At 43.5% G+C, this 72,089-nt stretch overlaps 1 long non-coding RNA gene across 1 annotated transcript; it reads right to left on the minus strand.

Moving 5' to 3' along the window:
* Positions 1–11,392: 11,392 nt before the first annotated feature.
* On the minus strand, positions 11,393–38,980 carry LOC132250017 (uncharacterized). Its single transcript, XR_009461595.1, has 3 exons — positions 38,941–38,980; positions 19,063–19,105; positions 11,393–13,955 (listed from the first exon to the last, which is right to left on the minus strand). It is a non-coding gene; the product is annotated as an uncharacterized LOC132250017 (long non-coding RNA).
* Positions 38,981–72,089: the final 33,109 nt, after the last annotated feature.

A 72,089-nucleotide genomic window follows, 5' to 3' on the forward strand; every position in this document is an offset into this window, starting at 1 on the left:
TTTGCCATCCTATCTAAAAATAAATTGTTCCAGAAAGAGCTAATGTCAGACAGTCTCTTAAATAGCAGCTGCAGTCAGCTGTGCCCTGAAATTTCCCCTGGGGAGGGAGGCTGCTGGAGCCTGAAGTCAGACAGCTGGATTCCCCACACTGATAGATACATACATTATTGGGGGTAGGTGCCAAAGTTAGGAGTTGTGTAGCCAGAACTGCTGGCAGTTGCCGTGGACAAAAGCAGTACCCAGAGCCCCCTGGGCTCCTGTAGCCACACCTATGCCTAGGAGTGGGACATGTGGTCTCAGCCACTGAGCCTCAGGAAGCCAAGCATGGCCTCTGCACCACCATGCCCTAGCCCACCATAGCCCTGGCAGCAATAGCAGCCAGGGCAATAGCAGCCAGGGCATAGCACAATGCCCTCTGCCTCAATCCCATGGAGCCACAGAATATATGGTGCTGAACAGCCAAGCCACAGCACCAGCCCCCAGAGTGATACAGAAGTTCCTGTTCCTCTTCCCACTTTCCCTGTCTGACACCTATCTGTGCTACAGCTGGCTCTGCCACTGCAACAGTATCATGCTGAACCTAGGCCTGACTGCCCATCCAGAGCTGCCTACCTGCCCAGAGTGCCATTTTTGCCTCCCCCCACAATTTGCCACCCTAAGGGATCATCTATGCTGCCTGTTCAGTAATGCTGGTCCTAACTATACTACTGCTGCCTGTGCCTTCTTTATTCAGAGATATAAAATGATCAAAGTGACACTGAATATATGAAGCAAAAGAGCAAGAGAGTGGGAGAGAAAAGAGCAAGTCATTCAGAGCAATAAAGATAGGGATGCAAGAAAGTAGTGTAAATACAAGAAACACCATCCAAAAAGACTGAGCTATATGTAGGATATTTTATGACATTTATTATAAAGTCAAAGATCTCAAAATATATTTTAAGCTCATTCTTCATTTACTTTAAGCTGATTTCTAGTTTGCTTCTTCCGAAAGAATTCCAGTTTCTAGAATGTGCACATTTGGTAAATGAATTTGAGTCTGACAGAATTATTTATTGTGAGCCACGGCTTGAAAGGTTCAAATCAACAGTCAACCTGACAGCCTGCTTTGCAATTAGTTGGCGTTAATATCAATCTTCAGAAACCTGTTATAAGGACACTTTTTCTGTTTTTGTCTCATTTGGCAACATAATGATAATAACTATCATTCAGAAAGTTATTATAATAATAGTAAATAATGTGTATACTGAAATAACTCATAAAGTCCAAGATTGTCAAAAAAGGAGCCTAGAAATGATACCTTAACTTTTATTCTGTTTTTTATTTAAATCTTGACATTTAATCTTGATTTATGACATCTGGATATTGTAACAAGGAGGACCAAGATAGATAGATTGATCAACTGATCACTGTAAGTTCCCTTTAGGAACAACATTCATGCATGACTTACAGGTTTGGGCCTAGAATCATGGAAAAGCTTAGTCAGTTTTAAAAATAAATGCCAGAGATACCTGCTGAAACCAAAAGCTTTAACCGTAAGACGCACAGAGACAGTGTTATACTTAGATCAGCACAAATAACTCTTTAGAACAACTTTTCCAGCAGTATTGAAAGAATGAGGACCATGAGGGAAAGATTTGGTACTTCATAACTTCATAAGGAGAGTGTAGTAGCTGAAGCCATCTTATCTTACACTCTCTAAGCCCTAAAAGTCCTGGTGGTTCCTTCCCCTCCTCCTTCTCTTTTTGGGCTACAGCGACAGGGTTTTTTTAGTGGTATTCTTTTTACATTGCTAGTAGTCAGAGACACATATTAGAAGACATGACCCTATAGCCCTCTGGGAATCATATGTAGCAACAGCCTCAGGGGGGGGAGTGGGGAGGGAATCAGAGGGGCAGGCAAGATCCATGGAAGTGATCAGTGGGATCATGGGTGCAGGAGGCATCTGTGGAGGGATTGGGGAGTAAGTAGGGTCCACAGGGGACTGGTGGTGTCCAGGAGGGTTTGGTGGGATCAAGGTGGCTTGCAGAGTCCATGGGGCAGTTGAGGGGACCAGGGCTATTTTCAGCCTCCAACTCCCCCCACCCCAGCAAATATACACCCCACATCCCTCCTGCCTCTCCCCTCATCAAGACTTACTTTGTAAGCTCCTGGCATCAGCAAATACTGATAAACTAGCACTAGGAACAGTTTGTGGGGTGGGGAGTATGCGGGGTGGGGGGTGGCTGGCTGGTCCATGGAAATGGAGGCAAGGGGCCAGAGGGCTACAAATAGCCCAAGGCTGAGGGTGGGGGAGGAAAAACAGCTGGACTTTCCGAGCCTTGGTGCTGTGCTAGGAACTATACAGAAGTTCAATTCGCTGGTCTAACCCAGATCAATCTGATTTGAGTGCACATCAATCCAGGTCTGTCTCAGACCAGGTTCTGACTTTTTTAGACTGGTCTGTGTGTGTTGAACTTCTGTACAGCTTACACTCAGGTGGATCTAACTAGGGATCCAAGTGCAAGGGCTGCACCTGAATGAACTAAGTTATATCGGGTAGCCATTTTTAACATGATCAAACCCCCCAAACCCTCCCAAACACTGTACTTAGCCCTAGAACTATAAAATAATTAGAGCAAATTCATCCCATATTGGTGTCAATGCCATTACATAAGAGATAAATTTGGCCCACTGAATTGAGCATGTGTGTTTATTTACCTCAGGTAGCCTGCACATATGAATAAAATATTCAGTATGAGACCTTTTTTTTTCTGTAGCACCAAAGGAAAAAAAAAAAAGAGAACTTTATAGCTTTTAGCATGATTTGCATAGATTAAACCTCAAGTGCAGATTTTCTTCACTGAAGCTTCCTTGTCAGGGCAGAATTCCATGTTAAAGACTGTATTTTACTTGAAAGATTAATAAAACTTTATTTAAAACTAAGAATCTGATTCTGCCAGATTGACTGGTAGGTCTACTGCAACTGAGTTAAGCCCTTAAATTGGGTACTACTCCTCAGTATGACAAAACTGGGTCATAATGGACCAAACCTAGGATATCACTCTCTAAGTGAAGGAATCTTCAAATCTAATGCAGGTGTGTTGTAAACAATGCTGTAGGCTAATATGATGTAACATAAGTTAATAATATATTACTGAGGGGACAAAAGGAAAGATGCAGATTCCTCTTCCCCGCCCCCAACTCCTTTCTTCCTCCCCCAAAACCCACACACAACTAACGGGAAGGACAGAGTTAAATTAAGAGACTGCAACAGCAGCTGTCAGGAGTGTCAAGAACCAGAAGAAATGGACAAGCCAATCTTCTTTTGTCCCACACCTATCATAGGACCAGGACTTTGGCAACATACAATCTCAACAGTCCTTTGAAGAATGTCACCAAACTCTTCAGAAAGTTGATTTTTCCTACTCTAAGTGAGCTTCTTGCAGTGGGGAGCTTTCTTATCTGGACTATTATTCTATTCCTCTAAAATCTATGGATGTTTTAACACTGATTTTAATATGAGCAATATTAGGACCTGTGAGTGCACTCCTATCCCCAGTGAAGTCAAAGGTAAAACTTCCACTGAATGTCTACAGAAGGCCTAACACTCTTTTGGCTACTGCAAACCAAATTAATTATTTAATGTGTGGGACTTAGGCTTTTACTTCCTTCATTCGATCACTGCTCAGTTTGACCTTTAGGCCTGGGTATTCTTGGCAAGAATAACCAGATTGGGTCTATTTTAAAGGTCTATTTACCTTTGGTAAGATATATCTAAGATATATATCTAAGCTAAAATATAGTCTGCCTCTTTCATCGTCATGTTTTAAGATATGAATATTATCTGAATATAAGTTATAGAATTACTACAGTATATGAAATAATTTTGTTGAATGTGCTTATTAGACATTAGCTTAAAACTGTTACATTTTATCCAGGTATAACCACATATTTCATATTACTTTAGGAAGAATGGCTCACTGGTTTGGGTGCAAGTTGGGAAGACCTAGTCCCTTTGTCCTACAGGTTATATCTGTGACCATCAGAAAGCTACTTAGATTCATAGATTCATAGATGTTAGGGTCGGAAGGGACCTCAATAGATCATCGAGTCCGACCCCCTGCATAGGCAGGAAAGAGTGCTGGGTTTAGATGACCCAAACTAGATGCCTATCTAACCTCCTCTTGAAGACCCCCAAGGTAGGGGAGAGCACCACCTCCCTTGGGAGCCTGTTCCAGACCTTGGCCACTCTAACTGTGAAGACGTTCTTCCTAATGTCTAGTCTAAATCTGCTCTCTGCTAGCTTATGGCCATTATTTCTTGTAACCCCCGGGGGCGCCTTGGTGAATAAAACTCACCCATTCCCTTCTGTGCCCCCGTGATGACCTTATAGGCAGCTACAAGGTCGCCTCTCAACCTTCTCTTGCGGAGGCTAAAAAGGTCCGAGTTCTCTAGTCTCTCCTCGTAGGGCTTGGCCTGCAAGCCCTTAACCATACGAGTGGCCCTTCTCTGGAGCCTCTCCAGGTTATCCACATCTCTCTTGAAGTGCGGCACCCAGAATTGCACACATTACTCCAACTACAGTCTGACCAGCGCCCGATAGAAGGGAAGTATCACTTCCTTGGATCTGTTCGTCATGCATCTGCTGATGCACGATAAAGTGCTGTTAGCTTTTCTGATGGCTTCATCACACTGCCGACTCAAGTTCATCTTGGAGTCCACCAGGACTCCAAGATCCCTTTCTGCTTCCATGCCACCAAGCAGGTCATTTCCTAGGCAATAGGTATGCTGGACATTTTTCCTCCCTAGCTGCAGCACTTTACATTTCTCCTTGTTGAATTGCATTCTGTTGTTTTCTGCCCATTTGTCCAACTTGTCCAGGTCTGCTTGTAGCTGTTCCCTGCCTTCCAGTGTGTCCATTTCTCCCCACAGTTTTGTGTCATCTGCAAACTTGGACAGAGTACACTTCACTCCCTCGTCCAAATCACTGATGAAGACATTGAAGAGTATCAGTCCAAGGACCGAGCCCTGCGGGACCCCACTGCCCACACCCTTCCAGGTCAAAATGGACCCATCCACTACGACTCTCTGAGTGCGACCCTCTAGCCAATTCACCACCCACCGGACTGTGTAGTCATCCAAGTCACAGCCTCTTAACTTGTTCACCAGTATGGTGCGGGATACCATATCGAAGGCCTTCCTGAAGTCTAAGTATACGACATCCACCCCTACTCCTGCATCCAGGCGTTTTGTAACCTGGTCATAAAAAGAGACTAGATTAGTCAGGCACGATCTGCCTGCTACGAACCCGTGCTGGTTTCCCCTCAGCATAATTTGTCCTGCCGGGCTCTCGCAAATGTGGGCCTTGATAATCTTTTCAAAGACTTTGCCTAGGATGGAGGTGAGACTGAGTGGCGTATAGTTGCCCGGGTCCTCCTTCCTCCCCCTCTTGAAAATGGGGACCACGTTGGCCCTTTTCCAGTCCTCCGGGACCTGGCCCGTGCGCCACGAGCGTTCGAATATTCCCGCCAGTGGCTGTGCAATGATGTTGGCCAGTGCCTTCAGTACCCTCGGATGGAGCTCATTTGGGCCTGCCGACCTAAAGGCATCCAGTTCCTCCAAGTGACTCTGCACCATCTCAGGGTCTATGCATGGTAGTCTGGCACCTTGCTGCTGCCTCTCTACAATCCCAGTGAGAGACTTGTCGTGCCCCTCGCTTAGGAACACTGAGGCAAAGAACTCGTTGAAGAGTTCAGCCTTGTCTTCCCTGTCTGTCACCAATTGCTTCTGCCCATTTAGTATGGGTCCTATTCCTCCCTGGGCCTTGCTTTTACTCCCTATACTTACTTAAATCACTCTGGTTAAGTATGGGCATTCAAGAAGCCCGAGGCAGAAGCACTCTAACTTTTGAGCTTTACTCTAAACACCCATAGTTAGAAACAGAACACAAGTTAGCCCTTCAGTAAGGTGGGGCTCAGAGCCTGCCTGTGTAGGCTGAGTGATAGGTAGAGGGGGCTCTTGCACAACTCTCAAATGCCCTTCAGAGTCCCCAGGCTGCTGGAGACTCCTGCGCAGAGCCAAATGGCCAAGCCACCCCTGATTGGCTGGCAGAGACATCACAGCCATCCACCTGGACTTGATGTAGCAGTGGCTCATCACACGACAACATACACCCTTCATGACCACAAGCCACCAGCTGGCTGTCTTGCACATAACCACCCAGCATGCCACGCTCCTACCAAGTGTGTGTGTGTGTGTGTGTGTGTGTGTGTGTGTGTGTGTGTGTGTGTGTGTGTGTGTTCCAGATGGCTGTATTCCCCATCTCCCAATGCTGGTGTCCCCAGACCCATACATCTGCAGGCTGCCTGGATCTCCAAAGCCCTGACTGATTAGCTCCTCACCTGCATGGACCATGAGTCCTCCCTAGATGGGTAGGGCTGAAGAGTTTTGAGTGCCCCCTCCCTGGCACCAGGCCACAGGTCTCCAGCCCTGGGCTCCTCTGGCCCTGCATCACTGGCAGCACTGCCCACAACCCAGGCTGCCCAGGCACCATGCCCCTTTCCCTCTCCCACCCCAACAACTCCCCCCCCCCACACACACACACAAGGGCACACACTGAGGTGCAGGGAAATGTGGACCAAGAAAGAGACTTGTCTTGTTTTAATCAAATGTTGAAGCTTCCAAACTTTTAGTGGATTTATTAAAGGCAAACTGTGGAACATTGCCCACTCTGGAACTTGGAACGGTATTCTCAGTTAACATTGAGAGAGTGGGGAGAGACCCTGGCTGCACCAAGCAGTTATGCCATTGTGGGGGGAAGGGGTGGGGGCTCCCACCATGGGGGCTCAACTTTACGAACACAAAATGTTGCAGGGCAGGGGGAATGCCTCATGCAAAACTCATGCCCCCCAGTTTAATTAAATGGTGCATCTGCCAAATTTCTCATGTGCATAATAAAGAAATACTGTGAAATGTTAGCTACTCCAGAACTTGGATGCAAGGCCAGGGGGATGACTATCCTCACAGAAGCTGCACTGCTCCCCTGCACTGGGACCCAGGCCTGGAGTGGCATGAGTCCCTCCTTACCACCCCCGATTTTGAGTGCTCCTGTGCCCTGGCCTGGAACCTCTTGTGGGGCCTGTACCTATACTGGCAATGGCCCTGGAAGGTGGATGGTGTTCCTGCCAGCCCTGGCTTTGGGTTTCAGGGACCCTGATCCACCTCCCCTCTACCACTGCTGCTCCTGAGAGCTGGCCCTGCCAAATGTCTTCCTGGCTCCTTAAACCACAGGTCAGTCCATGTGCCACATTCTTCTGTTCTGGGGCCCCTTCTCCCCCCAGCATCTCCCAGTCAAGGAGTAGTGTGGAGCATTCCTGTTCAGCCACCATCCAGGGCTAGCCTCTGTGGGACCCCCAGTCATGTTGCCCCAGCAAAGAGTCTCTGCAGCAAGGCTTGCTATGCCATGATGGACTGGGCATCAGCCTTTCCCAACGCTCCAGTCTGAGAGGGCTCTGATCTCTCTGTGGGAGGCAGTGCTGATGCCACTCAAGGGTTTCATAATTTCATAGTTGGTAGGGTCGGAAGGGACCTATTCAGATCATCTAGTCCGACCCCCTGTCATGGGTAGGAAAAGATGCTGGGGTCAAATGACCCCAGCTAGGTGGCTGTCTAGCCTGCTTTTGAAGACCCCCAGGGTAGGGACAAGCACCACTACCCTTGGAAGTTGGTTCCAGCTCCTAGCCACCTTGACAGTGAAGTAGTGTCATAACTAGATCCCAAGCGATTTTTTACCCTGTGCATAAACTACTTATCCTGGTGCTCTCAGCTCCACAGTGGCATGGTGGCCTCCCTCAGACAGCAGGCAGTCATCTGCAGAGCACGTTTCTGAGCTCTAATGGTTCATTGAAGTGCCATAGAAGTATGGCCGTTTCCAGCTTGTCCATTCCCACCTTTCACTGCCTTTTTGTCTCTGTTTGGGTGCCAGTTTGTATTAAGTAGTTTCATGTCAACTCACTGGCCTGTCTCAGGAAAGCTGCTGGATAGGGCAGCCAGTTGTCAATTAACCAGATATATTATTCTATTCAATTTAACACAGGCTGATAATCCCTCAACAATAGTTGGGGGTAATGGCCCTGGCACCGCAGTTTTATTGCAGACCAGTGGCACAAGGGTTGGGGGAAGGGAGCAGTGTTTGAAAGACACAAGGTCAGTGGGGAGTATCAGTAAATTAGTAGCAACACTCTTCCACTTGGACAATTGTAGAGCCAAGAGCATGGTGAATACCAGAGAAGGCAACTACATCTCTCCCCATGAACATACCCCAACCTACCAAGGAGTCACATTGGACTGTTCCCTTACCTATAAACATCACGTTCAGAAGGTTGGTACTAAAGTCTCTGCATGGGTAGCTGCTTTAAGACATTTAGCCAACATGACATGAGATGCCAACTTCAAAGTGTTCAGAACCACCACATGTGCAATACACCCCAGCAGAATACTGTGCTCCTGTATGGTCCAGAAGATGTCACAGCAAAAAGATCAACACTGTGTTTAACAGAGTGCAGAGACTCATAACAGGCTGTACAACTTAAACACAGACACAAACAGATAGACTAATGCCCTAGAGTGTAGAGAGTACAGGTCACATAAGACAGCTTTCCCAGCTGCTTCCACCTACTCCACCCACCTAGTGTGATGAGCAGGGGTTCTGGTTTTCCCTGATTTAAAAATATAAAATAAAAATCACAAATTCTCTGATAAAAACCCCCAAATCCATGATTAAAATAAAAGGCTCTTCACTTCCCCCCACCCACCAGCCCCACTGGGGCCCCTTACCCTGTACCCAGAGCACCATGCTACCCCCAGTCCTGCCAGAGGGGCCCCCAGCTGTCAGGGCTATTGGACTAGGGACTCAGGTCTACAGCCCCCTGCCCCTGGCAGGAGGCAGTGGCTGATACAATGGAGTAGAACCCAGATAACTACCCCTCCCACCCCCATCCCACTGCTGCCTGCCTGCAGCAGCAGGGGCAGCTCCCCACTGCTGTGCTCACTCCCAAGGGAAACCCTGCTGCCCTCCCCTGGGGCCTCCACAACCCAGCAGTTGCAGCCCAGTGCTACAGGGCAGAGTAGGGCCCATGTGGGGATCTCTTTGCCACTGTGACTTCTGTGCTGCCCTGGCAAGGTGTTTCCTGCATGCGCAGCAGCAGTGAGGGGCACAACCCCATGTTTCCAGCTCTGCTGCTGCCACACTTGTAAGGGATGCATTGCCAGGGCAGCACAGAGCTTACAGTGGCAAAGAAATCCCCGTGTAGCCCAGCTGTTCTTTGCAGCTCTGGGTCACACCTGATGAGCTGCAGAGACCCTTGGGAGGGCAGCAGGGCAGGAGCCCAAGCCCACAGTGGGCAGCCCATGCTAGCCTACAGAGAGCTCTTTGTAAAACTGCAAAAATCCATGGGTTTCTCTGGTAAAATGAGAAATCTGTATTTTGCTCTAGTGAAGGGTAAAATTTGTGGTTTTCTCCATTTTTCCATTAGAAATTGAAAACCCAGATCTTTGGTGATGAGCAGCCAGCTTCAGGCATCTGAGAGGGTAGAAGGCAGCCAGAAGCTGGAGTCCCATGTGCCAAGGCCAGAACCACTTAGCTGCGCTTCTGCCCCCCAAGCTTGCTGGGCTGTGGTGTCAGGCACATGTCCCCACAGCTGCTACCATTTCCCCATGCTACCTGCTGCCTGGAGTGGTGCAGCAGAGGCAGGAGAAGCAGCTGTCATTGCTGGAGGTAGGGAGAGCCAAGTAGTACCCAGGTGGCTGCAGCCACACTGGGAGCAGGCCAGATTCAATCAATTAGTGGACACCCATCTCTGGTTCAGATCCAATCAGTTGGTGGGCTGGGTCTGGCCTATGAGCCATGTTTTGCCCACCCCTGGGGTAGATGGAATCTGCACACTAAGCAATAATATCAGACAATAGTTCATAGCTGGTCTTCAACAAGGGGCAGGGTGGGTGTTGGCAACAAGGGCTATGCTGACTCTTAGCAGTGACAACCCAGGGGTAGGGCCAGCTTGGTGCTCATACAGAAATCAGGAGCTCTGGCCAGTATTAGACTGCCAACCTACAAAGTGGGGGAGGGTGGTGAACAAGGCATCACAAATCCCCATGGACTGCTGGAGGAATGCAATGTAATGCGACTCATTATAGGATCTAGTACAGAGGTTCATTACAGTGCTCTAGCTTACAGCACTAAAGTCTGATACCACATCCATTCAGGGTTATCTTAGAGCATTGATTTTTACAGTACTTTTATGCCTTGACTGTCTGTTCAGTTATGGCTGTAGAGCACTTTCTGTGTGCTTACCTTGCAATAAGTGTAACTTTTCTACCTGGCCTCACTCTGTAAAGAACTGATGCTAATAGTTCCCTATATCACTGGTGTAGTGAGGATAAAATATATTGGCATTTAAGACATATTCAGATACCATGGTAATGGGGACTATATAAGTACATTAGATTGATAGGTATTATTTGGCTTTCACTAAGAGATATATTTTGGCCCTAACTCTTCTTTAAAATTCTATTCTATTTGTTCAAAGTACTGGCACTGACAGACTAAAAAGTAGTGGGCACTGAACAGATGGATTGAATTAAGAAGTGGTTTAATGCCAAGTTCAGGCATGTCTGTGAATTGTGAAAAGAAGTATTCATCTCAAACAGTTTTCACATTTTCTTCCCCACCCCCTCCTTTTTATTTTCCCTGTTTTCTTTCTTGTTTTACAATTAAAAAACAAAAATAAATATTTTTACTTAGCTACGAGACATTATGCCTAATTCTTAGGAAAGGAAAAACAAGAAGATAATAACAACAACTGTGCTTATTCAGAGAAAGATAGTGGTTTGGAAAGTCTGCAAGAAAAAGCACGAATATTTGCAGGTATGCCACGAAGGAATTGTATGTATATTGTTTAAACTGTAAAACAGCACTGTCTGTCATCTTACCCTTTCATAAATTGACTAATTACCAGTTGTGCGATACCATGGGAACAAACTACTTCTTCAGAGTGGATTAGGTGTCAGCTGTGGTATGCTGTGAATGCTTAGGCCAAAAACACTGCCTCATGTCTGGTCTGTGATCCAGACAAGGCTTCTGTCAATGATTAATGCTCTTTGATCCAGCTTGAATGAATTAAGAACTAGTGGAGGAAAATGGATCATTTTGTGTGTTAAGTCAAGTGCTAGGGAGGGAATTAACATGATACAATTACTGGGAAAGTGTAGGAACTCTGGTTAAGAAAGCAGTAACCCTCATATGACACTGTTTTTATCCTTGTAGAGGAGAAGACATATGGAAGGTATAAAAGCATTACAAAAGCAAGGTATGCATTCTATCAGCAGAAGACACAAAGAAGAAGATACACAGGAAACAGAAAATTTATTGGGAATGTAAGGAAGAATATGCCAAGAAAAGATGTATTAGATTTTCAGGTGTTGTAAGATTTAACTAAGGTGACATCCTCAAGTCTACCAGCCTGCTCTATGCTTCAACCATGTGCATCATGAATACTTTTGAAAATAGATCCATAAAGCTTTATGTTGGTTTACTTCAAACCATCCTTCCCATTCGCAGTAAATATTTAAGTGGGGTGAATGCCAGAGAATAAGAGCTATTCAGACTAAAGGACAACCTGGGCCTAGGAACAAATTGTTATTAACTGGTCATGAGAGTTTAGGCTGGAAATACTGCTGGAGCAGTGAAGTATTGAAGCCAGCTTCTAGACAGGGTAATGGGCATACACTGTAATTGGTTTTAAAATGGAAGTTGATAAATTTATGAAAAAGCACATAGGACATGGTTGCCTGTAATAGCAAGGGTCTGGATTCCATGTTCTAGTAGATTCTTTCCAGTCATATGTTTCTAATTTCAGGGACATGCATGCACTTCAAGTCAAATTTATCATTTCCATTTATAAGTGAATATCTATATGTTGTCAGAGACATAACTGCCAGGGGACGTGTGTAGATGAAATGAAATTTCCTATTTATGTTGATGCAACTGCATTTGTGTTTGCATGACCCGGAATTTTCTGCCGCTTTAAAATCCATTTAGCGCCTTAAACAAACACTACTTGGAGATGTTTTATAATTGGCGGAGCTTTGCAGTTACGCTGCTCCAACTGTGGATTTTGTTCGTGCAAACAGCCAGACTCCAAAGACTTTCAATTAATCCCCTTTGCCATGAGGGGGCACGGTCTTCCAGCCTCTAGCCAGTAGGTGCCGCTGTGTGTTCTTTTGTACCCTCCTGAGTGTGCTCATGCATGTAGCAAGGCCCACCTTACATGTCCACAGGAAATTGGTGGAAGAGATCTTTGCATCGCAAGACGCAATTGAAACTTCTAGCTCACAGCATCATCCTGTAGGCATAAAAGTCCATGGCAGAAATCTTCTTTTGAGTTGGCAGGCCTGTTGCTGGGTTTATGAGTTTCAATTCGAAATGGTAGCCATCATCACCCTGCCAGAAAATTAGTGGATACTGAAGTGCATCATATGATTGGCGTGTCTCAGTAATTCTCTTGAGGGAGTTATTCCTGAGTTGCAAAACAACGTTTCGATTGCCATGTTGTTCACCAGCCAGAATGACAGCCACTTCTGATGTTCTGGGTGCATTGAAGCGCCGCTCATGCTCACCAGCTGGAGTTTTGTCTGCATGAATGACAACATTATACTCTGGAGTCATCTTCTCCATGGCACACTTGAAACTGTGAACAGAGTTGTTTTCCTTGTGTATCATGTCTTGCAACTGCAATGCCACCTGCAGGTTGATTTGAATGACATTGTTGCAATGCTGTTTTATCTAAAACCACAAGGACTAGAAATTTACTATTAATGCTGTTCAGCCTGCTTTGTATTGTCACCCATGAAGTAGATCTGCAGGAATTTGGTCTCTTCATTTGGGAGTGGCATCAGACTGCCAATCTGATGATAAACCTCTGCACTTTAAATGTGGACATGTAACCAGATTCTCTGATGTCTTTTGTGGTGCCAAAAGATGTCGTTTGGAAGCATGAGTTGGATCTTCTAATGTTGCTTTGGAAATGACGTGCATCTGGAGTGTTGCCTGTCAACTATGTATGAAGGGGCTCAGGAGGATCATTCATTTGGGGCAGTTGAACTTTGCCACTGTAGCAGCATATCCCTGGAGCTTCTCCTTTCCGTCTCATTGCAAGGCAGTGGCTGCAAGAAGTTACCGCTGAGCCAATTGCAACAAATGGATCAGAACCATAATCCAAGGCTGGATTGTAGAAGAACGCAGAGTTTTCTCTTTCCCTCCAGGGCCGGTTCCTGGCTGCAGCCATTGCTGCTCTGTTTGCAACTGGCTATGCAGTAGTCTCAGTTACTCTGGATGCAGCCATTGCTGCTCTGTTTCTCATCTCACAACTTGCTGCTCTGGAGTCTCAGCTGCTCTGGCTCTAGCCTTTGCAAGCTGATTTCTGGCAAGTTTGCTTCTTGTAGATTGCCTTACAAGGAATGCCTCTCACAACCCCTAATCAGTCCCTGAGAAGGCCCAGTACAGTTTTCTCCCTGGACCTTCCTTAAGTCCTCACTCCACCTGCAGGTGCTCCCAGGTCCTGCTAACCAGTCCCAACCACAGCCCTTAGGGGAATACTCCTAAATGCGGAGCCTTCTCCAGTTGTACCGGTTAACCTTGGCCAGGAGCTTTGAGCTTTGCTAAAGAATGTTTTGCATATGCAAATTTATTCTGCTTTCTGGGGCTGACCTGTCACAGGGGGTTATGCAGTATAGATTAAATAAAAATTCACGAATGTTTTTTGAACCAAATAAAAAAAATAGCACCCAGGTGCATGCCCCAGGGTCCCCTTAGTATGCATGCAAAATTTCAGGTCTCTAGGTGTCATGTTCTTGAAGCTATGGTGCGGACGCTGACACACACACCCTTTTATTAATATAGATGGATCTCAGCTGAAAATCTGAAACAAAAAGGCAACAGAATGTGTTCTGTCTTCTTTCAAAATGTGTTGTAATGTAACCATGATGGTCCAGGGAATATATGGAAAGTAGGATTTGTTTGGTAATAACTTGTATTGAACTAACTGTGATACAAAATGCCCTTCATCAGGTAACACTAAACGAACCTGAAGAAGAATATTTTGTTCCTGAAAGCTTGTCTAACATCTCTTTCAATACTATGGTTGTTTTAACAAAAAAACAGTACCGAACAAATATGATGAATAATAATAAATTAGGTAAAATACTGCTGTTATCCCAAATCTAACATTTGTTAGGGATTGTCTGGGTTCTGATGTAAGCACAGGGGATGGATAAGATTATCTGTAAAGTATAATTCAGATCAACATTCCTATCATTATACACTAAGGAATTTTTGAGTAAAAGTTAAAGTTAGAAAAACTTTGAACATATTTATGATTATTAATGCATAGTTAAGATATCCAAATAACTTTAATTTCACCTAGAGGTAACATTGAAAGAGAGAGAATTAAAAAAAACCAAACAAAAACATCTTTTAAAGTCAATTTAAATCTAATTAGGGACCAACAATAATTAAAAAAAAAATCTTAATGATAAGCACATAATTACTATAGAGTAGCCACTTTTAAAAAAAGGATACATTACAAAAAAAAAACACTAAAAAAAACCAACACGCTATTTCTTTGTTTGTTATAAGATTTGCCTGCACATTTCTAGTGTTAATATATTTCCAAGTAATGTATGTGAAATAGCTGTTTTTTCACATAGCCAGCATTCAGCATTGTACAATACATTACAATGAATGAGACTCAGTAATTAAAACCCCCCTCAAACATACTGCATTCTTATGAGGCTGGTTGAAAAGTGAGAATTTCATTAAGCAAAATAGTTGGAGGTTTCAATATTATTCACTAAGAATTCATTTAATTATTCTTCATTCAGCTTAAATTTATAACTTGTTTTTCCATGTAAAATTTTAAAACAAAAGGAGCCCGAAACAGTCTTGCAGGAGTTTATAACCATTCAACCTTGAAATCACTTGGGGCACTCTGATGAACAAACGTTACCCCAGGTCCTGGTGAACACACTCCTTATAAACTTATAGGCGGCCATCAGGTCACCCCTGAGCTTTTCCAGGCTGAAAAGTCCCGTGGCTCTCAGCCTCTCATCATAAGGTCTGTTTTCTCTGCCCAAGTCAGAAAAAGGAGTGTCACAGATTTCATAGACATTAGGACTGGAAGGGACCTCGGAAGATCATCGAGTTCAGCCCCCTGCCCCAGGGGCAGGAAGTCAGCTTGGGTCATAGGATCCCAGCAAGAAAAACATCCAGGTTCCTCTTGAGGGCATTCAAAGTAGGTACTTGAACCACCTCTGGCGGCAGGCCATTCCAGGCCTTGGGGGCTCAGACAGTAAAGAAGTTCTTCCTTATGTCCAGCCCGAAATGGTCTTGCAGGAATTTATAACCGTTTGACCTTGTAATCCCTTGGGGCATTCTGGTGAACAAATGTTCCCCCAGGTCCTGGTAAACACTCCTTATAAAAACTTATAGGTTGCTATCAGGTTGCCCCTGAGCTTTTCCAGGCTGAAAAGTCCCATGGCTCTGAGCCTCTCATGATAAGGTCTGTTTTCCTGACCTCTGATCATGCGCGTGGCTCTTCTCTGGACTCTCTCAAGCTTCTCCACATCCTTTTTGAATTGTGGACCCCAAAACTGGATGCAGTACTCCAGCTGCAACCTCACCAAGGCCGAGTGCAATGGGAGAATGACGTCCTGGGATTTGCTTGAGAAGCATCTATGGATACAAACCAGCATTTTGCTTGCTTTACTGGCTGCAGCATCACATTGCAGGCTCATGTTCATTTTGTGGTCAATCCTGACCCCCAAGTCCCTCTCATCCGCAGTGTTAGTCAGCGTAGCACTGCTTAGCTTATAGACATGCTGCAGGTTTTTCCTCCCAAGGTGGAGAACCTTGCATTTTTCAGTGTTAAACACCATCAGGTTCTCATCCACCCATTTACTGAGCCTGTCGAGATCAGCCTGGATTGCACCCCTGTCTTCAGGTGTGGATGCTTTACCCCAAAGTTTGGTATCATCAGTGAACTTGGCCAGTCCGCTTCTGACTCCAATGTCCACATCATTAATGAAGAAGTTGAACAAAATAGGTCCAAGGACAGAGCCTTGAGGGACCCCACTGGTCACGGGGCACCATGACGATTGACTTCTGTCAACTACCACCCTCTGGATCCAACCACGGAGCCAGTTCCCCAGCCAGCAGATCATGGTGGACCCGAGGCTGCAGTTGGCCAGTTTTGCCAAAAGGTGATCATGGGATACCAGATCGAAGTTTTAAAGGCAAGATATCTGACATCAATCTCTTCCCCCTTCTCCAGGTGATAGGTCACCTAGTTGTAAAAGGAAGTGAGATTGGTCAAGCATGATCTACCTCCAACAAACCCATGCTGGCTGTCCCTCAGGGTGTTTCCATCGGCCAGTCCATTAAGAATGGCCTCCTTGATGATTTTTTCTAAGACGTTCCCCAAGATAGAAGTCAGGCTGCTGGGCCTGTAGTTTGCCAGATCCACTTTCCTCCCTTTCTTAATGATAGGCACCACATTGGCCTTCTTTCAATCATCGGGCACTTCACCAGAGCACCAGGAGCTCTTGAAGATCCATGCCAGGGGCTGAGTTATGATGCTAGCCCACTCCTTGAGTACTCTGGGGTGTAAATTGTCAGGGCCGGCTGACTTGAAGGTGTCCAGCCTCTCAAGCTGTTCCTTCACAAGGTCAGCATTGATGGAGGGCAAGGAACCACCCTCACTTAGGCATCCCTGTCCTGTAATGGGCAGGGGTGTCCCATGGGACTTGTGAAAGACTGATGCAAAGTACCCATTTAGCAAGCTGGCTTTTTCCTGGGCGTCGGTCATCAGTTCTCCTTTTTGGTTTAGCAGAGGTCCATTGTTGCCCTTGCTTTTCCTCCGACTCCCCACATATCTAAAAAAGGACTTTTTGTCATCCTTGATACTTGTAGCCAGTTGGAGTTCCATTGCAGCCTTGGCTTTCCTGGTTTGCTCCCTGTAGTTCTGGATGAGTGCAGAGTATTCCTCCTTGGAGGTGGATCGTGTCCTTCATCCTTTGTAGGTCTGTCTTTTTAGATGCAGGAGGACTGCTAGTTCCCTGGAAAGCAGGGGGTTGCTGTGCCCTCTTGCTGCCTTTCCTCCAAGGCAGAATAGCCTTAGCTTGTGCATCTAGGATGGCTCCCTTGAGAAGCAACCACTCTTCCTGGACTCCCCTCCCTTTGGAGTCATGGTCCTTTAGGGCCTCACCAACAAGTCCCCCGAGTTGAATCTAAGTCTCCCATCGCAGGCGACTGCTTTAACAACCAAAATATTTTAGGGTGAAAGAGGGAGGCCTAGAATTTTATACTGGGCTGAGAAACGATGACAAAAATATTCATGCAAGCCAAAATATTTCATGGAACCATACTGTTCAACATCTTCATTAATGATGTGGACACTGAAGTCAGAAGCAGACTGGCTAAGTTCACCGATGACACCAAACTTTGGGGCAAAGCATCCACACCAGAAGACAGGCGGGTAATCCAGGCTGACCTGGACAGGCTCAGCAAGTGGGCGGATGAGAATCTGATGGTGTTCAATGCCGATAAATGCAAGGTTCTCCTCCTTGGGAAGAAAAACCCACAGCATCCTTATAGGCTCAGCAGTGCTATGTTGGCTAGCACTATGGAAGAAAGAGACTTGGGGGTCATCATTGACCACAAGATGAACATGAGCCTGCAATGTGATGCTACGGCTAGTAAAGCGACCAAAATGCTGGCTTGCATCCATAGATGCTTCTCAAGCAAAACCCGGGACGTCATTCTCCCCCTGTACTCGGCCTTGGTGAGGCCGCAGCTGAAGTACTGCATCCAGTTTTGGGGTCCACAATTCAAAAAGGATGTGGAGAAGCTTGAGAGAGTCCAGAGAAGAGCCACGCATGATCAGAGGTCAGGGAAGCAGACCCTACGATGACAGGCTGAGAGCCCTGGGGCTCTTTAGCCTGGAAAAGCGCAGGCTCAGGGGTGATCTGATGGCCACCTATAAGTTTATCAGGGGTGACCACCAGTATCTGGGGGAACGTTTTTTCACCAGAGTGCCCCAAGGGATGACGACTAGGTCGAACGGTCATAAACTACTACAAGACTGTTTCAGGCTGGACATAAGGAAGAATTTCTTTACTGTCCAAGCCCCCAAGGTCTGGAACAGCCTGCCACCAGAGGTGGTTCAAGCATCTACATTGAACACCTTCAAGAGCAAACTGGATGCTTATCTTGCTGGGATCCTATGACCCCAGCTGACTTCCTGCCCTTTGGGCAGGGGGCTGGACTCGATGATCTTCCGAGGTCCCTTCCAGCCCTAATGTCTATGAAATCTATGAAAATTAGGGTTAAGGGGGACCTCAGGAGGTCATTTAGTCCAACCCCTTCTCAAAGCAGGACCATCCCTAACTAGATCATCCCAGACAAGGCTTTGTCAAGCCAGATCTTAAAAACCTCCAAAGACGGAGATTCTGCAGCCTCTCTAGGGTCCCTGTTCCAGTGCTTTACTACCCTCTTCGTGAGAAAGTTTTTCCCAATATCTAACCTCAACTTCCCTTGATGCAACATGAGACCATTGCTCCTTGTTCTGTTATCTGCTAGACTATTAATGAAGATATTGAACAAAATCAGCCCCAGGAACAACCCCTGTGGCACTCCACTTCATATTGAACCATTGATTACTACTCCGTTTTCTATCCACTTTACAGTCTATTCATCCAACCCAAACTTCCTTAGTTTGCTTGCAAGTGTAGCCCGGGTGGTATGCAGCAGGCACCCCCTCTTCAATTGAAGTGATGTTAGTGGGTGTGAGTGTGCTGTGGGAGCATGACTGCCTAGCATAAGGCAAGTTCACCTCCCCCCCTACACAGCAAAGCAGAGATCAGGGACTCCCACTGATGTTTAACTATTTACAGATCAGTGTCAAAAAACGTATACAAAAAACCCAACCTCCCCCCCCCCCACACACACACACAGAGTTGTAGCATGCTTACCTTTCAGAGCTTGGCCCAGCACCAGGGGCAGATGCATCAGGGACTGAGAAGAAAGAAGAGTAGTGTTTAGAAGAGCTGAGGAATGCTGCTCAGCAGGGCAAAGCAGTAGCCCAGGAAGAGCCCCTGAAAACTTCTATCAGTGGGGAGCAGGGGATGGCTCCAGCTGTTAGGTTCTTGGTGCGCAACACGGAGCACAGCATCCAGACCCTGGGAGCTGCGCGAGGCGGCTTGGGCCTGCAACCTCTGGTGTGTGGCCATAGACACAGTGCACAGGCTGGTACATGGAGCAGGATCTTTGGAGCCCCTGGAGCGCACTCAGGTCCTCAACCCCAGGATGAGGCTGGGAGGTCGGTGCAGGAGACGCTGCACGGAGGATGACAGACCCTGGGAGCCACTTGAGGTGGCTCAGGTCTATAGCTGCTGACACGGGGCAGCAGTTCAGTGCAGATGACACTGCTCAGAGGGTCCAGGAGCAGACTGAGCCCTGGTGCTGCACAAGGCTGTCCAGGCCACCAACCCCTAGCATAAGGTGAAGCATCCACTACACACAGCAATGCCTGTGGCCCTAAGCCAGGACAGAGGCAGCAGAGTCAGGTGGCAGGAAAACCCAGCAGGGACAGAGCGGGACTGCAGATTAGTAATAAGTTACCCCAGAGAAAGTGTCCCCACAGGGGAGGTCCCCCCTCCCCAAACTGGGTGTGGTATATCTATAGATATATATTATAGGGTTTATTGTTTTGTAAACTTGTACCTAGATTTTATATATATATGTCCTTACCCTTTAGTAGTTTTGTTGTGATAATAAATCTGTATATAGTTAAGTAACTGATTGACTGGACCTGACTCTATAGGGGACGGAGATGGCCACTGGGCTGTTGTGTCCCTCCACAGCACACTGCCCTGCCAATAATTCCCTCAATTGGAGAGGGAAGTACAAACCTGTGTACACCCAGGCTACACAGTACAAGCTCTGATATCATGCATGAGTGGGGAATGGGGGTGGGGGAGTTGCTGGTGATCTAAAAATGCTGGTTACCTGAGACACAGGGGTTTCTGGCCAGATGCAAAGTGGGGAGGAGGGGGTGCAGGGTTGACAGTGGCCTTACGCAGAGAAGCAGCAGCGCAGGGTGGTGAGTGGTGGCGGTGGCCACTGCGTGCAAGCTTCCCCCCCCCCCCCGTGTCTGGCCAGCCAGCTGGAAATTCCAATTAGTAGAGTATTCTGACTAGTAGAATGCCAGGAGTGCTTTGATTAAGGAGCTTCCCAGAAACGCTGGGCATTTTTACACATCTCCCGGCACGGTGCCAGGCACTTTAGTTAGTGAGGTGCGCTAATTAAAAGCTTCTCTGCATCACATGTATCAATGTTGTCACACATCCCTGAGCTGCAAAAATGGCAGCGGGGTGCTTTACACTAAAGCTCAAACATTTTTATTTCAAAACACACTGCTGCCATTTTGTCACCACAGAGATGTGGGGAGGACAAGAAACAATGGGCACAAACTGATTGCACATCACTTCAGACTAGGTAAGGAAAAAACTTCTTTACAAGTTGAGTGTTGAGGGTTTGGAACAGGCTTTACCCAGGGGTAGTACAGTCACCTACCTTGGCAATCTTCAAAAAGCATCCTGATGCCCACTTTACTGGGGTCATCTGAACCCAGCTGTCTTTCCTGCCCAAGTGCAGGGGGGTTGGACCCGATGATCTTTAAGGTCCCTTTCAGCCCCTAACATCTATGAAACGCTGATGCACATTATGCACAAGGCTGCCAGAGCACATCAATTTCTGTGCTCTAGCAAGCTCAATTAAGTGAGTCTGCTCTGACATGATAAATTTCTAGTGCATTGAAGCAGGCCCCCAGCATGTATAGGCAGCCTTTAAATCACCCACAGTGTCTCGTGTATTCCGCACTTCGTGCTTCATAATGGCAGCAGCAGTGCTTTAAGTAAAGCTTGTTTGATGCAGAGGCTGTGGGAGCGTGCTAATTAGCATGCTCCATCAAACTCACTCTGATACATTGTAATTATAGTAGGTAAGAGCAGCATCCCCACATGTCTACAGGCACCCCCTTATTTCCTCCCTCCATGCCTGAACAATACTATTATACTTCTCCCTAGCTGTCTGCCCAAGTTTCCACTTCTTGTAAGCTTCCTTTTTATGTTTTAGCTCACTGAAGAGTTCCCCGCTCAGCCAAGCTGGACTTCTGCCATACTTGTTAATCTTCCTGAACATTTGGATGATTCATTCCTGCATTCTGAATAAGGTTTCTTTAAAGTACAGCCAGCTCTCCTGGACTCCTTTCCCTCTCAGACTGGATTCCCAGTTCCCTGAGGCTAGGGATAGACATACAAAAAGCCCAAGCCTGAATTGATTCAACCTTTGCAGGTTAGTCTAACCTGACTAGGGTGAACTAGTTTCCAACCATACAGACAATCCCTCTGGACTGAGGAAATTCAGGCACATGCCTGCAGTGGCTCAGGCTGGAAGCCAGGGGAGGTGCTAGTGCAGCCCTCCCTTCCCTTGCAGAGCTGAGCTGAGGAGGGTGTGGCCAGGTCCCAGCAGGAGGCTCCGATTAGGGAGGGGTGTAAACCCCCAGCCTGCCCACAGTACCAGGCTTTTCCCGGCTTGCTGTTCAAGGGGCAGGAGTGTTGCTAGCCCCCACTGAGAGAAAGGGTGTGTGTGTAGTGCATGCATCTGTTGCTGATACAGAGCTTTTCAATCTCCCCCCCTGCAGCAAACTGACAGGCAAGCAAGCCAGGGGTGGGGAGGGCTGATAACAGTGTCACCCCATCTCAGTGTTTATCGCCCCATTAAGAAAACAGAGGGACGTTACCAGCTACCTGTTGATTCAGCATGGACCCGGCATGTGGTCTGTTAGCTAATACAGACACCTTCTCCGAAAGGCAGAGGGGAGAGGGGAATTCCTGTTTAGCAGAGAGTGGTGACGGGGAGGGGGGAGCAAACAGATGTTAAAAAGCTTTTCCAAGGAAGGACATTAAGCTACCTGTTGAAAAGCTCCAAAAAGCCTGCCTGCCTCTGTTGTCTCCCACAGAACAGACTGTAGCCAGCATGTGGTCTGCTAGCTAACGCTGAGTTGTCTGTGAGGGATGGGGGAATGCCTGCTTAGCACACAGTGGGGAGGGGAGAGGGGAAGCAGAAGCCAGGCAGATGCCTGCAGAGACTGCTGAGCTCCAGTGAGACAGCAGAGGGGAGGGGCCAGCTCTGCTGTGGAGCAGAGAGCCCTGCCCAGCCAGAGAGCATGCCAGGATGCTGGGTGGGGGGGGACTCTGATTTATCTTAAACCAGCAAGGGGTCTGGGACAGACATTACATAAACCAGTTTGAGCCAAATCAGTTAAGTCGGATACTACATTCAACTAGGTTTACATCAAACCGGTTTCAGCCATTTTCAAACTGGTTGATGTGCATTGAACATCTGTTCTGTTACAGGGTTAAACCAGTTTCTGATCACTTAAACCAGTTTGTGTTTAATGTCTGTCCCTAGCCTGAGTGGTCAAAGTCTGCTTTTCTAAAGTGTGGGGTCGTTAGTCTGCTGCTCTCCTTCCTTCCTTTCCTTATGAAGTTTCACAGGAAGTTTCTGTTTTAACAAATTAGCATTTTCCAACGGTAAAACTATTTAGTCAAAAGAGACACAACTAGCCATGCTGTATTAGTCTTTAGATTGTATAGACAAATTAAACAATTCATCTAGGCAAAGAAAAATCTTAACCCTATGTTTAAGCCGACTGTGCTTAAATGGTCAAACCAATCGCCTTAGAATAATTAATATTTAATACCTCAGAATGCAATTAACCATACTACAAAAGTAAAGCAAGGTAGTGGTTAAAGTTCAAATTTACCAAAAAAAGCAACAATATAACCTATCAAAATAAGATCCTACACTGCACACAATTTACTGCACACATATGGATATAGTAAAATCCATGACAAAAGTAGTCATGTCAGTTAATGCTTTGGAAGTGGAGACCAGTACACACGTATCAAATTTGTAGACAATGCCAAATTGAGTGGAGTTGCTTGCACTCTGGAGAAAAAGGTTAGGATCCAGAATGATTTCAATAAACTGGAAAATGGTCAAAAACAGAAAAAAGAAATCAAATGAAATTCAAAAAGGAAAAAAGTCCAAAGTCCTAAACTTTGGAAGGAACAATTGCATACACAAATATAGACAGGCTAGGCTGCAGCACTGCATAAATGGACCTAGGGATTACAGTGGACAACAAACAAACAATTGCATAGTTGGCTGTATGACTAGGAGTATCACTAGCAAGTCAGGGGAAGTGATTCTCTATTTAGTACTGCTGAGGCCTCACTTGAAGTACTGTGTCCAGTTCTGCACTCCTCACTTCAAGGAAGATGTGGAAAAATTAGAAAGAGGCCAGCAGAAGGGAACAAGACTGATTAGAGCCCTGAGAGACATGACTTGTGAGGAGAGACTGTAAGAACAAGGGTTATTTAATTTGGAGAAAAGAAGAGTGAGCAGGAAATTTTATAACAGTCTTCAAATACCTGAAGGGAGATTATAAAGTGATTAGAGATAGACTTTCCTCTGTGGGTGATGGGGACAGGACTAGAAGCAATGAATTCAGAGATGCACCAGAGGAAATTTAGGTTGGAGATAAGAAAGAATTGTCTCATAAGGATGGTTAAGCATTGGAACAACTACCCAGAGAGGTTCTCAAGTCTCTATCCTTGGAAACTGGAAGTTTAAGATAGAGCAGATATATGGATAGTTGTCTCAGATGGTTCACTCAGAAACGATCCTTCTTTGAGCAGGGTGTTAAACTAGACAGCTTTCTGAAGTCCCTTCCAACCCTGCTATTTTATATATACTACTAAAAGGCACTCACGGCCAGATCCAAAAATGTTTAATGATTAAGTTCCGATCATTCTCACTCTGGTGATGAGGACTGCGCAAGATCCTACATGGAACAGAATAGAATAAGAATCATCCAGGTTTAAATAGAAGGTCTGTTCTGGTGCTCCTGTATCTTTAGCTGAGAAATTTAACTTAGCATCACGACTTTAATTCAATAACCTGTAATAACCTGTAATGCCACTGAATCGCAGCGATGAACAAAATTATCTTTTGGTGAATACGAAAAGAGCACAGAGTATTTTTATGTTATTGACCTTTTGCTTGAAATAAAATCTCCTCTGGAAAAAAACAACAAATATTACCCGAAGATCACCATTATTCAGAGATTCATCACCAGAATTTAAGAGGTGTAGAAAATATATTTTACCAATGTGATTTCCCACCTCCCCACTGATAGAAACAGCTACACTGCAGGTGCAGCCCAGGGCAAATTGTTTGTTTAAAAACTAGCTTAGCAGAGGTGTGTTATGTATATAATTGCATCCAAAGTCCATTCTGATGAAGGGGAAACAATCCTACTCATGCTACCTTTAGCAAGTGAAGAACATTCATTTTACAGCGCAATTATTAGAGTTAATAAAAGCATAGTGAGAAAGTACAATGTGATAAATATTTTAAATTCACCATATTTCCTGCAGAGTATTGAATGTTACATTATTTATAGGATATATGTTCTAGAAAACCAAATATTTAAAATAGGGCTGGGTAAAACCCAAAGACATTTAGTGTGCCAAACCATTTGATGTTTACCTTATTGCTAGAAAATGATCTAGTGTTCCTTTCTCTAAACTCTTGTAAGAAACACCTGCCTCCACAAAATACACTTTAACTTTGCAGATGCCACGTATTCTGAATAGGTGTCAAACAACATTTGGATACATGTTATGTATCCCTCCCTCCCGCCCCCCACACACAATCTTGCTTCACTTTTTGACAGAGTGAAGACAGGTAATTCCAGCTTAGTCAGGAGCCCTTTTTGGGAAAAAAATTATCCCAAAAATTCTTACTGGTTTCAAAACTGGCTGGAGCCAAAATATAAAGCCAAAATGAAGCATTATGAACTGTTGCTACCAAACTAGTTACAAAACTAGACAGAGTGGAATCTAAGCCTCAGAGCCCTGGTTTTTGTTTTGCTTTGCTTTTTTTGTAAAAAGGAATCAAGTCTTCATAAAACCCAATGCTATTTCCATTTTTATCAATAATTTTGAATCTTTTTAGAGATCCAAGCATGCATAATGTGGAAAAGGTATAGGATGACTCAACAACTTACAAAGTCAACACACTGGTCTCTCTCTCCCTCCCACTATCTGTAAACCACGCTATTTCTTTCACTGAGGGTTAATGGATGACCTTGCAATTAATTTTCTAAACAAAAACACCACACTAAATGCAAATGCTAAGTGCAATTTAACCTAAGAATTAGAATAATGGAAATTTATTGCTCCCACAGAAACATATCACAATGCACATTCATTATTAATAAAGTTAACATACCTTCCTGAGCTAAATAATTAACTAATAAACACTAACACAACATTTGGCACAACCACCAATCTCTGCTCAAGATTTGGGAATGGAATAGCAAGAGACGTGCAATATGTCCACTGAAACAACTTGTACTTTATTATTATTAATAATAATATTTTAAAGCATCCCAGAGCATGATATCTGCTTTACTGTACATGTGGGACATGATCGCGATCTCAAGAAGCTTTCCAAATCTCAAGCCAGTATCAAGGGGGGAAAAAAAAAATCACTATCCATCTTTTAATTCATTCTACTCTAAGCTATTATGCCAGTGAAATTGCAGCCATTTCAGAATGCTGTGTGCTGTTTAAGGTATAAATGCCAAGAAACTAGATGGTATTCAGGAGCATAAGGTATATTTCAAGTTGGAACAAATGTATAAAAATCCCAAGCATTAAAAAAAACCCTTACAAGTACAGTAACCTTAAAGACCCCTGCAGAGATCAAAGCTACATTGTAGACACAGAGCCTACACATCAGAAGAGGCAGGCCCCATCCATAAAGAGTTTATAATCCATATAACCAAAACAGGCAAAGTAAAAGAAAGGAAGTAGCATATCCACATTCTGAAAATGGAAAAATAGAGAACGAATGGGCTCAGGCAAGATAATGCAGAGCAAGGAACTGCTTAAGGCAGTGAAATAGGGCCAGGAATATTGCACATGGGACTGTAGAAATCTGGGGGAGAAACTGATTTTCACAAACAGCTCTTAAATTATGCCCTTATGTATGGATGAGATTCCTAACACGAAACCCTCTCCTGGGCATTGGCAACTCAGTCATCCCAGTCATATTTACATGTTACCTGCTTTTAAAACCAAGGCTGATGATGGTGATTCTACCCCATGTTTAAAGTGATAGTGCCTTGCTTAAAGACCTCAGCTGGAACCCAGATTCACTATGGTTAGTCATCCTGATGAGGAAGGTTCAAATTCACAGGTCCCACAAAAATACTGAAGTCACCAGGGGTGGCATTCTCTATGCCCGTGTTGAAGCTGTGCCATGATACAAAAGGGAATACAGATGTCATTGGGTCAGAGAAAGAGAGAGGGGGAAAAAAGAATATAATTCTGTATTGCAGTGAGAAATGCAGTCAGATGGAAAGAGGATGCCCCAGATGGAAAGGGGATGTTCCTGTATTTTCTTCCACCACTGTTCAATGCTAAATGTACAAACAGCCCAGAGACTGGAAGTCAACTTTCCTACCCCAAGTCAATGCCTACCTCACTCAACTAGAGTCATGCTTCCTTTAGCATTTTCTTTCTAGATCCCCAAACTTTGCAGTCCTTTCTATATATAGTGGCACAACATCAGCAGGATGCTTGGGAAACAAGTACTTTGCCTTGCCTAGACTAGTTACAGAAGTGGGAAATGTGATTCAAACCAAAATGAAATTAAAGCAAGAACACAAAAGAACAAAAAACAGGAGAATTAAAAAGTAAAAGAAAACTGTTTTTAGTCAAATGAACTGCTCAGTTCAGTTGAACACACGTTTCATTTTAGATTCAAACTTCTTTGAATTTAAATCTAAATACTACTGAAGGAATCATGGAGTCATTAGCTTGGAAAGGCAGTCAAGGGTCATCTAGTCTAGCCCCCTACACAAATGCAGGAGGTGTTATTTCCATACAGTCTCAGCAAGGGTGGATTTTGAAAGGGGAGGTGTGTTCAGATGATGTGGGTACATCAACACATATACTATAATGTATTTTTCTCCATTTAAAAAGAAACTTGAGGCTGCTAATATACTAGCAGCCTGGGGCTATATTTTTCAATTTAAAATCAAAGAAAAAACAAATAGCTGTATTGGAATGGACATTAATTTGCTATACCATATATTATGTATAAAAACAAAACAAGCTAGGAAAAAATAATCAAAAGATGTTTCACTAGTCCTAGAGTCATTAGTATTAAATGTACATCTCTTTCAGGGTCATAAAACAAATTCTAGCCTTTTTGAGTATCTTGACAGTGCATCAACTGATAGTGCATTCAGTGCTTCACTGAAAGTTATTTCCACACCTGAGTTAATGTTTCTAGCTAGAGTTAAAAGCAGTCTGAAGCTTGTCTGGAGCTACATGACCAGAAGCAGTTAAAAGAGAGCTGAACTGCAGAATGAAGGATAGCTGGATTAGTGAAACCTTTAAAAACTATTAAAAAGGAGAGAGGGCTATTAACATCTGCAGGATTCAGAATTTAGGAGGAATCAGTAGATTATAATAATGAGCCATGAAGTCAGTTGTCTTCCTCACTGCTGCCTAAATAGAAATGCTGCCATCAAATCCAGGCAATTGGTTTTAAATTCTGGATAGACCAGGAAGCAACGGAGATGCAGCTGCACTCCCTCCATCCCACTCCTCCCCCCCCCCCCCCCCCCCCCCCACATATATGCCCTGCAACACAAGCAAATCCCTGTGTAGCTTCTTCTTGAAATTTTCCAATAAAAGCAATTCCACATCTTTCATGGGCAGTTTGTTGCTGTCCTTCCATCCTGATGGTAACAGGGTTTGGTTTTTTTTTCAGATATTTAATTTAAATCTGCTTTGCCACAGATTAAACCCATTGTTTGATGTCCTGCCCTCTGTAGCAAGGAAGAACAGCTGTTCTCCCCTTTTCTTTATGACAGCCTTTCAAATACTTGAAAACTGTTATCATGCCCCTCTTAATATCCTTTTTGCCAAGCTAAATATACTTAGTTCTAGCATACCTAGTTCTCTCAGCTTTTCCTCATACACCTTACACTCCAGCCCCTTTATCATTTTAGCTGCTCATCTCTATATCCTCTCCAGTTTCTCCACATCCTTCTTAAATTACAGAGCCCAGAATTGTGAACAACCCGCCAGCTAAAGCCTAAGAAGCAATGAGTAACAGTACTAGCACCTTCTGCATTTTAAATGTTTACTGCCAGTAATACAAACCAAAATTAGTTACATTTTTGGCAATTACACCTCAGTGTATTGAATTGCCATTTTGAGTCTGCAATTCATCAAGACCCCAACACAGTGGCATAACTTAGCTTGGGTGGGCAAGTGGGTCACCAGCCCTGGGTGCTGAATTAGAGGAGGCATGGGAATGGCAGCACCACAGGGAGCCTTAGCTCCAAAAGCAGCAGGCCAATGTTGCAGAAGCAGTAGCCAGGGGCAGGCAGTCAACAACACAGCAGCAGCCAGAATCTGAGCCTCTGGGCCAGGTAAGGCTGACCACCATCCCCATGCCATTCCTCCAGTCTCCACCATGCAGCAGCCCCTCCACCTCCAGGTCCCTGGTGGTTTTGCCCAGTATAGTGATATTTTTATATTTTAAAGTTGCTTACTAACTAAGGAGACTGAGGAATGTGGTAAGTGGAAGAGGGTCCCTTAGTTTAGTTAGCTAGTTAGAGAGAGACCAAGGGTCTGCAGAGGTTGTCTGCTGCTTCATAATAAAGTTAATTGTTTATTTCTTCTCATTAATGTATGCCTACTGTGTGAAAAACCAGTGATTATTCCAACCAGGGCACAAAACTTGTTGGCTGCATCTCTGCCCCACATATTTCTCAGCAATGCTACTGCCTAGCCAATCATTTCCCGTTTTGTAATTACGCATTTGTTTCTTCTTTACTAGGCATACCACCTTGTATCTGTCTTTATTCACTTTCAGTCTGTTACCAAGTGCCAAATTCTCCAATTAATTGAGATCCTTTTGAATTCTAATCCTATTCACCCAAGTGTTTGTAAGCCCTCCCAGCTGTGTCATTTGGAAATCTGATCAGGAATTTCTATTCCAATATATAAATCTTATTAAAAATGTTGGACAAAACCGGTCTCAGAACAGACCCCTGCAGAAATTGCATTTGAAACTTCCTGCCATTTGTCCACTTATTGTTACTCTTTCTTTGCAGTTATATTTGCCAATTATGTACCTAACTAACAATAAGATGACCTAACCCATATTTATTTAGTTCACTTACAAAGAATATCATGTTGGCCTGTATCAAAAAAACTTAATAAATTCAAGGCATATTATGTCCACTGCATTCACTTCATAACCCAGATGAGTTCCTCCCTTTCCCCCACCCTGCCCCAGCAATATCTTTTGAATAAAAATATTGAACATGTTAAAGAAAAATATGGAACAGAAGATTTAGAATATTTCAGTTTTGATTTGTTTTGGATATTACCAATGTGGCATGTCCAAGATAAACTCAGAATGTTTTCATATTGCTGAACTTGTACCATTTTTGTTTTTTACTTTTCCCCTCCCCCCAGGACATTTTTGGGGGAAAACAATTCAGCCATTTCTATCCCTACTGAGCAAAGCCCTAGTGCAGAAGAATATGCGGCCCACCATCTTATTCTGTGGTGCACACTGTTCTGAGCACATTACTGATGTTTAATAAATATTACATGGTGAGTTAAATCTCATTCATATTGGGGGTTATAACCATTGCCTTTCATTTAAGATAATTTTACGAAGTCACTGAGCTCTCTCATGGAACAAAGTACAATATAGGCCTGTTGCTAAGGAGTCACAAATCATTGCTCAATATGAAGGTAAATGTGTGACTATTTGGGAATTTGAACTATATATAGGGATTCTTTGTGGATTGTTTGAGGGGAGGCAACCTAGTTCAGTACATTGGGGTATGTTAAAAACACAAAGAAGAAAGGAGACAGAAGATACCAGGGAAGCAGTAAACTGCATCATTTGGGACTGGTCCTGCTTTGAGCAGGGGGTTGGACTACATGACCTCCTGAGGTCCCTTCCAGCCCTAATTTTCTATGATTCTATGTCTATGAGGAAGGGGGGAAAGCAAGAGAAAGAGATTTAAGGTTAAATATTGGATAAACGAGGCTTGCAGTTGTGAACAAACAGCTATGTCCTGTAGCTTGACTCCTCCTGTGTGCAAGGAAACAGGACTTTGTACATTCTGTGTAAACAAACATGAATGCATCAGAGAAACAACAAGCTGTAGGACCCTGCATTCTGGCTATAGAGGGCTTGGGTCAAACTTTTGAAGACCAGAGCTAAACAAAAATAAGTGAGTCTTTTGGGTATTAGTTCTTTACTTATGCATGTTAGAAAGTCACCCCACAGCTCAATAGGAGTGACTGCTTAAGCTGAAAAGAATGACCAGGACTCCAAACTGGATTGATGAGGAAAAAATGAACAGCAACTAACACAGGTATCTCATACAACTCAAACTGTGGCCAAGGCCCCTAACACACATTCATTTAATGGCACAATGGGATGCGTCATGTCAAACAGGCATAGTGAGAAGCCTAATTTTGAAATCAGATCCCAATCATGCTATTACTACTTGCTGGTACAATGGGAGCCCAGGATCATACCCTGGCATGAAGTGGTATAGTCCTGGAGCTAGGACTGACCATCAGCTGATGGTTGGTCTCAGCCTTGGGGCAGTACCAGAGCCTTTTCAAGACTCTACTGTGATCCCAGGGCTGGGACCACCACCAAATGATGGCGAGTCCCAGCCCCAGGACCACACTGAGACCAGATGGAGATTCCACTGCTGTCCTGGGGCTAGGAACATCAATCAGTGGATCGTGTGCCCCAGCCCTGGCACTGCACAGGGGCCAGACCTAGAGCCCTGTGCACTGGGGTGTCAGGAAACCTTGTGTGCAGCTCAGCTGCCCATAGTTTTTTAAAAGTCCTGGTGTGCCAGGGCCCCAGGATCCAGGAGAAATCCCTTGATCCTGGAGTCCCCACGCACAAGGGATGTCAGAAAGTTGAGTTCAGCCGGGCTGTACATGTGGGTTTTTAAGGTCCCTGTGCATGGGGCTCCTGGAATCAGGGAACCTCTCCCCCATCCCAGGATCCTGATGGCCTGGAAGTGTCAAGTTGCCAGGAGCTGCAGGGCAAGGCAATTAACCTGCTGGGCCACAGGGAGTCCCTCCTGGCTCCCTGCAACCCAGCCCCTTGACTCAACACCCTGCAAACAAATGGCTAGTAGTTACACCAGACAGCCTGCCAACACAAAGGGGAGCTGTCAACCAAGCCCTGCCACACAGCTGGCATCAGGTTACATGGCAGGGCTGTCCACACATTCAGTTCCAGGAGTGATGGAAATGAGCCACAAAGTTATTCCACATATTTTTTGGAATATTTGTGCATCTGGTTTCTTGTTTTGCTGTGCTATTAATTGCCTGAATGTGTGACTGGGTTGTTACTTTTGCTACAATTAACAGGTTAATTGCTTTTTAAGTGTAGTGTCTGCCAGGGCCCCAGGATATTTTCACTTCTTAAGATTAAGGGCAAAAGCCTTTTGGTACTGAAATTAAAGGAGTTTTGTTAATGACAGTGTGTGACCCTAAAGGTATGAAGAGATATGAAACTAGAAAATGTTTTTTAGTCAACAACAAAACAGCTGGCCCACTAAAAGAGTGAGCTGATAAATACTATGCATCCAAAATGTGGTCCAATATTTAAAAGTTAGCCATTTACTTAAATATAAGATAGAGCAGCATTTGAAACCATGACAATATTACTTTTTTGATAGCTCTAGAAATATTTTTTAAAAAAGCACCCCAATGAAAATTTTGTTATTCAGGAAAATGTGCATCTGGGCTATCAAACTGAAGAGCATGCTTCAATGATACTATCATAAAAATTAATCTTCCAAAGATCAACTGAATTGGAGTTAGTTTTCCCCTCCTGTATTTGTATATCAGTTCCGTTCAGTATGAGCATGAAACAAGTGGTTACATTTGTAACCCACCATAGTTTCTGTGCCTACCCTTAAGATAACTAATAGCTCTGTGCATGAAAGCCTGATAACATATACCATAACCATATAGAATGTTTGCCAAGATAATGTAAAAGATCTTCATTTAACCTAACCACAACTACATTTTGTTATAATCATTCTACTAGTCCTGCATATTAATATATTACTTTCAAAACCTTTTTCTGTGAGATTTTATAGTCAATAGAGCGAAGTTGTTCTTCCTATTACAATGATGTCTGTAGATAGCTGTCCTTGGTAAGCTCTCTAATGGCACAAAAAAAAAAAAAAAAAAAAAAAAGAAAGGGCCATCTGCCTTCAATAGCCCTTCTGACAATGGTTTCAGTAAAGTATGCTGTTACCATTAGCAGCCAGCTGGCCACTTGCATCATTATATGTTACAAATGCTTTACAGCAAGACAATAAAATATAAAATGACATTTAAAAAATAGCACACACAGAACCTCAAAATCATGAGCACAGAATAGTATTGGCCAAGTTCTCAAGCCAGCTTGTCCAGGTTCATACTGGTTTTTGCAGTCTTAATAATCCAAACTTTGGAAATCTCACCTTTTTTTGTTACAAAATATAATGACTTATGTCATGCATGGATAACTGCGATATAAAATCCTGCTCAATTTTATATTTTGACTTTACAAATAAAAGGACTCACAAATCAAGTCTCCTTGTTTGAGTTTTCCTTCTTGTTTGTATACAAAATCATAACTCTCTCTCTCTGTTTTTTTGTCACCACTTTAAATTTTTTTGAAAAACAGAATAAATAGATTTTATGAACCTATGCATAGCAGGGGAAAAATGATCCTTAAAAAGTTATGAGTTAAGAAACACTGCGCGTGCCATATTCCTTAATGTGCCATAGTTACTGTGGTTTAAGTCCTATGGTTAACCAAATACTAAATCAATGCACAGGAACTGGTGCTATTGCACAGCATCACTAAAATCCCAGCACATGGGATTTTAGTGATGCTTACTACACAGTAGCCTAAGTACTGTGCAGTAGCATATTACTGATGATTCGGGCAGTCCCCAGTGGATGCAACAGGGAGCTGCAGCCAACTCTGAGCTGGTAAGTACTAGGGGTGGGGGAGGGGACCATGGGGGACCCCTGCCAGGCCCCCTGCCCCCGCTCCCCTGACTCCCCACTCCCCCATAACTGCCCCTGCCCGCACCACCTCAGTACTTTAAAGAAAAGCCCTGGTGCTCACCAGGTGCTGCCGGGTGGGGGGACGATCCCCGCTGCCACCCACTGTCTCACGCTGCATGGGGGGGCTCTGCCACGAGCCTCCTGACCCCCCCCTCACTCCCCCAGCCCTCCCACGGGTGCCCCACCTGGGCCAGCTCTGGCCCTTTAGGGAAAAAAAAAAGCCAAGAAAAGCCCCAGGACTCACTGCTCCTGCAGTGGCCTTAGGGCCTCAGGGGGCTTGTGCAGAGCTCCCCATGTGGTGCAGGGCACTAGGCATCGCCTCTCACTGGCAGGAGCGATGAGTCTGGGGTTTGGGTTTTTTTTTTTTCTTAAAGGGACGGAGCTGGCCTGGGTGGGGCACCTGTTGGGGGGTTCTGAGGGAGTGAGGGGGGTTTGGGGGCTCATGGCAGAGCCCCCCATGCAGTGGGAGGCAGTGGGGATTGCCCCTCACCCGACAGCACCCATTGAGTCGCGGCTTTTTTTTTCCCCCAAAGAGCCGGGAGCTGGGGCAGGCAGGGCAGCCATTGCTGGGCTGGGAGAGCAGATGGATGATGGGCCTGGCCTGGCTGATTTAGAGATTTGGCAGCAGCCAAGTCTCCAAATCAGATCCGGCCAAATCAATTCAGGACAGCGATTTGAATCACCGAATCAAATCACTGTCCCCCAAATCAACCGAATCCGAATTGAATACTAGCAGCTTCACACAGGCCTATTTACAAGGCACTTCCCAGTCTGTTCATTTTTTACATTTCAAAAGAACAATTACTCCAGCAGTTGTATCTGTGGGATTTATGACAATAGCAGAGATGCCAGCTATTCTTTGAAAAAATGTAAAATGCAGAAGTTTACTTGTATACTTATATTTTGCTTTGTTTTTTTCATCATGCTGTTATTGATAGTAAACAAAGAGGGAAAAATAAAAAAAAGAAATTAGGAGCGGGGGAAAATCTTCAGTCAATAAGGAAAATAAGAAGGCATCAAGTGACTATCCGATGGCACAAAATCCTTTGGTAAAACTACAAAAATATATTTAAAGGAGCTTGGGAAAATGTTCCAGCGGGAGTCACAAAGACTTTAAAATCAAAGTATTTGAGAAATTCTGTGGTATTATGACAGGATCTTTTCCATTTTTTTGCTGGTATCATAATTGATAAAGGAATGTAAAGCATTCGCCAGGATGCCCTGAAGCAGCAGATTTCCAGGAGTAATATTCAGTGTGAGCTACTAAACAACATTAAATCTAAACCATGGACTCACTGCTGTTCCAATATAAAACTTTAAGGACTTTTCAACTGAAAATTCATGAAGCATCTTCACTGGGAGGAGAGCTGGTCCTTAGGGAAGTCTTCAGTCTTAGCAAACGTGTTTTGGGTTTGCAATGCACAGAGACATGTTGCAAACCATGAAAAAGCAGAACTGTCATAGTTCTATGGAAGAACTGGAACTCTCTGTGCTCACCTCCGCTCATTCAGGTTGGAGAAGGTGCTGATGAGAGAACATGCACCCTTTGTCTAGGGACAGGGAAAGTCTGAACTGTATCATACTATATCATATTCCTTGTATGTATCTGGTTTGCTCCCCTGATTAACTGTGGAACTCAGCCCACAAATTTCCATATCAAGTCCAGACCTTGAGCTGTATCATATCTTTTAGACAAATATGAACCTTCAAGCGCTGGACAACTCACCACATTCCCTAGGTAAGTTATTCTAATTGTTAATTCATCTCAGTATTAATTATCCATAACTTATTGCTAGTATGAATTTATCTAGCTTCAGCTGTCAATTAGATTTCAGTATGTGCTTTGCTTTGACATGTTTTTATCATGTATATACATTGATGCCATGACCAAGACACCTTTTAGCATTCTTTCAGATTATCTAAACTGACTGTTATTGTTTAGTTTTACAAAGGAGGTGTCCAGACTTCTTAATTATTCCAGTTGCTCTTTGAGCACTTTGCAATCTGTCCATATCCTTTCAGAAGTAGATATCAGTATCCCAGTACTCAATGCCATATAAAATGGCAATTATAACTCCCTTCCTCCAGTCAGTATTTCCCTATTTATTTACCCAAGACTGCATTTGCCATTTTAGTTATAGCATATTCATGTATTTACCTATTAGGATGCCTAAGTCTCTTTTGCAGTCACTGCTGTCCAAAATAGAGTCCACATCCTGAAGTCTGGCCTTCATCCTGCTCCTTGATATATGCCTAGTCATACATAAAACTGTCATGTGGTCCATCAAGTCTGGTCTCTGATAGTAACCAACCCCTTAAAAGAAAGGCCAAAATGCTAAGTTTGTTCTTTGTCCTCATAAGTGCTTTTCTGATACTTGGGACAACAATGTAACATAACCCATACATAGCTGGAAAAGATGTAGTTTATGTTGCATAAAGATTTACGAGTGATGTTGACTGACACATCCACAGTGATTCGTCTGAATAAAGACACAAACTGCTCGTGTTCCAAGTCCTATGTTTACTAATTAAACTCAAAATCCACAAAAACAGCAAATCTGAAAAAAATACAAACAGCCCCCAAAACGATCACAAGATACCTTTGCCCTAGAGTACACCTAAGCAGTATCCATCTTTTGGAGAAACAAAATGAAAAAGACAATTTCCTTAAAACTAAGTGCAACTGGAACAGCATTTTGGAGCTAACCCCTACTTGCTGTCCTGTTTACAACAATAAATTTTGTACTCTAAGACATGTGCGTTCTCTTTACATTTAAATGGTTTTAGCCCATGTAACCGAACAGACTAACGGTGTGACATGATGTATTTCAGCCTTTTATAGCAGATGACATTTTTAATTTAAACCAAACAGGAGGCCGAGAAAGATGCAGTTAGAGGAAAAGGGATTCACATCGTTACCCACTTAAAGTTCCAGGCTGGATGTACACTTGCTAAAACTTTTTGATGTGAAGCACCCATTGCTGTATTCCCTTTCTCCCTGCTCTCCCCCCCTCCCGCCCCCCCCCCCCCCCCTTACTATTCACATACTTCTCACTCTTTGCCTGGAAACACTTTTAATTAGCACAGCTATAAAGAGAAGAACTAGGTGACTTCAATATTAGATTCAGGTAGGCAGTCCCACCCTGATGTGTCATAAGGTACGTCCATCAAAATGGATGATAAAAATGGATCCCCAGTGTTCTTTGTGGGATGTCAGGTTGGGAACTGGTTAAGATTTCATTTTGATTGTGTTAAGCTTTCATCAGTAGTCTTTCCTCAAGATGCATGTATTATATGCAAAGAACTGTGTGGTAAACATTGCAGAATCACCACTGATAGACTTTTGGAAGCCATTACAGAAAGGATGGTTCTCTTCTATCCAAGGAGAGAGACAAATATGTATCCATCTTCCCAAAGATCTTCTGAGGTCCCTTCCAGCCTTACAATCTATCAATCTACACTCTTTTCCCGTGCAACTGATAAACAGGATAAAAGCCTGTTTACCTTGAGCAAATGGCTACTGTGGGGTTGCTATAGACACATAACACAATGTTGTTTTACAACAGTTTCAAGTAAATTACACCAGTCCTGCTCCTTGTCTACACCAGCAGGAAGGGTGATTCATTAGCATAGACCCGCCCAAGCCCTCAGGCCTGTCCAAAAAAGTCAGCAGGAATGAAGCCAGCTTCCTACAAAAACTGCCTTTCTGCCCTAGGAACCACACACTTAGTCTTTGACATGAATCTTTTAATTTACAGTATACCCACATCACTAGCTCCCAACTATTTCAGTCGGGGGGTAGTGGAGAACAAAGGAAGTTGCACAATTTTGGATCTCTGACAGAGAAAGGCCCAGCTAGTAGCCCTCTGTCTTCTTTTAATGAAAGAAATTCATCTCAGGCACCTGTGCTGATAGCAATGTTGGCAGTATGTCATGGGGAGAGATGGCCCCTCAGGTAGGTACATAAGTGCAGTATATAAATTAATAGGTTTAAATGTATTCTTTTGATTTAGAAGCTCACTTTTCTTTTAAGGGTGCAATTAACTCTTCATTGTGAAGCAGGGCAAAAGCAAGCAATAGAATTAGGAAAGCTTACTTGAAACCATATAAATCAAGGAGGATTCTTCCTGTCCATCTTGCTTATGGATGAAACTGTGGAAAACCAAGATGTTGTTCTAGTCTAGTACTTTGAGTGAATCCTCACTGTGTACTTATTGTGATATTTAATGGTGTGTGCATGTGCATATACAGCTAGCTAGCTAAGAGCTGTTAGTCAGAGAGAAAGGCAAAAGGTTCTGCAGATGGTGTGTCGTTCATATGCCACAAATTAAAGTGTGTAGTTCTTTTTATTCATCTAAGTCTGTGTCAGCTGAACCTGGTGATCACTACAATTTCCTTCCCACTTATAAGGAACCATTAGGGGTAAGAAGAGAATGTCCATAGTAATCTGCGCTCCACTTACTCAGTTTGGTGTAATAGGCCCAGGGTGATGTTTGAAGCCAGCACTATGCTGAACACTGTCAGAGACAAAATAGGAGATGAATGTCTGCTCCAGTATAGCAATTCTTTTCCTATATGTTAGAGAAGCTCTAAGTCTGCTGTCCTGGATAAAGAGCAGAGCTACCCAATATTCACTTCATGATTAGGATCACAAAAGGGTAGATAGAACCATTTTGAGATCTATCTTTTCTGAATGCAGTTAAGGAGCTGGAGCTATACATTCAGTCAGGCCATTCTGGATTTATATCAGGACTAAACTTGCTAGAAAAAATATCTTCACATAAATCAGATTACCCCTTAGTACGGTAGGTTCATCTTAAAATTAAAGGCCTAATTTAGCAGTCCTCGAGCACAACCAACAATAAGTGAGTAGGCAAGGATGGCAAATGGGGCCCAGTGAACAATTTTCTCAGTGAAAGAAACAAACATTTAAGGAGTCCTGAAAGGATCAGCACAACTCTGGGACCTTTCCTAACTGCGCTTTTTTTCAGTGGAAGCTTCCTACTACATGTCCACTATCACCAGAAAGAGCATTTCAGCTGAATATATGCAGTTTAATCTCATTTGCTCTGTTGATGAATATAAGTTTATAATAGAAATAGGAACAGATATTTCCCAAACTAGTTTCTTTGAGGGGCAACACTCTACCACCCCCCTCTATCCCTACATAGCTGTTTAGCCTGATCCAGTATTGTTTTAATACGACTGTCTTATTCTAAAATAAAAGAACAAGCAGATATATTAGGAAAAGTCCACATTTCCAAAGGCACACAGGCAGGTTTTCAGACAGGCTTCCCCAGCAGCTTACGTTTGAGAAACTCTGTCTGACATATCTTAAAAAATCAAAACGCAAGCCCTTTTGTTGTGGTCTGATATATATAGAAACTGCTATCAGGAAACATGTGAATGCACTCACTTATACTGTTTTCTCTACTGAACACTTTGAGTCATCCTTCCCAGTTGACTTCTTTATTATTGTTCTCCTCTTTCTCCAGTTTCCTTTCTTTCCCTTAATCTTCTCTTCTGGCCCAACTTATAACAGAAAAACAAAACAACACTTAATGCTACCTTTTCTTCCTTCATTGACTCCTTCCTGCCAGTCAGCCTGCAGATTCACTAACTAGCTGCAGTCAGATGGGAGGAAAAAACATCAGCCTGAATTGCCTGCAGGTGTGACTCCATAGTATCCTTACCACCTGGAAGAAAATGCTACTGCATTTGGAGAGCCGTACTGAATCTAAGAGTCTTGTAGGGCTGTAGGAATACCTGGCTAGAGAACAAGTGTTAGGCAGATTCAAGCCTTTAACCCAGTTTTTGTTTTTATCAGCCAGTGTTGAGGGAAACAAGGCAAATTTCCAATGAAAAAGTCCTTACTTCCCTTATCTACCTTTATGAAGGATCTTGGACTCCCAGGATTTCCCACTACTGTATGTTTCCTAGAAAACACATCAGATGAGCTACTGAGGAACAAAGAAATGTTAGTTAGGAAGCACTTGGATCTTGACTTCAAGGGTCCCAACTTCCTAGCACCTCTGTCAGTGAACTGCTATGGAGCTTCTGCTCTCAGGATTTCCAGGCTCTTAGGCAACCCACCAGGAGAGCTGCCAAAAAACTAAGGAGCCTAGAAGTCCTGGGAACCCCAGCACTTGGCTCCTGAACCAGGATCTCCAGGGTCCCAGCTCTAAGGCAACCTAACAGGCAGGGAGATGGAAGAAATATTTCTTAAAACTTCAACTTGTTCAATGTAGAATATATTTCTTCCCAGGGAAAAAAAGGAAAGAGGAGAAGAGGAGATGGGGAGAAAATACCCTTTGAGGTTTAACTTCACATGTAACAAAACAAATAGAAAACAAGCAGTTTTGGTTTTTGAATCAAATGGAAAAAAGAATGGGAATTGTGAAATTACTCAGGAGATAGAAATCCCAGTTCCTGTCCCACTCATGCTACAACCCTAAAGCTTGATGATGACATTTTAGTATTTGCTTAATTGCTATTCATTTTGTCAGAGAGAATGGTCTGAGGCTATGTAGGTTAGGAATTCTTCAACAAAGGAAATGCAGAAGGAAGTACTATACCGAGGAGATAGAGGAGAAACACAGAAAAGAGAATGTAGAGGAAGAAAAAGGGCAATAAAAGAATCCCAATCTTCAAGCGGGGAAACATATTTTTGAGCCCTAATTAAAATGTTTCAATTTTCTTATAAAATTGTCCTTTAAAAATCAGTTCAAGAGAATTTGCTATTGTTTGTTTGCCTCCCAAAATATTACTGGTTAACATTTTGCAATTTAAAATAAATAACAAATTTCAAAATTCTGGAAAGTAAATATAAAGTTGCCCATCATTTTTTTTCCCATTTAACCATCTCAAATTATTTTCCTAGACAGATGCAAAAATAAATAAATAAAAGTACAGAAACCTTTTTTTTGTTTGTTTGTTTGTTTTTTTTGCTAAAATCTAGTTACAACAAGAAGGCCAAACTTTTGATCCTTGTGCAAGCCACCTATTGATAGACTGCAGAGCTGGTCTTACAGGTGGGCAAATGGAGTAACTGTTTAGGGTGCCATGGTCAGGCAGGTACCACCCTGCCTGCCTCAGCCAATCCCCACCCCCCTGCCTCCAGCTGCTGTTCAGAAGGAGCTTGGCATGGGCTGGTGGCCAGGAAGGGAGCAACTGTGAAGCCAGAAGTCCCTGTCCCAGCAAGGTCCCTGTAGTGATGCCATGGGTAGGGGCATCAGTACAACTTATTTGGCCCCTGCCCATAGGAGGCCCTAACCCAGAGGGTGGGAATGGGCCATGCTGATCGGTGCAGCACCTGCCCAGGCCCAGGACCCCTTCCTGCCCAGCTCTGGTCCCTGCTCGCTGCGGGGAAATGGGCACAGGGCTCCAGGGCTGCTATTGCTAGTGGTGCTAGTGCTGATGCTGGTGGACATGGCAGGCAAGGAACAGAGTGGGGACTGGTGCTGGGAGCCCCTGCCCTGTTTATCTTGGGCTGCCAATGCCACCAGCAGCCATAGCAGCAGGGGGGCACTGGTACTGTCCACACTAGGCCCTGTGGCCCACCCCCCATGCTAGTTCCCCTTCAGCCATGTCTCCCTGCAGCTCAGGCTCCTGGCAGCCCATCTCCATCTCTGGGTCATGGGGGCAGAAAGCAGCAGGGAGAGAGCAATACTCTCTCCCTGCTCAGTGGGGCCATGAGAACTGGCAGAGGAAGGAAACGAGACTTGATGACCCAGCTCAGATTAGAGTGACCCCTAGGGCAGGTTGGGGCAGGAGGTGTGGGGACACCAAAATACAAGTTCTTCCAGAGTGCCATTTTCCCTAAGGCCGGCTCTGGTGGACTGGTTGTATTATTGTTACATTTATATCTAACCCAAGGGATGATCATTAAAATGACAATCTTGTCATTTCTCTGGAACAAACTCTACTTTCACACAGATAAAAGCAGGTGAAAAGAGATTTTTCCTAATACAACAAAACAAAGAAGCAATGCTAAATTACAGCATTTGAGCCTTGTAAGCTGCACATGTTAAAAAGAATCCATGTTTTCAAAATCTTTCCCTGTCTAGTCTCTGGGCCAAATTCTTAGCTGATTTATACCCTGTGCTAACCCACTGGCACGAAACAATTCAGTGTTTGATCAACATATCCTTCCCCTCTGAATTGCTCCAGGTTTAGTCTTTTATGATGTTATTGTAATCCTAGTTTTCCAGCTGTCTACAGAATTCCAGGCAGAAAAGAAGGAGATTTAAAACAAACGAACAAACAAAAATATCTTTCAGGCCTTCTTTAGATATCACAAAGCTGAAACAAAAGGCACGACTCCATTATTAATTTTGCCAGTCATAAAAGTCTTTATAATCTTCCTTTTACTTTATATTCTTAACTCTTTAAATTCGCAGTGTTGTGTATACAGCCAAGAAGGTAGCAGCAGGCAGTACTAAATAGTACATTTCAAGGTACAAACACCTCGTTTATAAATTAGAAGTCTAAAAACAGGCCAGATCCTAAATGGATGTAGCTCCATTGACTTTGGTGTATCTGCAGGCACAAACATCAGCTGAGAATCTGGCCCAGTGCTAATTTTTTTCTTAAAGCATTTTGCAGGGAAACATTCTGTTTTTCCTTGAAGAATGTGAGACTGTTCTCTTTTCTTGGCTGAATGTTGCACACATGTTTTCTCACTTAAACTTTGCCTCAATTGGCTTTGTTTTTTTATGTAGCCTTTGAAACCATTTCTGATGGAAAAATGCAGCTGTTAGCAAGATTTCATATAATGTCCAGGAACTAATTTTCCAGGCATTTCTCTCAAAGACTCTGATGTATCTAAAGATGACATTATGCTATGCCAAAGAATTTTCAGTGCAACTGAGTGAACAAAGAGAAATTAGACATTTGTATGGCTAGCATGAGAGGAAAATTGACTTCTAGTAGTTCATATGCATGTGTTTGCTTTAAATTTGTGTCTGAGATTCTGTCACCAGTAAGATTACTTTGCATTAGAGCAGTGATTTTAGTGTCTGTGAACTGAAGTGAATTAATCATAGATAAAAGTGCATATTAATGAAAACCAACAGAAAACTGTAAATATCACCACTGTGGAACATTGTTTTCATATGCAGTCTAGGAGTATCATGTTCTGTATAGACACAACATAGTTAAGACTACGCTGCCCACAGTATATGACTTTGCTCATGCAGAACAACCCATCCTGGCATGTCAGACAGAGCCAGATTCTTAGCTAGAATATATTGGCACAGCTCCATGAAAGCTGGAGAAGTTGTGCAGAATGATATCAGCTGAGGATCTGGCCCACAGAATGGTGCAGCCTCAAACAAGGCTAAACACGATTCCTTTAGTTTGCTTTCCTTGTCCTGCTCTTTTCTTTGGGTTCTTCATACTGAGTGATGAAACTGTGTGGAGGCTTTTCATGCTTCAGAATCTGTCTCTCAGTAATCCACAGCGATAATGTCACAATGCGGAATCTATGGAGAATAAAAATCAATATAAGAAAAAAGCACCTTGAGAAAGGCAGTGTGATCCATTTAAGGTACAGGACTGGGTTCTGTTCTCAATTCTGAGCTGAATGCCTGTGTCACCCTGAGGAGCTTTACAGGTCTGATTCAGTCCCGTCTCTATTTTGTATAATAAATTATAGCTGTCACAAATGAATGTAAATAGATGCTAAGAAGCTACTCAACCACAATGGGGTCACCCTGGACTAATGTAAATGTGCAAAATGCAGAGTGGAGGAGAATCTGATTTTCCCCATCAGTAACATCTACCTAAGGTACACTGCCCCTGTCATCAGATCACCTGGGCTCCTAAATGCATTTATCTTCCCAACAGCACTCTGAGGAAGGAGTATAGTATCCTCATTTGACAACAAGGAAATGAGGCACAGAGAAACTAAGCCACTTGCCCAAAGTCAGACAAGGCTCCTCTAGCAGAGCAAGGCAAACCAGGGTCCAACATTTCCCAGATTAATTCTCTACCTAGTGGACTGTCTCCTTTCTTTAGTATGCCTATATTAGGAATGGTGTGATATTTGGTGATAATTCACTAGTGAGGTAGATAGGAGCCAGACAATGCATGCTATAATACGATGCCTATATGCTCATCCATCACTACATATATTCTTTCCAAGTGGCAAAAGTTGCATAGTTCTTGAAGTACAGCACATAGCAAATAAAACTTTTAAGTCATTATAAAACTTACCAGAATTATATATTTAAATTGCCAGTGCCTATTTATACTTTGGGGAAATAGTCTACTAATTTTCTTCATGATTAAAAAGATGACAGCTTTACAGATATATAAGGATAAATTAGAAGGTTAGTGAGTTGTGTTAAAAATATACAAATAAATCAAAAAATCAATATGCTCCACATATTAAATGATTCAGACTGAAAATATCCAGTTTATGAATGTGTATCTCAAACATATGTTTAATATATTTTAGTATGTTTTAAGTCAAGAAAAAGCACAGTACAGTACTCTATTACCATATTAGATATAAAGTAGAAATGTTTCTGTAGATATCCCTGTGATAAAAGAGAAGCTTTTACCATGATCCCTGACACACATTCAACTGACAGGATCTGATGCATGTAGTGTGTGCATGGCAGGAGGCACAACTGTGGGATTGGGGATTAGATCCTGATTACACCGTATTGCTGGTACAGGGGGAGCCTGGAATCATGATTCCAAGCTACCCCTGCACTGGCAATCATGGGTGTCTATATGTGTGCTCCTGGCTAGAGGGGCAGGGGGTGCAGGGGGGGCTTTAATTAGAGCGACTCTGAGAGCATTCGATGAGCTTTAGTTAAAGTGCTCCCGCTGCCATTTTGAAATGCAGGGATGCTAAATACATGTGATGCGGAGGCTGCTGGAATGCGATAATTAGCACACTCTAGCAGACTCCTAGCAGACTGTTAATAAAGTCTGCTCCAACACATGTTAATTAGCACATGTCAGAGCAGAGCTCCATCAAGTGTATAGATGCCCTCTGAAGCCAGTTAGCTGATCCCTGCTTCCAGCCTCAGGAACATATCAGTGTCAAGGGCTCTCGTGCACCCCCAAGGCTGGGAGCACAGATCAGCTGACTGCAGTTCCCAGCCTCAGGGGTGCAGTAGAGCCTTTGACTCTAATACACCCCATGCCTGGGAGCCCCAATCAGCTGCTTCTCCTAACAACAAGTGTGCATCAGAGCCTTTAACTCTGCTATGCCCACCTTTTCTGTGTAATAACTTTGTGGCTTATTCCTTTTTTAACAAACCATTAATTGCATTTATTTGTGGCCATGTTAGTACTGGTTAATCATGGTATAAATGTAATATCTACTGGGGCCAATGAAATAACCAACTCAACAAATGAAATCCCAGTGAAGACAAGGCACAAGTGGCTTTTACCTCAGTATAACTAATTAACGCACACTATATTGCCCCACCATAAGGTTTACCTTTATTAGTTACATTAATAAATATGAAAAACAACTATCTGTGTCTTATGTTGATTAAGATTTTACACTGTGATAACTAACTTGAGTTAGGGTCTTGTTACATGTTTCACTTTGAGCTATTCAGTGTTAATGCTAGCTCAAGTTTGAAGGAGTCACACCTTAAGGCTGAAAACCTTCTCTAACTGCCCGCCATCTGCACAGCTGTCACCTGCCACCAGAGGACTGGTGAGCAGGGGCCCGACTAACAGCTACCGCTGTGAGTTGCCACAACAGGGCTGGTGAACCTGGACAGGCTTCTATCTCTGCTTTAGGTGGGGGTATATGAGACAGGGGCAGGAGGGGGATGGGAACATGAAACTGGGAGACAGAGAGTTAGTGGAATGGGCATGGGCAATGAAATGGAAAGGGAAAGGAAAGGAAATTGGGGTGGGGGAAGGGTAGCAAAATGAAGGAAGTCAGCCACTGAAAGGAAAAATAAAAAGAAGTACAGAAAAAAATTAAAAGAAATAAAGAAGTAATTTAAAGGTTTTATGTTTTAATAAATTGGAATTTGGAACTGGGTTGTGAGGGTGCTGGTAGTGCTTCCTGGGATGGATGGGTGGTGCGAATGGTGGGGGAAGACTATTTTGGGGGAGCTACTGCCCCTGCCTGAGGAAAGAAGCCCCAGCTCCTGGGGACCCTATCCAGCAGCCTACTTTGTTCTCCCCCACCACTCTTAGGCCCCACTCCTAGACCTGTCTGTCCCCTACAACCTGACTAGCTGGCATGTGCTCTGCAAGCTGTTTGCATGGAGTTGCACTCCTGGGGGTGGGAAGATCACACCCCAGGGGGAATTGGCTCAGTGCCAGAACAGCACGCTAGTTCAGGAGGGGGAATGTTTGTCCAGACAGAATGGGAGGGTGGGAGAGGGGACACTTTATCCTGGGATGCTGAAAGACTGCAACTTGGGTGGCTCATCTGTATGGAGTGCCATATATTAATGGAACACAAACTGGGTACACAGATCAGAGATCAACCTGCCCTGGAGTGCCATAATGTTAAGATGCTTAACGTGTGCTTAAAACTAGTTTCAGGTGTTAATGTGTGGAGAATCCAGGGGTTAAAAGCTCCAGGAGCTACCTAAAATTTATGTGCAACAAGACCCTTACTTGTCATGATGAAAACACACATTTAGTTTTGCACTGAGGACATAGGATATATGACTGTTGTTTGTGAGCTTTCACAAGGTCATCACTAGAGATGTGGTGTTTTTTTCCCTCTAAGTTAATTAACTATCAGCTAAATCAAGGTAATTATTGTATTTCTGAAGGCAATTCTTAACATTTATCAAATATTTGTATCTTTGCCTGGATTTCTTTAAAAAAAATGTTCTTCCTTCTAAGCCTATAGTTAGAAATGAACCTATTCTAATCTCTAACCCATGTGCTACATAGCAAGCATTAGAACAGAGGGATTATTACATTGTCCCATGAAAATAAAAACACCTTGATGCCAAAAGAAATTATTTGGAAAGTTCCATTTTACTTAGCATACACTCTATAATGGGTCATTAGCAAAATGGTTATGTATGGCAAGGTCAAGATGAGGCAGATAGTCAGATTGAGAAAAGCACTAATGTGGCAAAAAGCCGTGTTTGCAAATATGCATCCTTCTTGGTATTGTGAATGTAAAGATATAATTGCCAGGACTCCCAGTTTTGGTTGCTTAGAACCTGATGTCTGTGTGGCTTTCATTCATTTGTGAACAATAGACATACTCTAATTTTCACAAATAGATGTAGACATTATAGGGTTTACCATCATATTATTCTAGTTCTGGAAGAATTCTAGTCATATGACTAGAATAAGGAATAAGGCACTATTCAATCAGTTCTATGAAAACAAAGATAATTCACCCCTCCCAAGCTCCAGTGAAAGGATAACTTCTTGGATCTCTTCCGTTTTATCCACTAAGCAGATCAAAGAGACTAGATTGAGAGCTCCCCCTTTCCATCCACGCCCCGCCTCCCCCCCCCCCCGCACATCTATCCCCAAGGGATGTGGGTATTGAGGTGATCAAACTGCACTGTGTGCGCCTTCTGAATTCCTGAAGTCTGTGGCATGTGGAATTGGACCAAATTGGATACCTCTTTGGAAAGAGTCATGGTAGATGGGTCGGTCTCAACCTGGAAGGGTGTGGGCAGTGGGGTCCTGCAGGGCTCGGTCCTTGGACCGATACTCTTTAATGTCTTCATCAGCGACTTGGACGAGGGAGTCAAATGTACTCTGTCCAAGTTTGCAGATGACACAAAGCTATGGGGAGAAGTGGACACGCCGGAGGGCAGGGAACAGCTGCAGGCAGACCTGGATAGGCTGGACAAGTGGGCAGAAAACAACAGGATGCAGTTCAACAAGGAGAAATGCAAAGTGCTGCACCTAGGGAGGTAAAATGTCCAGCACACCTACAGCCTAGGGAATGACCTGCTGGGTGGCACAGAGGTGGAAAGGGATCTTGGAGTCCTAGTGGACTCCAAGATGAACATGAGCCGGCAGTGTGACGAAGCCATCAGAAAAGCCAGTGGCACTTTATCGTGCATCAGCAGATGCATGACGAATAGGTCCAAGGAGGTGATACTTCCTCTCTATAGGGCGCTGGTCAGACCGCAGTTGGAGTACTGCGTGCAATTCTGGGTGCCACACTTCAAAAAGGATGCGGATAACCTGGAGAGGGTCCAGAGAAGGGCAACTTGTATGGTCAAGGGCCTGCAGACCAAGCCCTACGAGGAGAGACTAGAGAAACTGGACCTTTTCAGCCTCCGCAAGAGAAGGTTGAGAGGCAACCTTGTGGCTGCCTATAAGTTCATCACGGGGGCACAGAAGGGAATTGGTGAGGTTTTATTCACCAAGGCGCCCCCGGGGGGTTACAAGAAACAATGGCCACAAGCTAGCAGAGAGCAGATTTAGACTGGACATTAGGAAGAATTTCTTCACAGTTAGAGTGGCCAAGGTCTGGAATGGGCTCCCAAGGGAGGTGGTGCTCTCCCCTACCCTGGGGGTCTTCAAGAGGAGGTTAGATGAGCATCTAGCTGGGGTCATCTAGACCCAGCCCTCTTTCCTGCTTATGCAGGGGGTCGGACTCGATGATCTATTGAGGTCCCTTCCGACCCTAACATCTATGAATCTATGAATCTATGAACTTAGATGCCTAAATCCCAGTTAGGTGCCTCCAAGACCAGACTGGAACTGGCCTTTATCTGAGTCTAAAGTAAAGCTAAGTTGTAATTTAAGTCTATATATTGTTGCTAAGTAAATTAAAAGAAACTGGGTTAGCGAACTCACAGAGTAACTGGGTTTGGCTTGCAGTTTGGCCCAGTGTGTTCCCATCCTCACCTTATGCTGTGCAGCTGATCCCCTCAGCAGCTCTCCCTTCCCTACAGCAGGTGCTTTATACTGGAGTTAACCTCTTTTCTTCTCACCCTCCCCACATTCCCCCACTGACATTAGCAGCCACATCCTTTCTTCTCTTCCCTACTGTAGGGGAGCAGTGGTCTGTGGCGGCAGCCATAAGGCAAGCACATAGCCTGACACTACCCATTATAAGGCATATGGGAAATTCACTGCTTTCTTGGAAACAATGAGGTGCAGTCAGAAACAGGATTCTATTTCTGGGTGGGAAGGATTATTCCTCGGAGCCAATCTGGAAATCCTTGTATGGAAAAAAAAATTCCTTTCCTGTTTCATAAAAGAAAGTAAACTTAAGAACTAAAAGGGGGAAAAAATAAAATGAAAGTGTTGAACTTTCCCAAACATTTTACTGAAATGTTGAAAGACAATTACTTTAGAATGAAAAACACAGAAAATTTGGAACCAATTGATAGTCCTGTCATTTCTAAAAATTAGACTTGCACTTATCAAGTTCATTTGCATTCAAGCTACCATTCTGAATATTTGCAGAAGTACCCATCATTCAATAATTTACTTTAAAAAAAATACTGGCTGATTTGCTGATTCTTTCTACCCTACCATACAGAGCTGTCACAAACTTCACCTTTCTTTCAAGTAGATCATGAAGACGTCCACCATGAAACTAGACCTACAAGACTACATCAATAACAATGGGTGTATTCAAGATCATAGAGCAAGTGTCACTACCAGAAGACCATTTATTTTATTAGACCATTAAGTTGGTCTAATAAAAGATATCCGATCCACCCAAAGAACCTTGACCACCAGAAGAAACACTTTAACCCTCCATTGGAACTACCATTTAACAAGGGCATTTGTACTCATGCTATAAGTGTTTTTACACTATAAATTATATATTGACTTCCATAGGAAATAAATTCCCAGTCCAGAGAAAGTATTTATATGGGGCTGCATTGACACCCTGCTATCAAGCTTAAGAAGTAATGTTTTTATCTATGCTGCCCCAGAAAGCAGTCACAGTTTAGACCCCTTTGTTCCATGGTGAGCAAAGGGGACTGTTTTAGGTCAGTGTTGCCCACCTTTTTGTCCCTGTGGGCTGGATGAGCAGTGCCAGGTTTGTCTGTGGGCCAGATATAGTCCATAGCCCTGAGCCCTCCATGCGGAGCCCAATCCCTCTGTGCACTATTGGCCAGCAAGGGTTCAATCACTCTGCATGGGGCTTGGAAGTTTGGTGGTGGGGGAGCAATGGCAGTGTTAATTGTCAGTGTTCCCCAGCTGCCACATTTGCAGACCCATGGGGAGCCCTGAGGGCAGGATCATATGGCTCCACAACCCAGATCTGGCCTGTGAGCTGGGGGTTGAGCACCCCTGCTTTAGGTCATCTTCAGATATAACTTACTTCCCAGTCTACAGTAATTCAGCTGTGCTCACCAGTGCCATAAGGGCCATCCACTCCATTCCACCACACACCATTTTGTGGAGGGCCTAGCAGAGGATGACTTGTCTTTCTATTCAATCTACTGTTGATACGGTAAAATACTTCCTCCTTATTGGGCAACACAGCTAAGGTCATAATTAAACCCACAGGGATTTGCAGACACACATGCTCTTTAGAGCTCTTGGGTTGTTGGGGTTTTTTATGTGTTTGTTGTACAAAGTTTGCTACTCTTCTGTCTACTGGTCTCCTGCTCTGTAATGAATCGATGAGAAGAATCTTAGGGATCCTTCATTCTTGTCATTCTCCTTCCCTGTAATGCGTGGTGTGAGTTGGAGTTTTCAGTTTATGTTTTAAATTTAAACTGAGACATGAGTTAACTACATTTCCACATCTGAAATTTGCTTTCTTTCATTGGACTGATTTTGTATCTTTAATAATTGCCAGAGTTAAAGTTCTAAGCAACTAGTTTCAGATTTTACTTTTTTATATTGTTATGATCAACTTAATTTCCAGGGGGGGGAGGGAGATGGTTGTTTTGTTGTTTTTTTAATAAATTGTGTTTGCTTTACAAGTTTATTTCAAAAGGGAAAAAAAAAAACTGCAGTTCCAATGTTAAGATAGCTTGCCTACTCTATCAAGTTTGATGGAAATGGATTAATGCATGGGTAGAGGCCACAAAAAGGATCCAGATCCTGAGGACTATTTTTATTGTGGGTTGTTATGGTATTTCTTATGCCCCCTAAAAAGCTGTGTTTAAGCTCCCTCTTCCACAAACTAAGCATTGAAATAGCATGTCCTCATTAATGAACATACTTCCCATTTGTGCACAGTATGATAGCACACTGAAAGCACCTTCCTGCTCTTTGGTGACAACTAGAATCACCTAAAAAATAACCAGAAAGAATTTAGATACCAAATTATCACCACCAGGTTCTGCTCTGCTCAAGCTGTACCAGAAAATAACATGGCAATGCCACTTTGAAGATTCAACCTGCTGACTCTGGGAAGGCATGGGCAAGGCATGCTCAGGAGGAGTATTCCTGAGGGTGCTGCAGAACTAGTTTAAACTTAGTCAAAGAGAGGCAGGAAGGAAAATAAATAAAAGGAAACGAAGCGGTAGGAGAAAGAGGCAAGAAGCACTCATCTTTGACCAGCATTACAGCGGCAGATCACCTGCAACATGCATCCTTTGAGTAGTCCAGCATACGGGGGAGGAGGGTGGGGGTTCTATAATCTCAATAATGCTCCTGTTTATGGAGCTGAAGATGAAACCTTGCATAAATCACACGGCAGTCACAACCATATGTGGCATCGTTACACAGGCTTGCTGCCATGGCATTATATGCTTGCAATTGCATGATGCTGAACACACTGGCTTCAGTAAACATGCTGTTTTCAATCAGATTGCTAAAGTTAGACTAGAAAATTCACTTTCCAGTTCTTGCTTCAGTTCAGGCAACTTTGGAGAGGAGCCATAAGAAGAGGTGTGGGAATAGAAAAACCCAAAGCCAGCACACAGGAAAGGAAAGAGAATTGGCAGCCTGGAAAGATGGACAGATAATACCAGCCAATGAGGGATCACTCTGCCTGGCAGCGCTGTCTCTCTCAACTCCAGTGGGCACTCCATCATTGGGCTTTGCTTCAGGCACTACTGCCATTGCATCCATAGAGAAATGTGTCCATGAGCTACAGTACAGCATTTAATTAATTGCACATAACTCAGAAGGTCAAAAAGAGAGTCGATATTAGCTTAATTTCAAATTTTCTGCTTCTGCCTAAAGGATGGGAGTAATATATTCAGCAGAGAATCATAAGCTAAAATATTCTAGCAAGCTGGAAAAAATGAATAAATACTGCATTTTAAAACTTGATATAACATGTGTAATTGCATATTCACTTTGTATTCACCCTGTACTTAGATATGGGAGGCAGTGGTAGAAGGGAGTTAATCAAAGGACATTACAACCTGCTCTACTTCAATAAAATATCTTTCATGAGGATCTATCTATACTCTTATGCAGAAACACCTATTATCAAGTGAGAGTTTGTATGAGAATATTAGAAAAAAATAATTCTGAGTAGTGTGACAGAAAATTGTTTCTGCCTGGCCAAAGCACCTGCAGAAGAGCTGATCATCACCCCAGCACTACTGGGAGAATTATGAGCCTTTTAAATACAGCTTTGCTCCAGGCCTTTAATTAACACACAATTCTGGCTAAAAGTAGAACTGAAAGCTAATTAAACTTTACATTTAAATTGAGTTTACATTGAAAGCGCTGAGCAATAGCAAGAGCTATTCAATGTGTTGCCCTTACAGAAACCTTATGCAGTCAGTACATGTGTAAAATGAACAATCTGGATCTGTTTCCTTTATGAAATAGCTAATGCATTCCTAGGACTGGCAGCTGGTGGTCCAGCCTCATTTAGGCTTAGGCCCCATCTTGATCCATAAGTGTAACTATACTCTTTAAGCTGGATAGTGACCAATTCATATCACCTCTCATCTCAAACAGGGTGGACTTGTATCCAGGCAGCTGACTTTTTTTTCATAACACATCCATGTCGGACTGAATTTGTCATCCATATGTATTGCATTGCCTGACCATATTTCTAGCTCTAACATTCCATTGTGGGACAATTTGAGTCCCTGCTCTTATTAGGATTAACCCTATGCTGATTGAAAGTATGAAAATGTCCACATCCATCAACTGGTCTCCTTCCCTATGTCAGTGCTGCACATAGAGAGAGAAGACCTAAAGCAAGATTTGCCAGATCTAGGAGTGGAGGCAGAGCTGTGTCAGTCTTACCAGGGAGGATTGCAGGTTGAATGATAGGATGTGTGCTTCAGATCTGGGTACCAGGAGAATTTAGATACTGGAATGGGTGCTTGGGATAGTATAAGTGTGGAGGAAAAGAGCAATGTGCATGTCTCTGCACCTGCCAATGCTTATGACTATGGTGACACAAATGGGTCTGTGGTACGTTGGAGGGGTGAAAGAAGTGTGTGGGCAGGAGACCAGTTTGCCATCTCTGTCAAACAGAAACTGGATACATTATAGTAATTAGAAAACAGACAAGACTGAATTGTACTGCATATAAAGGGAACAGCCTCACTGCTGTTCATCAGTTACCACTAGATTCTGCTGGATACTTCTGGGCTCTCTAGTTCATAGATTAACTAAATACTGTCTAAGCTGCCTAATAGAACTTCACAGAGCATCTCTAAAACCTGTTCCAAATTAAACAGCCAGGGAAGAGACTGCTGACTAAACCACATGTAAAAGAGAATCAAATATCTGCATTCTCCCTCCCCATTTCACAGAGCACAAAACAAGAAAGGGCTGAGGGATGAATCTGTTACAAGACAAGCCATCTTCATGGTACCCTTTATAGACCTCTCTTCCAGACCTGATTTAAGTCCTTGGTACAACAGAAAAGGCCCTTATGAAATCTTGCAATAGCTGTTTGGGTGAAATCAATAGATAAGTAGGGACCTCCAGGAGTCATTTAATGTAACCCCCTGCCTGCAGCAGGATCATCCCTATCCAAGCCATATTATACAAATCCATAATTGGTGATGGACAGGGGGGACAAGGCTGAACTCAACGAGTTCTTTGCCTCAGTGTTCCTAAGCGAGGGGCACAACAAGTCTCTCACTGGGGTTGTAGAGAGGCAGCAGCAAGGCGCCAGACTTCCATGCGTAGACCCTGAGATGGCGCAGAGTCACTTGGAAGAACTGGATGCCTTTAAGTCGGCAGGCCCGGATGAGCTCCATCCAAGGGTGCTGAAGGCACTGACTGACATCATTGCAGAGCCACTGGCAGGAATATTTGAACGCTTGTGGCGCACGGGCCAAGTCCTAGAGGACTGGAAAAGGGCCAATGTGGTCCCCATTTTCAAGAAGGGGAGGAAGGAGGACCCGGGCAACTATAGGCCAGTCAGTCTCACCTCCATCCTTGGCAAAGTCTTTGAAAAAATTATCAAGGCTCACATATGCAAGAGCCCGGCAGGACAAATTATGCTGAGGGGAAACCAGCACGGGTTCATAGCAGGCAGATCGTGCCTGACCAATCTAGTCTCTTTTTATGACCAGGTTACGAAACGCCTGGACACAGGAGGGGTGGATGTCGTATACTTAGACTTCAGGAAGGCCTTCGATATGGTATCCCACCCCATACTGGTGAACAAGTTAAGAGGCTGTGACTTGGATGACTACACAGTCTGGTGGGTGGCGAATTGGCCGGAGGGTCGCACCCAGAGAGTCGTGGTGGATGGGTCGGCTTCGACCTGGAAGGGTGTGGGCAGTGGGGTCCCGCAGGGCTCGGTCCTTGGACCGATACTCTTTAATGTCTTCATCAGTGACTTGGACAAGGGAGTGAAGTGTACTCTGTCCAAGTTTGCAGATGACACAAAGCTATGGGGAGAAGTGGACATGCCGGAAGGCAGGGAACAGCTGCAAGCAGACCTGGACAGGTTGGACAAGTAGGCATAAAACAACAGAATGCAGTTCAGCAAGGAGAAATGCAAAGTGCTGCACCTAGGAAGGAAAAATGTCCAGCACACCTACAGGCTAGGGAATGACCTGCTGGGTGGCATGGAAGTGGAAAGGGATCTTGGAGTCCTAGTGGACTCTAAGATGAACATGAGTTGGCAGTGTGACGAAGCCATCAGAAAAGCCAATGGCACTTTATCGTGCATCAGCAGATGCATGACGAATAGGTCCAAGGAGGTGATACTTCCCCTCTATCGGGCGCTGGTCAGACCGCAGTTGGAGTACTGCGTGCAATTCTGGGCGCCGCACTTCAAGAGAGATGCGGATCACCTGGAGAGGGTCCAGAGAAGGGCCACTCATAAGGTTAAGGGCCTGCAGACCAAGCCCTACGAGGAGAGACTAGAGAAACTGGACCTTTTCAGCCTCCGCTAGAGAAGGTTGAGAGGCAACCTTGTGGCTGCCTATAAGTTCATCACGGGGGCACAGAAGGGAATTGGTGAGTATTTATTCACCAAGGCGCCCCCGGGGGTTACAAGAAATAATGGCCACAAGCTAGCAGAGAGCAGATTTAGATTGGACATTAGGAAGAACTTCTTCACAGTTCAAGTGACCAAGGTCTGGAATGGGCTCCCAAGGGAGGTGGTGCTCTCCCCTACCCTGGGGGTCTTCAAGAGGAGGTTAGATGAGCATCTAGCTGGGGTCATCTAGACCCAGCACTCTTTCCTGCCTATGCAGGGGGTCAGACTCGATGATCTATTGAGGTCCCTTCCGACCCTAACATCTATGAAACTATGAATCTATAATCTGGCCTCTTACTACAAGTACCGTCAACCTTGACATAGGACAAGACATAACATCTTAACCTGCTATAGGTAAAGCAAGGGGACTGTGGCAGCCAATATCATGCTTACATAAGTAGTTGTTAATAAGTGATCCCAGGAAGAGGGCCATGTCATTTGCTACAGATGAAGGCAAAAACCTCCACAGTCCATACCAATCTGACCATGGGGTAAGATCCATAGTCTGCCCTTTTCTGACCCCAACGATGGGGTAGGGGCAAGACCTTCTAGCCAGGAACCTCCAGCTTTAAGTCCCACCAGAAGTACTGGCACATTTCAGCTGAAATCCCCAGTCTTGGCTGCAGTCAACACACTCTCAGGATGGCTTGAATAAAAACAAAACTCTTATAGTTTTGGTTACATATTTTTAAAGGATAGATAGAAAATGGAAAAAGTATAAAAAGATATATGGGTTATGTGGGCCAAGCTGCAAAAAGATGGTAATATGAAATAAAAACCCTCTAAATACCTGGAGTATATTGATCATTGTAAAAAAAAAAAAATATATTCAAACCAATTTTTAAACTTCTCATTGTAATATGAGGCAGTAATGCAGAAAGTTTTCCAAGCAGGATGATTTTACCTGTAAAATTGGGGCATCTACACAAGATGCTTTACTGTGTCTTAGACTAAACTAATGCACAGTAAAGCATTGTCTACCTGTGCACAGCAATTACTACACAGTTGATTACTCTAATGCTCCATTTTCTAGTTCTTGTACAGGTACTAGAAATCAGTGCATTAAATAAATGTGCTGGAGCGCATGTGTAGATGCTGACAGGGAGCAAATTGCTTCTGGTCAGCCTAGGCAGCAGAAGGCCACAGGGGATGGGGAGAGCTGTCCTGGTTTGGCAGGATGCTATCTCCCAGCCACAGGGAGATCAGGATGGTCCTGATTTCCACGTGGCTGGGAGGCAGCTGCCTGACAGGTACGACAACTCTCCCCCACTCTGTGGAGGTCAGAACCAGTCCCTGTATCACCAGCCTGCCTGGGGCTGGCACCTGTGAGAGCCTGAAGCTCCCCCTGGATGCTACATGGCGGTGGAGGTTGGCAGGAGCAGCCCTGGACTGAACTGCTCCCATCAGGAGCAAATTTGCTCCCAATGGGCTTAGATTCAGATGTATGTGGGGCCCCAGTTTAATGCACCTGATTTTCTGTGCAGAAAATTCAGGTGCATTGATTGCATATGTAGACACGCCCACAGAGAAGCATCTCCTAGAATAAGCTTTTCATTTATAGTATTAGACTTCCTGAATACAAATCTGAATTCCCTGCCAAGGGAAAGCATTTTCATTATACTAATAACACAACTTTAGCAACTGTCATTATATTAATTGGGTTTGGATCTATTTATTTCTCTATTGGATTACTGACCCACTTGTACCACTATACACATCAATAAGAAATAGTCTCATTACATGACTGAAATTACTTCTCTCATCCCCTTCCACTGCCAGTTTTATACCATCTTAGAAAAACATCTAGAACAAATACACAATGAGGCAATTTACCTTTTAAACTACTGTCACATCCCAAAAATTTGATCTGGGCAGGGGAGCATCATTCCACTTCATGAAAACTTTGCAAAATTTGTCTTCATTTCACATTGGAACTAGAAAAAAATCTTTTAAATGCTTTCCAAAAACAGACTCGTGTTGAAAATGCTCATTTCTGATCAAAATACATGGCGGGTCTTCTGTTTGGGCTCTGTTTTGCCATGTTTAGACACAACCTAGTATGAGGGGTCTGTTATCCTGGCTGAGGTCCCCCCAAAACAACATGCTCTCTCTTTTTTTCTCCCAACATCTTTTCCTAGGCCTTGTCAAGCACACCACCACACTACATATACTTTTCAGACACAGAGAAGATGATGCTTCACAGAGCCTGCTGCTCTCAAAGCCCTATCAGATTAAATCTTCTGCTTAGCACAAAAGGCCAAGAACTCTTACAATAGGATGAAGTAAAAGTTTCAGAACCGCAAACACGTTGTGTTTCATCTTGTACCATGCATGCCAGCAGCATGCATATGCTCATCAGGGCAGTGTCCTATCAGTAACAGTTGGGTAAGTGCTGAAATCCTTCTAGAACATATTAGTGTTTTGTAGGTAAAGATACAGCAGGAGAGGCTTAGAAGCCATTGAGACACTGATTTGGAGATCCAGGTGGCTTAGGCCTGGAGACAGTGAACAATTCTCTTGAAAAGAAGGAGGGACTTAAGTTTACAGTAAGAAGTGGTAGGACTGATGATAACAGGATAAGAAGTGTCAAGTAGTTTTTGGATTGGATACATTCAGATGTTACCTCATTTCTTATTAGATACACTCATGTATTATTTTTCTTCTCCTTCGTGAACATTTAATATTTCTACTGGATGGGTGCTATTACCTACAAGCAGTTTAAATCCATCTAACATCTGATGCTGACTTCGATGTTTCTGATTTTTTCTGGTTTTTTTTCTCAAAATAGAAGCACCTTGATCTGTTTACTTTTATGGGGCATGAAACAAGGTGGCAAATAGTTAAACTTGCAAAAGAGATGAGGTCCTAAATTTAGTGTACCATAGAATAGAGTGTCTCAGAAAAGGGCAGAATTTTCTGAGATAAGACTTAATTAGCATACAAACTTGCCTAATGTTCAAATGATTCAGTTTTTCCATACCATGTTGTTGTTTTTTTTCTTTACATGCCAACCACACACATTCATATTCAAGGGCTTGTTAAAAATCAGTGGAAAGACTCCTATTGACTTCAATGGGATTGGAACATATCCTAAATCATTTACCAATTCCACTTATCTACCAGATGTCTGCATAGAAAACCTCCCACCAGTAGGTGGAGTTTCTGTTCTGGAAACATGGATACATTTGGAATGCATCCTTATGCACCAAACACCACCCTCTTTTAATCATTATATTTATTTATAACAGTATAACAGGGAAAGTGCCAAGACATTATCTAATACATGGATGGTGCCACAGCAGCTTTTCATCCTAGTCTGGGAACCATTAAGACATTTTTCCATGTAAATATCACAGTAGATTAAATATTCTTCTTGCATCAGCACCACATGTTAACAAGAAACTTATTTATATAATGTGTATTTGACTACCTTCAAAAAGGAATATTCCACCAGATCAGCTGTACTGTGAACACCATTAAAATGCTTTAAAAACTTTATCATATGCTTTTCCATAAATTATAAACAATATAGTTTAAGGTACAGTTTTAAAAATACTGAAGAAAATATAATATCTCTAAAGGTTGGACATAGATAAACTTTGAATGTATAAATCTCTCCACCAGCTATGTGAATTGATCAATCTCACTAAAGTTTATGCATTGAATTTCTTTCTAAGACAAATAGCAATAAATGTCAGGCTGTATTATTAGTCAGTGGTCTTTCATCGTTAAATAAAAGACTCTTGTATTGCAGAAAGCTGCAACATTGGCATTATAAGTTTTTTTGTGATGAGTAAGAGAGAGCATAAATACAGCTGATAGTGGCAGTTACTATGGCTGCAAATTAGACTAGTAAATCAAAAGCAAATATGCATGTATTTCATTTGTGGAAAAGCAGCAAATAAGCAAATTATTTTATGCAAGTTAACATTTCACAGAGAAATGTGAAATTCACTTCATTTCAACTGACAGTTCATTTTTTCCGGTTAGAAATATTCTCTTGAAGCTTATTGTTGATTTGTCAGAGAATCATTAAGAACTCATTGTGCATTCTTGAAAGTAACAGCATGTCAATTTTATTTTTATGTTATTGCTTCCTTTAAGCTATTTCTAGTATTAACCTGCATGGCTGTTGACTTAGCTGGGGCATGACTCACTGGGAAAGAATCGGTGACCTTCTGCTGCACAGAAAGATGCTGATTTTGTATCTGCTTCCAGCCAGGTTAGTCAGCATAAAATCCGGCTTTGCCCTGGAAGCAATTTCAGAGGTTTCCACAGTGGGCTAGAAAAAATAGAACCTTGCATCCTTTATTAGTCTTTAAATCAGTTGATGCATCAGACTTTTTGATTTAATGCAAGCCCAGCTGTAAGCTAAGTGTATACCATGACAAAACCCCCCAGTAGTAACACATTATGTCCAAATTTTTCCTTATAAGCATTGTTTGCAAGAAATGTCTTGGATCAAGGTTCTTCTTGGTTGGCTACTTCCTGTATAGTACTTTTCTGCTCCTTGAATGATTGGCATGATATTATTAGAGCAAGGGATCTTCTTAGATGAACACATCCAGCTTATTTGACCAGTTCAGTCCTCTACAGTGGATATCCAGGGATCAGTTTATAAATGAGAGCTGTGTATGACTAAAAGAGAAGCTCATCTTGTCTTGGCAATGCACTTCAGAAGCAATTAACATGATGAGTACCTGCTTGCTAAACTAAACTCACTGGGCACGTCTACATGTTCATTAATAAGCCTCAGATACTGTGCATTTAGTTTAGTACTTCCTTAATAAAGTACTAAATAAATGCGCAGTACCTAGAGTTACTGTGCAGTAGCTCCAGCACACAGTTATTTAGGGATGCTTACTGCGTATTAACCTAATAACTCTGTGCAGTGGGCTATTAGCACGTTTTTTGCTGTGACACACTACTGCGCAGTGTTATTACACTAATGCACAGTATGTGTCTCATGTAGATGCACCCACTAGTCACTATTTTCTTATTTCTCCATTCATTCATACTAGCTTTACAACAACAAAGTCAACCTCTAGGGTGCTGGTAAGCTACAGTGCACTATAATGTAGATTGGTCTGCCAGACCCAAGGACAGTTTGTGCAGGTGTACTCATTTCCATCCATATTATTCAAAAGTGGAAGTAATTGCTTTTCTAATTTTTCATTCTTCTACATTAAATGAGTCTAGCACACAGTATGCTTTGACATTTCTCTTAATTACAGTGATATAACTCAGAGGTTCTTTTTAACTCAGTGGAGTTATATCAGTATAAAATCAGAGGACCTTTAAACCCTTTATATTTCAGGTGTATAAACATAAAAGCCATTAAACGAATGCTAACATTGAAAACTCAAACATCCAGAAGATAGGAAATACTGAATTAGAATTGCCCTCTTATAGGCTTCAATTATATTATAACACTAGCCAATTGCCCGTCCGGAATGATGGATTTCAAAGAAGTGTTTACATGGCCAGCCCCAAAGGGTGGGCCAGCCCCTGTCTGTTCTGTTGCCCCTCACTGGCAAGCCACGGCCCCCCCAGGTCAGCTGCTGCTCCTCACTCCAAACCCACTGACCACAGCCCTATCAGTGCCCCTCACTCACCAAATTGCAGTACCCTGGCCCCCTGGGCCATGAAGGTGGCTCTCACTCTCAACTCGCAGGCCCCAACTCACCATCCTTGCTGGTGTCCCTCACTCTTGACCCACAACACCCTGGCACTGCCAGTGACCTGCACACCCAACCCACTGTCCCTCACTCCCAACCCGCCAGCCCCCACCCCTGTCCCTGCTGGTGCACCCACAGTGCCCTGCCCCCATCCCAATGCCCTTAACTCCCAACCCACACCTCCTCATCCCCAATCCCTGCTGTTGCCCCTCACTTGTGACCCACAGGCCCCCACCCCCCATCCCTGCTGATGCTCTGCATTCCCAACCCACAGTGCCCCACCCCGGTGCCCTTCACTCTCAACCCACAGGCCCCCATGGCCCGTCCCTGCTGGTGCCCCTCACTCCTGACCCACAGCTCCTGGCACTGCCAGTGCCCTGCATTCCCAACCCACAGTCCCCCACCCCCACCCTAGTGCCCCTCACTCCCAATCCACAGCCCCATGACCCCTCCCAGTTCTGATAGAGGGCCCCAGCTGTTCCCATCCTGCCCAGGCCGAAGCATGGTGGCTCTGATTCATGCAGGTGGCAGCGAAGCATGTCTGGCCCCAGCATCGGCTGGAGGGAAGAGGAGGGGAGGCTTATGTCACCCTCACCCTAGGACAGGACTGCAGTGCCCTGCTGTCAGCCTGGCCACAGCCCCCTCTCCCTTGCCTGCTCCTTCAACCCCCTCCCTGGGCAGCGGCCACTTAGCCCCTCTGAGGACTGGCATAGTGCCTGCGCTGCCCCCCGCCCCTTTCCGCTGCTGAAGAATAGGCAACCCTCCCCCTGCCCCATCGCAGCTACAGCCCCCTGTCCTCCTGCCCTGACCAAATGCCCGGGATTTTGCTGTGCTCCAGGGGTGGGAGAAAGGGAGGTGATCGGAGGCAGCAGGGAGCACTGCATGGCTGCAGGCAGGTCCATGTGTGCTCCCTGTGTCTTCCATCATCCTCCGCCTGCTCCCATCCCCAGAGCAAAGAGAAATCCTGGGCATTTGGGCAGATTAATTAAAAAAAACCCACCCAGATGGCGATCAGAGGGCTTAAAAAGAGTAGGGACACTATTAAAAAGAACCTCTGTGGAGGTGGAGGGAGCATCTGCACTGGAAGCTGGAGGAGGAGGCAGGGCTGATGGAGGGGCTCCCACTTTTCCACAGCTGGCCCTGGCACTTGTAAAGTGCTCGTGGCAATTTTTTTTTTTTTTTTTTGCCTTTGTGGAGGTGAGGCGGGGGGGGGGGTGCGCCTACACTGGAGGCTGTAGGAGGAGGCGGCACCAGCGCAGGGGCTCCTGTTTTAACTCAGATGGCCCCACCCGCCCACCCAGGCAATCAGTGCATGTGCAGTTGGGCAAAAGCTTTACAGACAGACAGATAGACCAAGGCTTTTATTATATTAGAATACTGGGGGCATCTATACATGTGCTTTACAGAGGAATTGACTAGTTCTGCAGTAAAGCGTTACTGTCTACATGTGCAGTACTATTAAGTAGGAGTAAACTAGTTAACTCTGCCATAGGATAATACTGCCCAACACAAGTATTATCCTATGGTGGAGTTATTTAGTGAGCCACAATACACACGTAGATGGTGACCAGGGTTGTTTGGGGCATGAGGGCGCTACAGTGCAGGGCTGCCTGCTGGCTAGCCCCACTCTGGATCACCATCATGCCCCAGCCAGCTTCTCTGCAGCACACTGAGCTGGGGTGGAGCATTTCTGGGTTGGCAGGCTAATTGCTTGGGTCCTCTGCCAGCCAAGGCTGTGCTGTCCTGACTCAACATGCTGCAGTCCCAGGAACACATTCATAGATTCATATATGTTAGGGGCTGGAAGGAACCTTACAAGATCATTGGGTCCAGTCCCCCTGTGCTTGGTCAGGAAAGACTGCTGAGGTCAGATGACCCCAGCAAGATGGGCATCAAGGCGCTTTTTGAAGATCACCATGGTAGGTGACTGTAGTCTGAATTGCATAAAGTAAAGGGCTGCTGCAGACACTGATGGTCAGAGCAAGAAACAAGTGACTATGCCCTTGATCTTTAAAAGAACAACTGAAAGTAATGTGACAAAAAGAGAGGCTACATTTGTGCTAGTGGAGGCATTCATAGTCACCAGCCTTCCTCTGGAGAAAATCGATAACCTTGACTTTAGGGACTACTTGAACAAACATGTGCCAAATGCTGGCAGTTTCCCCAAGTGTGAACAAGCTTCGTTGAGATTATCTACCAGGAGTAGTCGCTCCACATGTTCATGTAAATACCATGCCTGGAAGCAATAAGTTCTGGCACAAATTTCACCAGAGTTTATTTGCCCGTGCTAATTGCATGTGTAGATGTGCCCACTCTGTTTTTAACAGGATCCCTCTCCTCGTCAGTGGGAGTAGAAAGTGAATGGTGAAGATAAAAATAAATATTTAAAAGCTACTTGTTAGGAGAGTACTTTCTATCCTCTAGACTTTCTTTCTTTCTTTAGATAAATCTAAAGAAAATCTGGCCAAGCAGCAATATTACACTGAAGATAAAGTTGCATCTGCTGCATGCTATGGTCATCTCTATGATGCTTTATGGCTGTGAATCATGGATGCTTAATAAGAAATTTGAGAACAGAAGAGGAATTTGAAATGTATTGCTTTAGAAGACTCTGTGTCTCATACACTGAGCACTGGACCAATGAGACTGTCAAGCAGCAAATCAGTCACAAAATTGGAACCTACAAACTGTTGTTCAAGGTTGTGCAATGAAGGAAGTTGCAATGGTTTGGACACATCATGAGGCTGGATACCCTTGTCAACACCATAATGCAAGGCACAGTGGAGGGAAAGAGAAAAAGAGGTAGACCCAAGAAGAGCTGGGGAACCAATATTAAGGACTGGACAGGGCTTCAACTGACAGAGTGCACAAAGTTAGTCAAACACAAGGCAGTGTGGAGGAGGGTTGTTACAGCATCTGAAGTGCCCCAACAGTTGCAGCTGTCTTGGAACTGACTTGACTTGATGGTCCATCCTGTATACTGAATGAAAGTGGGCAGAGTAAGACTTTGAGTTGTACTGTTCACTATTTAGCTCCAGATGGTACTTTAACTCTTGGAAAAGATTAATTGTGTGCCTTTTTTCAACGTTCCTTCTTAACCAACTTTCTGATATGCATTTTCTGGTATTGTTGATGCAGAGCAAGGCAGGAAAAGCTAGTTCAAAGTTCTGTATTCCAAAAACTCTTTGGATTTGGTCCTGATGTCTCTTGATGTGTGAATATGATGCTTGATATCAAGTGTCACATCTTGCATATATGTCCCCATTCAAGAACACTTGGAAAGCCAATTATATGCAAGGTGATATTAACTCATTTTTATATATAACCCTCTACCACATTCCCTACAGTGCTGCAGGGATCCATCTACCAAGGGCAGCATTGCATCAACTGTAAAGCAAACCACTACTAGAGGTAGGTGCATCAAGCAACCTACAGCAAGAGTACTCACAGGTAGCTCCATGAGATTAGAAACCATGAATCCCTGAGCTTGTGCTGCTTTTTTGTGGCCTGCCACCTTTCTACTCTGAAGTTCTACTGCTTCCATTGACTATAATAGGGAATAGCATAGGCAATGAGGAGGACGGGCACTGGGGGGCATACCCCCCCCCCCAAGATTGGCTGCTGCTAAAGCCACCTCTGACTTCTGCGGGCGGTCGCTGCTTACCTCCCCTCCCACCCAACACCACTGCCAGAGTCTGTGGGTGGTCCCCGCACACTGCTCGCCACTTCCCTCCCCTCCCGTCACCAGCATCTATGGGCAGTCCCCACTGACACTGCTGCCTACAAGTGGTGCCCCCCCAGTCTCAGGAGGCACCAGTCATAGATTCATAGATGTTAGGGTCGGAAGGGACCTCAATAGATCATCGAGTCTGACCCCCTGCATAGGCAGGAAAGAGTGCTGGGTCTAGATGACCCCAGCTAGATGCTCATCTAACCTCCTCTTGAAGACCCCCAGGGTAGGGGAGAGCACCACCTCCCTTGGAAGCCCGTTCCAGACCCTGGCCACTCGAACTGTGAAGAAGTGTTTCCTAATGTCCAGTCTAAATCTGCTCTCTGCTAGCTTGTGGCCATTATTCCTTGTAACCTCCGGGGGCGCCTTGGTGAACAAATACTCACCAATACCCTTCTGTGCCCCCGTGATGAACTTATAGGCGGTCCCAAGGTCGCCTCTCAACCTTCTCTTGCGGAGGCTGAAAAGATCCAGTTTCTCTAGTCTCTCCTCATAGGGCTTGGTCTGCAGGCCCTTAACCATATGAGTGGCTCTTCTCTGGACCCTCTCCAGGTTATCCGCATCCCTCTTGAATTGCGGCACCCAGAATTGCATGCAGTACTCCAACTGCGGTCTGACCAGCGCCCGATCGAGGGGAAGTATCACCTCCTTGGACCTATTCGTCATGCATTTGCTGATGCACAATAAAGTGCCATTGGCTTTTTTGATGGCTTCCCCAGTCATTCATGGGGAATAGACAAATTTTGTAGTATAGTGTTGATGGTAATGGAACTTCAAACGTTGGAGTGGTAGTTTATTTTGAAACAGGCTTTTTCATCTTAGAGGTGCTACTAAACATGCAGGGTAGAAGAAGTAGCTAGACTGAGTACTCAGATGATCCTCTAGGACTGAAGAATTGCACTGGTTTTACTTTTCATTACTTGTTCAGTCTTATGACCACTTAGATCCTCTTAGTTCTGTTATCTGAATCAAATTCAAGTGCCCTGGGGAAGTCCAAAGGGCTCATGGCCAAGCCCTAAAAAAAAGCAGAGTTTATGCTGAATATAATTCTTAAATGTGATAGTAGTTTAATATTTTTTCCATTATGCTGTTTGAAATGGAGTCACTTAGTCTGCCTCATGCAGCCTGCCAATTTTTAATCATGAACTGAAATTTGAAATAGTCATTTTATTAGCACAAAAAATTGAAAACATAATTATTAATTTAAAATAATGTTTAAATTGCTTTCCTTTAAACAATGCAAGAAAGTCTTCAGCTCATGAATTTGTAATATGTATGCAACGTATTTAGTTCTGATTGTTTCTTTCAAAACATAAAAACTGGGTGCTTAATAATAAATTCTTAAAATGATTAAAGACAGAGTATATTGATAAACATAATATAATCACAAACACAATGAAGATCATATGTCTCTCACACACACTGCAAACCATATGGACCCATTACTTGGAAGTATTTAAAGACTGCTTTCTCTTCATATTTTTGCTCTTCAGTTCTCCTCCTAGAAGATATTTCCTCCAGCCAAATCCATAGGCTTCTGGATACCTTTCTTCACATCCTTCTCTAGCATTACTCTTTGAATAGATCCTTTTACCACTGCTGATTGATATTTAAGGGCAGGCAAGCCATTGAAATTTCAAGCCTGATATTGACCTCATTGCTTGATTTTTGGCTTCATTCTACATCCACATGAGGGTGAGACAAAAGCCAAGTGAGTAATGTAAAACAGCTCATTTCTCTTCAAGTCATCATGACCTTGGACGTTATATTCCTTTCCTCCCACTGTCCAGCACCCCAACTCTTCCTGCTGTTTAGTATATATGATCACAGAATAGTCAGTTCTGGTTACTTGATTTTTGATTACCTCTAATAACTAAGCAAGTTGTTTCATTATGTTCACCTCGCCATCAATTTTTCTGGCTTATGCCAGGTCGTCTGTGGCTCTACTGCCTATTTTTCTTAGCAATGTCCTAATGATCCTGGCAATTATATCTTAGGTTACTATTCTGAAAAAGTATGAGATCATTCAAAGACCTTCTTAGAAATCCGTGCAACTCTCTGTAAACCATAATTTCTCAATTAAACTAGATATATATTTGTGCTATGACTACTCAGCATTTTGACATCCCATGAATTTCTGCCCATCAAGTTAAATGCAATTCTATTACTTCAATTCTTTGCTACTTTTAATTCAGGATATGTCTATACTGCAGTCACAGAAATGTCATACCCGTAGATGTCCTTACACAATTTCTTTCTAGTTTTTCCACCTTCTGAAAAAGAAGCACCAATAAAGAAAAGCCAGAGAGAGAGAGAGATATTAGAGCAGGCAGGATTTATAAAACTAATCACCTGTTGCATTATGGTGATATACAACTTTTATGACAAAGGGTAACATTTCCAACAGGATCTAAGTGGTGTAAACACTTGAGTCATGATGACTTTAAGGGAGACTTAATACTAGGTGCCACATCCAGGAAAAGGACGTGGGTGCCTCAAAGTTAGGCTATTAGATGCCACAATTACCTAACTTCTAGGTACCTCCACTGGCCTCCCACAGTGGAATTCAAACCCCTGAGTTAGGTGCTTGACTCTCTTTACAGTACATGGGGAGAATTAAGCACTCCAAAAGGTTGATCCAAAATGCCCCTAAGTGGGGAGCTGCCATCAACAAGTATGTGGATCAGGGCCATCTGGTTCTTATAGTGTATCTGGACTTTGAAAAAGTTTTTGACAAGGTCCCACAATAAAGACTTTTAATGAAATCAGGCTATCATAGAAACAGAGGCAAGGCCCATTCATTGTTCAGCAACTGGCTAAAGAAAGAAAACAAAGAGTAGGTATAAATGTTCAGGTCTCACAATAGAGGGAGGTAAGAAGTGGGGCCCTCTAAGGGCCCATGCTGGGGTCTGTTCTGTTAAACATACTTAACAAATGTTTTGGAAAGGGTGGTGAATAATGAAGTGGCCAAGTTTGAAGATGACACCAGATTACTCATTGTGGTAAAAAAAAACCCAACAGATTATGAAGAACTGCCCAAGATCTCATGACATCCTGTCAATGGGTAACAAAGTAGCATACAAAGTTAAATGTTGATAGAGTACATACATGCAGGAAAGAATAACCTGAGATGCAGATACATAAGGTTGACCTCTTTGTTAGCTGTTATTACTTGTGAAAGAGATCTTGTGGGCATTTCTCTGAAAAATACCAGCTGTGTTCAGCAATGGTCAAAAAAACAAATGTTAGGAATTAAGAAGAAGGAAATTGAAAACAAAACAGAAAATGTCATTATGATATTGTATAAATCAATTGTACACCCTCACCCTTGCAGTTCTTGTCCCACCCCAGCTCCAAAAGGATATAATAGAAAGAGGAAAATACAGATATGGGCAAGAAGGATGAATGGCATGGAGAAAGAAAATATGGGTTTAATATTTACCCTCTCTCACAATATTAGGTTAAGGGCATGTGCAAGGCAATTATTAGGAAACAGATTTAAAATATAGAAAAGAAGTTCTTTTTCACATAGCGTGGAACTCATTGCCACGAGCTGCAGCATAGGCTTACAGTTTAACTAGGCACAAAAGAGGATTAGACAAATTCATACAGGGTACGTCTATCAGTGGATATTAAACACAATAGTAGGGCTTAATCCTCCAAAGTATGACTTCCAAGGCTTCTGAATGCTTGACGCTGTAAGGAAAGAGACAGAGCAGTATGCATAAGCCCTGAAGAAATACTTTCTTCCTTCGCATCTGCTCTGTGTTAGTGAGAGATGCAGAAGGTTGGGCTAGGTGGACATGTCTGATCTGGATAGTCTATCCCAGCTAGGTATCTTTTATGTGGTCAGTAAGCAAAATAATTCATATTATGCTTTATGGGGGTGTGGAGGGGATTGGGCAGAGGGAGGCTGGAGGGGGGAAAGGGAGAAGGTAGACGTCCTCTCTCATACTTTCTTACAGACTTGCATCACGGTTGCAGATGAGACCTACTATCCAATTGGGACCCAGAGCCTAGATCCCTCTCTTGAGAATCATAGAAAATTAGGGTTGGAAGGGACCTCAGGAGGCTCTCTAGCCCAACCCCTTGCTCAAAGCTGGACTAGCCCCAACTAGATCATCCCAGCTTCTCCTCAGAAGTCATGTGCCCCAGCCCCCTAACCATTTTCATTACCTTCTGCTGGACTGTCTCAAAATTGTCCACAACATTTCTGTAATGGGGGGCCCAAAACTGGACACAGTACTCCAGATATGGCCTCACCAGTGCCAATTAGAGGTAGAATAATCACTTTCCTCTATCTGCTGGCAATGCTCCTACTATTGCAGCCCAGGCATGCCATTAGCCTTCTTGGCAACAAGGGTATACTGTTGGCTCATATTTCATCTTATTGTCCACTGTAACTCCCAGGTCCTTTTCTGCAGAGCTGCTGCTTAGCTAGTTGGTCCCCAGCCTATAGTGGCACATGGGATTATTCCTGCCTAAATTCAGGATTTTGAACTTGCTCTTATTGAACCTCATGAGATTTATTTTGGTACAGTCCTCCAATTTGTCAAGGTCTCTCTGAATCCTAGCCCTATGCTCCAGTATACATGGAGCAACTCATGTATTATAACCAATGCCTCTAATGTAAAATGCCTCAGTCCTTTATTGCAGGGGTTTGGGTTGTAGCCGTGTTGGTCTAAGGACATAGGCAGACAAGGTTCCTTGGGTGAATTTGATATCTTTTATTAGACCAACCCAAATGGTTAGAGAATAGTTATTAAGCAAGCTTCCTTAGCCTGATGAAGGGTTTTTGAACCCGAAAGCTTGCTTAATAACTATTCTCTAACCATTTGGGTTGGTCTAATAAAAGATATCAAATTCACCCAAGGAACCTTGTCTGCCTCAGTCCTTTATTTGCTCTTTCTGTTGTGAACATTGCCAAAGTTCCTCAATTGTTTAGTCAACATTTTTCTCGAAGTCAATGATCCTGGAGAGTCTGACTGGTCAAGTAGAAGCAATATGAAGTAAAATTGGTTTGTATACATAGCATTAAAGGCAATATTGACTTCAAAAGCATGTATCATTTGCATAGCTTGTTACAGGGAGAACTCAACATTACAGTGCAATTATATACCCAATAACAGTGAGTGCAGAATTTGACTAGTCCAAGTAGTTGAATCCCAAGCTGATGGTGAATAACTGCAGATCTCAAAACTGAGTGATCAGGCAAAAATATGACAGATGACTTTCAATGTTGACAAGTGCACATAGGGAAAAGTAACCTCATATACTGTATATGTACACAATGCTGAGTTCTGAACTAACTGTTAGAACTCAAGATTGAAACCTTGAAGTCCTTGTAGATAGTTCTCTGAAAACATCAGCTCAATGAGAAGTGGTGATCTGAAAAAAAACGATAACATGTTGGACATCATGAAAAGAGAACTAAGAATAATATGGAAAATATAATCACTCCAATACATTAATCTACAGTGTGCTCTTATCTGGAATGTTATGTGCAGTTTTGGTCTTTACATTGCAAAAAGGATATCCTGGAATTCAAAAAGGTTCACAGAAAGATGATCAGGGGTATGGAGCTGCTGCCATACCAGGGGAGACTGAAAAAGCTAGGATTCTTCAGATTGAAAAGAAGATGGCTGAGCGATGGTATGACAGAGGTCTATAAAATCATGGAAGGTGTGGATAAAGTGAACAGGGAACTGTTATTCACCAAGTCCCAGAATACTAGAACAGGGGTACCTGCTGAAATTAACAGAATACAGGGGTTTTTGTTGTTGTTTTGGGATTTTCTTTTTTTTTTTTTTCTTCAGTGTGCAGTTAATTTGTGAAACTCATTGTCACAGAAAATTGTAGAAGCAGATAGTATAGGCAAGTGCAAACAGGGATTCGACCAATTCTTATATGATAGGTTTATTAATAGCTATTAAACAGAACAGGAAAAGGGATATCCTCTGACATCCCTAAACCAGTCATGGTGGATTACAATGAACCATCAATCACTTTATATATGCCCTGTTCATATGCCTTCATCTGCTTTTGCAAAGCCTCTACCACTATGGTCAGAGATGGGCTAGGTGGACTAGTAGTTTAACTCACTATGGCACCGCTCACATCCTTATTTTCTTTTAATAGGGAAAAATTGTATACAACTAATGTGCATTCAAAGTCTGTACATAATACTCTCCTGGTTAACACTCAGGTCTTATGCACATTAGGATATATGCTCAAAACTTATGTTTGTATTGACTGGAAATGGAAATACCTTTTTAGAATGTCACAACTGAGTTCTGTTTGAAGCAAGCTTTGCCACATTTCAAACTTTTAATTCAAAAGTGACAAAATAAAAATGAGAATTTTTGCCCCATGTAATAAATGTATTGGTTTGCTACATACAGCTTATTTTCAAAGGACTGGTACCCTCTTTTCATTCCAGATTTTACAACGAAGACATAAGATTTGCCTTTCTTCCCCTTGCTTCTTTTTATTTCTGATTTTAAAAGAAACATATTTGTTCTAAGTTAATGGAATGTTAAGCTGCCAGTTAGGTCTCACATTCTGCCTCCTTTCAGGTTGTGAAAAACAATATTTCAAGCAAATTGCACTGGTCACCCATTACAATAATGTAAATAGGCATTTCAGGCACAGAACTGAAACAATAAGCCAAACAAATTTATCTCATCTATTGTGGGAAAATTCCAAAATCAAATCTTCATGGTCTCTGGTATACAAAAGTATAACTCTTCATTTCAAACAACTTCTTGATACTAGACTAGCATGATTATACTCTCACATAAACAACCCAGATGGCTCCTTGTTGCTTCAGCAATTATGAAAGAAATTGTTGTCAGACACTGGAAGTCTCTTGATGTGCCCTCTCCGTCTGAAGAGTAAACTGAGATCAGGAATCTCTGAAACAGTAATGCCAGAATAGCTAAACTATGTGAAGACTAATAAATGAAAAAATCCTTCTAAAAAGCAATCTAGAGTATCTGAACAAGCTGTCAACAGGATCTATTCATAAAGGTTAATAAAGTTGCCCATTGATGGTAGTTCCTACAGAAATAGTTGGGGGCATTTTTAACTCCTCTGTATCTATATCAAGTTCAGTGATTGTGACATAAAGAAGAAGAAATTCACCCTTGTAAAGAGAGTCAACAGAAGTATGTCAACATTCCTTAAATGTACTGTTTTATCCCAGTGGAGGAAAATTTCACTCAAAAAATAAAATGAGTACAATAAATAAACATATCTGGAATCCATAGCAGATGAGATGCAGAACTATGGCAGACGTTCTTTTTCACTTGAATGCCCATGGGAAAGTCTGATGAAAAATGTCTTGCATTCAAAAACTTGCCTAACTTTATTCCAGCCATGCAGTTGGTCCAATAAAAGATATCACTCTTCTAAAAATTCTTGCCTATGGGACAACACTAAGGCTGGAAATAGACATCACAAAATGAAGTGGATCAGCTGTGCTATGATGTGTCCTGGAACAATTGATCTGCTTCACTAGGCAGAAACACATCACCTGTTGTCCCACCCATTGATCTTGCGAGACAACGTGATGTGTTTCTTGCTTCAAGAGGTGTTCTTCAAACAATAACCAGAGCAAACGTCAGGAAGCAGTGAACCCTGACTTTCCCTGCCTCAAGAGATGCATCCTGGAGATTGCCAGAAGCATGTCTCTGGAAGCAGGGAAAGGTGGGCAGGTGCTTCTGCAGCTTGAGCCTGATCCTACTCAGGAGTTTCAAGACATGCAGGATGAGGGCCCTCAACCCCGGGGAGTGCCTGCCTGAGGCACTGGGAAAGCAAGCAACTCCAGGTGTCTGTGGTCTCTTGCCATAACGCAAATAGATGCCCACCTCAATCATGGGTGACTGGTGCCTCCTAAGTCTGGGGGGGGGAGGGGGGAGGGGCACCAGCAGGGCATGACTGGGGAGTAGGGTCCCCCGGCAGCCAACCGGTGACAGGGGGAGAATCCTCCAGTGGCCAA

The sequence above is a fragment of the Alligator mississippiensis genome, chromosome 4 (genome assembly GCF_030867095.1).
Source record: "Alligator mississippiensis isolate rAllMis1 chromosome 4, rAllMis1, whole genome shotgun sequence".
NCBI classification, from domain to species: Eukaryota; Metazoa; Chordata; order Crocodylia; family Alligatoridae; genus Alligator; species Alligator mississippiensis.